This window comes from Salmo salar, chromosome 09, assembly GCF_965601325.2.
Source record: "Salmo salar chromosome 09, fSalSal1, whole genome shotgun sequence".
Taxonomy (NCBI): Eukaryota; Metazoa; Chordata; class Actinopteri; order Salmoniformes; family Salmonidae; genus Salmo; species Salmo salar.
Genome location: NC_138299.1, coordinates 126,817,354 through 126,873,563, shown reverse-complemented (window position 1 = coordinate 126,873,563; position 56,210 = coordinate 126,817,354). Strand labels below are relative to the sequence as shown.

Sequence of the window (56,210 nt, the reverse complement as noted above, 5' to 3'; positions counted from 1 at the left end):
CTTCTACCCCCAAGCCATAAGACTCCTGAACATCTAGTCAAATGGCTACCCAGACTATTCACATTGAACCCCCCCCCTCTCCACTGCCACTCTCTGTTGTCATCTATACATAGTCACTTTAATTAACTCTACCTACATGTACATACTACCTCAACTAACCGGTGTCCCCACACATTGACTCTGTACCGGCACCCCCCTGTATATATTGTTATTTTTTACTGCTCCTCTTTAATTACTTGTTACCTTTATCTCTTATTCTTATCCATATTTTTTGAAACTGCACTGTCGGTTAGGGGCTCGTAAGTAAGCATTTCACTGTAAGGACCTGTTGTATTCGGCACATGTGACTAATACAATTTGATTTGATTAGGGAGTAATTTTATGACAGGCTGGATGTGTTTTGAGCATTCTGAGCCCAGACTGACATCTTTCCAATAAGTAGATTAGGAGAAAAACAACTTTATTTTAGTTGTCAAAGTGCCTGAAGCAGTCGTCTCTGCCTGCTGGTCGCTAGGCTACCCGAGAAAGCATGCTCATGGGAGAGGGGTAACGCCCACTTACACCGACCTGAACCGTGACCCTTTTTTTTCAATGGGAAACTGCCTCTCTGCTTCATCTCAATTCCTCCATAATCTCTGGTGATATCTAGTGATAGTGATGCACAAACTAGATTCAGTAGTTTTTAAACCCCATTGAAAACCTAGATTGAAAGTTTAGGGAAAAAGACTAAAACTGAACATAATTCATATGCTTTTTATTGATTTTAAGTTTGTTTTGGAGTCAAAGATAATAGTTTCAGTATAGTTTTACTTTTTCCAAACTTGTTTGTTAATTATTTAAATTAATTTAGTTTACTAAATTGTTTTTTCACGATTCATTTTTGTTTTAGTTTCCTTTAATGACCTTGGCCCGAACACACACACAAACAGCATTCTCTCCTCCCTTTCCCTCGCTATTATCACTGATGCCGTTAGTGCGAGCAACGATTTGGAATTGTTATTATTTTTGGTCAGCTTTATCATTTCATCAGCAGCACATTTTGATGTGTCATTTGATATTATGCTTTTGTTTTTCGATTCCATTCACCTGGACATTCTGACATCTCAGTATCCCATCTCTCTCTCTCTGTCTCTCATACACACGAACACATGCAGAACTTTGTTTTGACATTTTGACACCAACATTCCTTCAGATAGGGCTGCACACTATCAATCACCGTAAGGTCAAGCTCAACATGTGTAACATTCAAGGTTTTATTCAGTCTTCACATACAGTACACAAGTCAGAAACAATGGTCAAGAAGCCTTCAAATAAGGTCAGTTGGATATAAAATGAAATCTGCAGTCAAAACAACAGATTTTCCATTAAAAATCACAAACGCGTGTTTTTTTTCTATTTCTTGGCATATTTTTTTCACATCCATGTAGATGTTGGAGATATACAGAGCTATGATGAAACAATTAATGTTCTACAGCTAATATGTTTCCCTTTCTGCTCCTTAAGAACAAATATACCTGACGTTTAGTCATTTTGGTACCCTGTGGTTGCAACCGAGCCAAATATAGACATTACCTCGTCCTCAACCCACTCTCGTACCCGAACGTCCTCAACCCACTCTCGTACCCGAACGTCCTCAACCCACTCTCGTACCCGAACGTCCTCAACCCACTCTCGTACCCGAACGTCCTCAACCCACTCTCGTACCCGAACGTCCTCAACCCACTCTCGTACCCGAACGTCCTCAACCCACTCTCGTACCCGAACGTCCTCAACCCACTCTCGTACCCGAACGTCCTCAACCCACTCTCGTACCCGAACGTCCTCAACCCACTCTCGTACCCGAACGTCCTCAACCCACTCTCGTACCCGAACGCATTCTTGATATTCTTTTTCATGACGGAACCATAACAACCACTCCTGTAAAGTAGCCTAAGTTCATTTTACAGTGCAGCGGTGTTGTTGATCAAGAATCAAAAGCTTTTTGTAAATCGTTTGACTCTAGCTCGCTAACTATGCTACTTGATGACACAAAGGGCCAATGTGTCAGGTGAGGGGACTGCTGCGGTACACGTAGGCATTTTCCCCACACTAAAGCTTCCCTTCTGAAAAACCTCACGGCCTTTAGCCCCGTTCTCACTAGATCTAGTAGCTCTCGGTTGAATGAAATGACCTCATCACTATTGATATCATGAGAGATTAAAGGGTTGTAAATTGCCCCCATAAACTAAAAAAATATGCCTAACCCAGCTCGATGTGGCTGTTTGTGTCGACTACATCAGCACCGTGCATCGAGTGCACTTATAGCACGTCGAAGCCTCGGACTCAGCATGTGCCATGTCCTTCACATGACAAGACAGAGCTGGCTTCATCATGGCTCCGACTCTCAGAGTGGAGAGTGGGATGCTAAAGGAATGTAACAAGTATCATCATTCGTGGGGGGACGTTATGTCGCTGTTGCCTTGTTTAGATATTCCTGAGCAAGACTTCCGATGTGTTCGTCTTTCAGGCTAGTGAAGTTGACGGCACCGCGTATCACCCATTGGCACAAGGATAAAGGTTTGATTAAGTCCTTGAGCAACAAACATGGGTCACCACGTCCTCTTAGGGAGATAAATATTGGGATAGCAGTATGTTATGTTTTTGTTTCTATGGTGAAGGGGGATGAAGGAGACCAAGACACTGTCTGTGCTGAAACTATAAAGCCCTTGTTTATAAAACTTTCAACACAGCCGGTCTCGTTAAAATGTTTAGACGGGTCCCTTTATCTCAAGAGTGAGCGGTGCCAGACCTGATGACGTAAACCTGGGTCTGTTACCTCTCCACACTCCCCATGCCACTGGTTTGATGCAGCCCTACATGTGAGGTTAGGACAGGTGGAGCTGGGGGTAGTAGTGTGCTAGAGTGACAGTACAGCAGGTATTTAAAAGTGTCACAACCTCCAGGGTTTGCTCTCTGCCACCACAGATGGTGTCCGTTCCTGCCAATTGGAAGAGTTGTGAGCTGTCTGTAGGTCCTTGCTTCCATCTCCTAGGAAATAGTTATCTGAACTTGCCTGGTAAATGACCTTCCTTGTCACTGATTCAATGCATCACAGGATGAGGGTAGATTAGCACCAATGTTTCAGGCTAGAGGGCTGGTTGAGGCTTGGATACAAGAAGTTATGTAATAATACTAATGTGTGTACTGATTGACAATACTTTATGTGCCCGTTTGAGCTCTATGGTGTTCCCTGTTTAAGAAAGGATGCAGGTGTTGTCTGATAGCGTTTAGAAAAGTTTTGTTGAATTAGTTGTAGAAATATGAATAAAAACCTTGTTTTCAAAGATTGCTAATCATTTAGAAGTGCATAATTCCTGAGACTGTTTGTATGATGTGCAGTAGCCCTCAATGTGTTGACCTGAAGCAGAGGGCTACACAGTCCCCATAATGTCACTGTGTCTTAGGGCTTCACTGATTCTTTCATCAGAGTTAATTCATTAGATCGTCATTCATTTACGTTACTCTGGAATGTTGTTTCCTCTATTTTGTCAATGTAGTGTTTATTTACCCTGAAACATTTGTCTTACAGTACACAAGTATAATTCAGAGTATCCGCATCTTAAGTGTTGTTATTTAAAATATTTTTTATAGCAGGTAATTCAAAGTTTCTCAAAATGGTGGTAAAAAACAGCAGGGCTGAACCCTACGCTATTCCGTTTAGAAATGACTAATTGAGTTGGTACTGACTTGTAAAAGAGTTGGAAATTAGAGATTCCTGACATCAAGACTTTACACGTTTTATCTCAAAAGCTTGGACAACGACTAAAAAAAAACCTCTTCTTCTTCTTTAAGATTGAGTTTTTAAAAACAGGTAGAAACATGCTTATTCTAGCCATTGTACATGCCTTAAAAAAGAATACATTTGAAACCCCATGTAATTTGCATTTCACTTTGGCAAGGGAAGGATGCAATACTTGTGCATTACATTTAAACACACTGCCCCAGTTTGCACATTGCAAATGTTTTGTTCTTTACATAGGAAAAAAAATAATACTTTTCCGGTTTGTCTTTCAATTACATCACTGTAGAAAAACAAGAGCGACAGACAATAAAATGAATCCACAAGCCAGGAACAAAAGGAAACAAATCAAGAAAAGAAAATTGCATAATTTTCACATATAGACTGGAGAGAGCATTGGACCGCTAGAACCCTGTGAAGTGTTCACTTTGGGAAGTATTCACTTTGGGAAGTGTCCTCATCCCAACCCTGTTATATACCCCTCAATGAGACCAGACAGGAGAGCAGTGGTGAGCAGCCAGAGAGCAGAGAGATGTGGGGACTGGAGAGTCCTGTATATCCATACTATACTTCAGACCAACCTTACCAAGCCATTTCTTAAAGAGAAGGGCCCAGGATCATTTAAAGAAAGCCCGGCCTTAACCTCTATTATTACACCCTCTCAGCGGTCATCTAAGAACAGGGCTCCGCCACATCCAATCCCACAGACATTCAACGAGCTCTGAAGATGGGGACTAATTCTATACTAGAGATTACCTACTAGTATCAAAGGGTGAATCACAGACAAGACTGAATGAATAAAGAGTCTTCTTTGGCCACTTCACCAGTCACACCTCAATAAGACTATACCACCATGTCAGTAGCTCAGTGAGGACTGAGAGGAGGAGCATGGATAGCTGGACTCATACATAGAGATACAACTCGAGAGGCTGATTTCATAGAGCCCCAATGCTCTTGAATGGAACAATTTGTCAGCCATCTTACATGGGGACAGTTCTGAACCGTTCTATCTCCATAAACTTGTCTCTTGGTGGTTGTAATCCTCTGTAATTGAATGACTAGCAAGGCCTTTGTTTTTAGAGACCGTGGCTCTGTCTGAGCGATGTCATGGCTTTCTGTCGTTCTGTTTAGGACATTGTTCATTTCCTGTTCTTTTCAAACAAATGTGCAACTAAAGGCTTTGTGGCTTTCCATATTCCACTGATACTGACAGCCATATTTCCTCTCCCATGTCTGTTTTCTCTGCTTGGCTTGCGTCATCTAAATTTTGAGTGGTGTGAAATGCATCCTGGGACTGTTCCTCCCTGTCCTCCCCTCTCGGCTGGAGTTGGTTTGGCCCGGGCCCAGTCGGTGTCACTGTAAACCCAAACATCTCCAACCTGAGCAGTCTACTCTGTTTTACAGTGTACCAGACACAAGTGCCAAAAGAACACATAGTGTTGATGTCAATGTCTACCAGCAACTCCCCCCTCTCCCTACAGAGTGTTTTATAGAGATTACACACTCCAGGCTGTGTCCCTTGGCAGTGCTTGGGGTGACCCCCATTACAGGGTTCCCATATGATCCTGGGGTAGAACACCAGGAGAATGTTCCGGCCCAAGCATTTCCACTCAAGCAGAACCATGCTGACGGGGATTCTCTCTCTGGATGGGACATAAACCAAGGAGCACACACACATGCAAGCACACACACACACAGGCACAGTGTACAGTATGGTGAAGCACCTAGCTGGTCATGTTTGGCCTTATTATTTCATCGCCATGGACACTACTACTGCTCAGTGTACAAACCACTCCCTCAATATATCCACAACAAGGACACCCCCCCACCCCCCCACCACTTACACCTCCCATGTCTGGCCTCACTGCAGGGTCAAAGGCCATTGTGCTGTAAATGTGGGATCCCTTTTAGAGTGTACCACTATTGTAGAAAAGCTGAACCCTGTCTTCAGTGGCGTTGAGCAAGTGTGTTGGGCTTTTATTGCTGGTGTTACAGAGCTTTTCCCAATGAGAGTTCCTTTCTCTCTCCCGTCTGTCTTCAAGGATCATGGTACAGCGCTTATTGTCAATCTTTTCTTTGTCTCTTAAAGGCATGCCTGCTGATCACCACATATGAGAGAGATGCAGCACAAACCAGTAGGTGAACATGTTCTCTGTCAGGAGTACAATTCATGACAACACTTTGTTCCTTTTAGAAGCAATGCTTGTGTACATGCCTTTTTCAAATACCTCATGCGATCCTCCTCTCAGACACAAATTCAGTTCCATCGATCGGAGGCAAAATGCTTTGAAATGAACAACAAAAGTACTCTCATGAAACCCAACCATGTGTTTCTTTGCCTCCCCTCCCTCCATAAAGACAAATACATCTATTTTTACATACTCTCTCAACTAAAAGAGGAAATACTATGCAGGAACTTTCAAACAAGAAGTAAATCCAAAGTATGGTACCAATTTTGTCACGAAGAGAATAAATCAACTCATAATAATGATATCATAAACATTTTAAATTAGTAATACAATGATCTGGTTCTTCTCCATAGAGATTGCAAGGAGATGGTTCCTCTTTTACTCTCTCTTATTCCCTATGTCTCGCTCTCATTTTATTTGTATCTTTATTTCAGTCAGTCACAAACACACGCAACACGCTGGAATGCTGGAGAGATGTTGGTGGGGGTGTTGGTGTGGCGGGGAACGGTTTGTGACTGTAGAGGTGTCGTTTATGCGTGACCTCCTTGGGGTTGTCTCTAAAGTTTACACGGAGGAGAAGACATTACTGTCATACACCCTCAGTCTCAATGGTGCAGGTGCCAGCAGTGGAGAAGTAGAGAAAAAATGTTTTCAGTATTCCTTCATGGTGTTTGTGTTAATAATTATTTGCCAGGAGACAAAATGTAAACAGCAGTTTCTTCTGGCACCAGGTCCAGGACTCCCGAACACTGGCTCTCTCTGTCATCGTAATCTCTGGAGACCAGCTTGAGAGGAACATCATTCTCTCTCCACACCAGCAAAGAGGGGATAGAGAGTCGACACCCTGTGTGCTGCTTGTGGAGAGTCGGATCATCGCTGCGACAGCTCTTCCGCTCCTTCCCAGTTAACGACCCCTCCTGCTCTCTTCATCACGGATGACATAAGCCAGAACAGCATCATGACATAGCATACCCTTCGGTCCCCTTCTCCACCCCACCGCCCCTGGCCCGGAAACCCTACAACAGCCAGAAGCTTCTCCTTAAAGACTTCCATACAGCACTTTGGGAACGTCCCAATAAAAAAAATCATACACATGACAAGGTTTGACAAGAACAGGTGCAGCTGGTCTCATAATGAATAAAAAATACAGCAAATATTCCTTGGCAGTTTTTTTCACTGTCCCCCTCCTCTTTCCATTAAAACTCTAAAAAGAGAGAGTGGAATGGAGTGGTCGTCCCACTCGTTCCCTACCCTGCCCTCGCACTTACCCAGCGTATAGACCTGTCTCCATCAGACGTAGGCGGATTCGCTGGACTGGGTCCTGCCCATGTTGGGGGGCTGCGACATGTGGGTCATGTCCTTCTTGCGGATCTCGCAGATGGACTTCCGGCGGGCCTGCACGCCCCGGATGGCTGCCTTGATCTTCTTCCAGCCCAGATGGTTGAGCTCTGCCAGGTTGAGCAGCACGCAGATGCCGCTCACGGCGAACATGAAGACCAGGAAGACCGTCTTCTCGGTGGGCCGCGACACGTAGCACTCCACCTCCTTCACGCAGGGGTAGCGGTCGCACTCGAAGATGCCCGGCACGCTGAAGCCGTATAGGAAGTACTGTCCCACCAGAAAGCCGATCTCCAGTGCGTTACGGAACACCACCTGGATAATGTAGAAGCGCGAGATGCCCTCCTGCTGGCGCTGCTTGGACTTCTTGCCGTGTGTGAGCCCCCGCGGTGCATTGGGGATCTCCTTGACCTCCATGCAGTCATGCTCGTCCTTCCCGCCACCGTCGCCGTGGTGCACCAGGATGCCGTTGATGTTACGAAGCTTCCTGGCGCCACTTTGCCCGTAATCCGAACGCTCCAGCAGTGGGTAGAGGAAGGAGTAGCGTCTGTCACGCTGCTTGGCCGACTGGTGCACAGAGTAGGTGATGAAGCACAGGCTGGGCGTACACACCAGAATGATCTGGAAGACCCAGTAGCGGATGTGGGAGATGGGGAAGGCCTTGTCGTAGCAGGCCTGGTTGCAGCCCGGCTGCAGGGTGTTGCAGATGAACATGGTCTGCTCGTCCTCGTACACCGTCTCGCCAACGATGGCCACGATCAGGATCCGAAAGATCACCACCACGGTCAGAAGAATCCTGTATGAGAGAGGCACACAGAGAGAGAGAATAGAAAATACATACGTGTTACAGTTAACAACTGGAGGGAGTGGTGAAGAGAGAAAGGATAGTAGAAGACCAATAAAACATATTGGATTAAAGAGACTGAAGTAGCTTTGGGCACAGCAGGAGCAAGAGAGAGAGAGAACTTGGATAAGAGAGGTGGAGTTGTGGGAACGATGAGTAGTGATAGGTAAGGATGTCACTGTTCCTTTAGATAAGGTAGAACAAGGGATTCATCTAGAGCACATTCATCTGCTGAGCACAATATCTACAGTGCATTCAGAAAGTATTCAGCCCCCGTTTACTCTTTCCACATTTTGTTACGTTACAGCCTTATTCTAAATTGGATTAAATCGGGGGGTTTTCTCCTCATCAATCTCCACACTATACCCCATAAAGACAAAGCAAAAACAGGTAAATTGATGAAGAACAAAAATTATTTAATCAATTTTAGAATAAGGCTGTAAAGTAACAAAATGTGGAAAAAGTCAAGGGGACTGAATACTTTCCAAATGCTTATAGTTGTCAATAACCTCTACTTCACTCTTCCTATAGAAGTTCAACCCATATCCTAAAGCATATCAAACCAGACTTTCCAGAACACTGCACTTTGTTCTCCCACCATCATTCACCGTTTGTGTACAGGAAATAAGCACAGCAAGTATGAAATACTGTTAAACCAACTTAAAATACAGTATCCAAAAGTGTTGCTTTTGGCCAAGTGAATCATTAAAAAAATCTACTTTTACCGTCCATGTCAAGGTTTTTGCTTTGTCATTATGGGGTATATTGTGTAGATTGATGGGGGGGTAAGAGTGTAATACATTTTACAATGAGGCTGTAACGTAACAAAATGTGGAAAAAGTCAAGGTGTCTGCATACTTTCCGAATGCACTGTATATTAGAGAAATAACAATTATTACGTGAATATTTTTTCCGTGCTACTTCCAGTCATTTTATCTCCAGCGCAACAGTCATTTAAAACAGGGACATGACACATCTCTCTGCTTCATGGTCTAATTTTAGCGTCAGGCTCATTTAACACGTAACACTCATCTCAGTCCCTGCTAAAGTGGATCTTGCTGTAATTAATTTTGTAACACACCATCTCTGTCTTCCCATTTTTCCTTTCCCCTTAGCAACCGATGACACTTTGCACCTTGTCTGCCGTTTACGTGCTATTTCTGTTCGTGTGACAGGGGGGGATAGAGAGATTACTGTGGTAGTGGGGGTGTGAAGCAATTCACTGTGATTTTTCAGTGGTGTGCTTAATGTGACATGTTGAGACGTATGTATACAAGTGTATGCGCTGCTTTTGTATAGCGTAGGGCTACGATTTCATTATGTGAGTGGGATTCAGAGGCACTCCTTTTTCACTGTCAATTGAACTCAGACACTCTCACTCAAAGCTCTCTTCTCATTCATTTTTCATACGAACACAGCAGGCATTTTAACACGAGCCTTTTTTTTTCAGCTCTCGAAGAGTTCAGAGCAATTCACACTTGAATTGAACCAGTATTATAAATCATCATTATTACTCCATGCGCGCAGGGCACAGGTTTACCCACCTGCGTCTGACGATACCAATCCATTGGTCCTGGAACTCATTAACAATATTGTGATAACTTTTATGAAGTGATGACAATAGAACAAAGTGGGATTGTCACCTTTGTTGCCAAATAGTTGGATGCGGTTCAGCTGATGTGGGTGAATTGGTAACCTACCAATCGGAGCGGCTTTACTGGCCTGCACATGCCACAGCTGTGGTTTCAAGGGGCATATTTCATCTGACCCAAAGTCAGCTGCTACTCACATGTAGGCCTACCTCTCATCATAGACAGAGGCTGCAGAGGTAAAAAAGAAGACATGCTCCCAATCCGCCCACCTGTAATCTGATGTGCCGGATGGAAATGCAGTAGAGAAAAGATGAAATGCTTTTCCCTTGTCGCCAGTTTAGGACTGAGTATTCACTATAGCAGTTCTAGAGCATTGTGCCAGCTAGCGCTGTATCACTCACGGGATGTGAAAAAGTATTAGGTACAGAGGAAAAACATCAAATTACTGTCGAATTAGTTACAGACAGGGATTAAAAATCACCAAAAAATGCAGGAGCTAGAGATTTCCTTGACTAAAAAAAATGCCATGAGAGAACAAAATCTCATCAGGGAGAATGAATTATATAATGGCTTCCACAGGCAAACCAGCAACCTTAATCTGCACCAGGGCCAATGGAGGATTCTAGGCATTAGGCCTAGTAGTTTGTTTAATGCCATCGAATAGCTTTAGATTATCTATGCCCATAACCCCCACCTGCTTCTTCTCCTCTTTTCCCTTCACTATCTCTCTTTCTGTCTTTCTGTGCTCCTGCTCCTACCATCTCACTCACTCCCTAACCCCCTCTCTTTCCCTCCCTATCTCTGCCTGGCACTGCAACAGAATAAGCTTCAAATAGATACTATTTCTCTTTTTTGGGGGGAAGCATTTTTGCTACCATTGTCGGCAGACCCTGTTTAACATTAAAAGGAAATCTCTTTTGTGAATCTTGCAAAAACGTCCAAAACTTGCTGAGTAGTACTCCTGTCCTCCCCCTCAACAGCCTGTATTTGTTTGTCGTTAAATGAACACCCTGTCTGTGTTTTCATCCAATCCACAGTCAAAACATTATGCCCAGAACCCAAACTGCTTCTTTTAATTTGATCATGGTTTCTCTCTCAAAAGTTTTTGACAAAAGTCAGGGGGAGGTTTATTTGTATCTACAGTGATCAGTAACTAACAGTGTGCACCAACATGTGAAATTATACATTCTTTTTCGGAGTGAAGCATTGTCACAACCTGTCACGTCCTGGCCAGTATAAGGTTAATTGGTATTGTAGTTTGGTCAGGACGTGGCAGAGGGTATTTGTTTTATGTGGTTCGGGGTGGTGTTTTGGAAAATAGGGTGTTTGATTTAGTATTTCCGGGTTTTTGGTTTATGGTCTGTGTTTATGTATTTCTATGTGTTATCTAGTTAGTTGTATGTCTATGTTTGGTTAATTGGGGTGGACTTCCAATTGAAGGCAGCTGTGTGGTGTTGCCTTTGATTGGAAGTCCTATATTAGTTGGGTGTGTTTGTTTGTCTAATTGTGGGAGATTGTCTTTGGATTGCTGTGTTGCCTTCAAGGCTGTAATTTTGTCGTTCATCGTTTTGTTTATTTTTTGTATACGTGTTTGTTTGGTTTTTTTCCTTATTTTCCGTTAAATAAAGAAGATGAGTATACACATACCTGCTGCGTTTTGGTCCGCCATTTCTAACGACAAGCGTGACACAACCGTCCGCGTACAAACCACTGAGCAGCTTGCATTGTTTGCTTGCTAAAAAAAAAATACAGAGATGCCATTTGAAGTGATGCTGCTGTACCATTGTTGTTATGGAGGAAGAACAGCCCTGTTAAACCATAGGGTCATGAATGTCACTCTTCCCTAAGTGTTTCTTTATGTAACCCCTGGAGATAATATGTTGATTGAGGAAAGTGGGTACGAGAGGAAGGAGGGGGGCTCCCTGGTGCCTTTACCCACAAACCCCCTCCCTCCCCTCTTCTCTCCCCTCGCACCCAACTTCCTCTGCCAGTTACCATGGCAACAACCGATGGGAAGAAAAGTGAGCTCTGATTTGAGCCGAGGACCAGCTAAAGTGAAGAAAGGCAACTTAACTACCCAGCAAGCTGAGAAAAAAACACCAGCAATAACAATGCTATCAAATCATACTGGAACTGTCATCTGTGGATGGAAGCCAGATAACAGTCGTTCTACACCCAGGAGAGAACATCTCTCACGACCTGTTGTATAGAATGTTGCAGACATGGTTGATCTATGATGGAATCTTATTGATAACCACGAACACGAATGATATACACTAATATTAAAAAGACACTAGAGAAGTGTATGTGTTCCATCTGTCTTAGGCTCCCGAGTGGCGCAGCGGTCTAAGGCACTGCATCTCAGTGCAAGAGGCGTCACTACAGTCCCTGGTTTGAATCCAGGCTCTATCACATCCGGCCATGATTGGGAGTCCCATAAGGCGGCGCACAATTGGCCCAGCGCCGTCATTGTAAATAAGAATTTGTTGTTAACTGACTTGCCTGGTTAAATAAAGGTTAGATAAATAAATAGGCTAGGTCATGTTATTAGAAAGTATTCCAGTCTTTTTCAGTAGGTGATGGCTGAAAAAGCGATCCATACAAAAGAAGCTGTGAAGAGTCAAAGCTGGCTTGTTTGCCCTATGATTTAAGCGTTCCCCATGTGATACTGCTGTGTAATCCTCTTAAAGGGCTCCCTCTTTCCCTGGCTTCTGCTGCTGCTTTACCTGGCTTCATCCCTTTAACTCTCTCTATAAAGTATGTCCCTGGCTGCCTCGTTCCTGTCTTGTGTCAGGCTAACAAGGTTGAGCATCAATAGGACCTGGTTGACTTGACAGCAGGCCATTTGGCACCTAGCCCACAGCTACAGTACGTCTTGCTTCAGGTCAGGTCAGAATCTGTCCCGTTTAGCCAATACTGTATCGACTCTCCCCAGAGAATGTAGCCTATTTCCTCAGACACACACACACACACACACACACACACACACACACACACACACACACACACACACACCTATATGTCCATACATATACACACATACAGTGTATGAAATCGTACACACACATGCTTACGTACTGTATATAAAACATCACCATCAGCACAGACACACTTACATTAATACACAGCCACATACCCAGTCAAGCATACACACAAAATACATGATGCAAATAGTCTGAAATAATGATTACTGGGCTGTCCATTACAAATCCACCCACCTTAGAGAGCACGGGAAGAACACAGGAATGTCAGACATTACACAATCAGCTTTCTAAAGCTCGGCAACAGCTGTGTGTGTGAGTGTCTTTGCGTATCTGTTTGCTTGGGTGTGTCTGTTGGCTTGTGTGTGTCTGCGTGTGTGTGAGTGTGGGTGGCACTCTGTTGGCAGGGGAGCGGCGCCCCTCTGCTCCTTCTGTCACCGATTGGAATGTGACAGAGATGGACGTCCAGGATAGCCCTCAAGACCGGAACACACCCTCTGTGGCAGAGCCAGTACACACTGCTCAGTGCTAAGTGTGTGTGTGTGGGTGTGGGTGTGGGTGTGTGTCACTGGCTGTGGGTTTTTGTGTGGTTTGTTGTGAAAGATATAGAGCCAATACTGTATGTGTGTGTAGATGGGTAGAAGGTAACGATCCGTGTCTGTGTTTTTTCTGTGTCTATATAGGTCTAAAGGCTATGCCGTACGGATGTAAATCTCATTTGTAGACCTCTGACATGAGACAGTACCCACACTATCTACTTCTCATGAAGTCCTACCACTGGCCTGAAAACAAACACATTCAGCCCCCCCCGATGGACACACACAAGAGAAGTAGAGTGACTGGAGCTGCATTTTGTATTGATGATTTCATTATACACAGCACAGCCGTGATTAATCCATATTTACTACCCGAGTAGCTCCAAGTACACTCACAGTCTCACAGCAGTCCTCACAGAGACCTCCACTCCACAGTAATCAACTGATAACACTATAGGTGAGCTATAGGGCTGGTATCGTCATGGCAACACAGCCATCAGAGTAGAGTGCTGGGTTTCGGAAGGTCATGAGGTGTGAGCTGGGAAGAGAGCAGCAGTCAGCGATCGGGATGGGAGCACGGCTATAATCCACATTTAATCTGCTGTTTTGGACAATCCAGTGTGGCCCATGCCAACGCCAAAACCCAAATCACTCTCAGTCACACATGCTGGAAGCATTCTCCACTGACCCCCAGCCACACATGGTTAGCACACACTCCTCTATCGCTCCTAAATCTATTCTGAACATGTACAGTACTGAGAAGTATTCTAAATATATTCTGAACATGTACAGTACAGAGAAGTATTGTAAATCTATTCTAAACATGTACAGTACAGAGAAGTATTGTAAATCTATTCTAAACATGTACAGTACAGAGAAGTATTGTAAATCTATTCTAAACATGTACAGCACAGAGGAACCCAGACATTATGATTCACGAGACATGTCACATCAAGATTGATGTGTACAGTTAGTGAATCAATGTAAAAAATAACAAATTGCTAGTTGTGCATTTCAGTGTAATGAAAGTCTACATTTTGGGTGAAGGTTATGCATTTTAATGCTTGTGTGTTTACCTGTTTATAGGTGTGGGGAGAAAGAGAGGGAAAGAGAAAAAGAGTGGAGAGGTCAGTGACTCTGGCTGTTGAAGGGCTGTTAATGAGGGTTCAGTCCATGAGTCAGCGCTTATGACTTCCAGGGGTTATAAATGACCGTAAGACTCACAGGGAGAGAACAGAATAGACACAGTGTCCCAGACCACTCTTAATTATTATCTTATTAACGCATGTCAACAACTAAACAGCCATGGAGCCATAGATTCAGAGAGAGACATACCATGGTTTGTCAGAGATTAAGTAAAGGCCTCATTGTTTCGGCCTCACACTAGTGTTGGGCTCTAAACAACAGAAACAGTGAGTTTTCATTATCTTACTTAGCAAGAAGCATATGAAAGGTTGTATCAGTCTGTTAGGAGCCTTTTCCCTTTGTTCTAAGCTTCCATAGACTCATAATGAGATCCACTGACTGTACAAAGACACCAGTGCCCTCGCTCTATCTCTGAGAGTAAGATGGATGAAGTGTCTGTGGGTATTGATTGGCACCTGGGGTGCAGATCATATCTATCCCATCCCATACATCTCTGACACATTGTCTTATACCGCCTCTCTCAATGTTTTTCTATTTTAATTCTCTCTCTCTCTCTGAACAGATAGAACTAGAAGGCCTTGAGAGGGAGGGACGGTGGAACTGAGACACAACCTGCATCTTATCATTCTGCTGCAATGTTTGGGCTATAGGCATGATGAGGGGAGATATGGCATTACTGTGTGTGTGTGTGTGTTTGTCCACTGTGTCCAACGTTGTCCCTCAGGGCTGACAGCAGCAGCTGCTGTGTGTGGTTGAGTCAAAGTGCTAGAAGCTGATGAGAGAGCCAGACAGCTCTCACACACACACACACACACACACACACACACACACACACACACACACACACACACACACACACACACACACACACACACACCCCCCTACATACTTATTCACGCACACAAACACCAGTGAAACACCTTACACAGACCAATAAGGGACAGACGCCACGCTCCCTCCAACACAGATAGACAAACATAAACAGACACTTGTGAAACAGATCCTCATCTGACTCACAAGTTCGCCCCCCAACACACACACACACACACGCACACACACAGTCATACAGCCAGATGGCCGGCCGAACATACAAACACAAGCGTAAGCAAATTGCAGTGCGGATGCTATATTTACTCTTACACTCTCAGGCAAATGTTTCCACTGCCAAAACTGAGTAAGCCACACACTGTTAGCAGCCAAATATGAATAACCGCATGCTAAATGTGACAATGACTTCACACTCCACCTAAAACATCAAATTCACTTATCTTCCCATTAACTATTCAGCATTCAACTCACCATGCTGCAGAGAGAGAGAGGTCATTTGACTGGCAAGAATATACTGAATTGATTTCCACTCTTTCCAAGTAAATTGTGTTACAAACATTTGGGACATGTATTGTGTACACACACACACACACACACACACACACACACACACACACACACACACACACACACACACACCACACACACACAGGGAGAGAGCAGTGGTCCATGTGTCTGTTCTCCTTTGGCCTCAGATGGGAGCATCACCCCCTTTTTCATCACACCTTTTGTGTGTGTGTGTGTGTGTGTGACTGAGCTGTCTGGCTCACTCACAAAGGCCTGACAGCTATTGCTGTCAGCCCTGAGGGACAACGTTGGACACAGTGGACAAACACACACACACACACACAGTAATGCCATATCTCCCCTCATCATGCCTATAGCCCAAACATTGCAGCAGAATGATAAGATGCAGGTTGTGTGTCAGTTCCACCGTCCCTCCCTCTCAAGGCCTTCTAGTTCTATCTGTTCAGAGAGAGAGAGAGAATTAAAATAGAAAAACATTGAGAGAGGCGGTATAAGACAATGTGTCAGAGATGTATGGGATGGGATAGATATGATCTGCACCCCAGGTGCCAATCAATACCCACAGACACTTCATCCATCTTACTCTCAGAGATAGAGCGAGGGCACTGGTGTCTTTGTACAGTCAGTGGATCTCATTATGAGTCTATGGAAGCTTAGAACAAAGGGAAAAGGCTCCTAACAGACTGATATAACCTTTCATATGCTTCTTGCTAAGTAAGATAATGAAAACTCACTGTTTCTGTTGTTGAGAGCCCAACACTAGTGTGAGGCCGAAACAATGAGGCCTTTACTTAATCTCTGACAAACCATGGTATGTCTCTCTCTGAATCTATGGCTCCATGGCTGTTTAGTTGTTGACATGCGTTAATAAGATAATAATTAAGAGTGGTCTGGGACACTGTGTCTATTCTGTTCTCTCCCTGTGAGTCTTACGGTCATTTATAACCCCTGGAAGTCATAAGCGCTGACTCATGGACTGAACCCTCATTAACAGCCCTTCAACAGCCAGAGTCACTGGCCCCTCCTCCACTCTTTTTCTCTAACCCCCCCTCTTAAGATTCCTAGTCATCTGTTGATTGTTTACCCAGGTGTTTGGGGGTACAGTAAATAGAGTGGAGCCGTCACATCTGGATTAAGCCAGTCAGATAGAACCCCACTGAGAGAAAAACACTCGGAAGTCTCTGAATGTAACAACTTTGTATAGGATATCTTTCGGCTTTTTCAAAGTGACATGGTTTATCCAAACACTCATCCATACAGATAAGACAAGGGTTTATCTGGATGACTTTAACAGGGATGACAGGGAGTTTAGCGTTAAAGGATTGTAAGGATGAGTAATTTGGAATAATGGAAAGAAAATAACAAACAGTGAGAGAGAAGGAATGGGTTGTGGGAGGAAAGAGTGAAAAGAGAGATGGGTGGGAGATATGGAATGAGAACAGAAAATTGGAAAATCATGAAAGAGACATCCAGTGGAGAGGAGAATAAGGGAAATTAGAATATATATTTGCATCGAAATGCATTTGTACACATATTTTTATACACGGTGCTGCATGTTGATAGACACATTTATTGGCTGTAGGGCAGGGGTCAGCAACAGGTGTCCCGCAGAACCAAAACCGACCCGCACAAAAAAGTTGGTCCGCCAACGTTTTTTGGGGGGTGGATTTAATACTGAACAAAAATATAAACGCAACATGTAAAGTGTTGGTCCCAAGTTTCATGAGCTGAAATAAAAGATCCCAAAACTTTTCCATATGCACAAAAAGCTTATTTCTCTCAAATTTTGTGCACAAATTTGTTTACGTCATTGTTAGTGAGCATTTCTCCTTTGCCAAGATAATCCATCCACCTGACAGGTGTGGCATATTAAGAAGCTAATTACACAGCATGATTATTACACCTTGTGCTTGGGATAATAATAGACCACTCTAAAATGTGAAGTTTTGTCACAAAACACAATAATACAGATGTCTCAAGTTTTGAGGGATCATGCAATTGGCATGCTGACTGCAGGAATGTCCACCAGAGCTGTTGCCATTGAATTTAATGTTAATTTCTCTACCATAAGCCACCTCCAATGTTGTTTTAGAGATTTTGGTAGAACATCCAACTGGCCTCACAACCGCAGACTAGGTGTAACCTAGCCCAGGACCTCCACATCCGGGTTCTTCACCTGCAGGATCGTCTGAGACCAGCCACCCGGACAGCGGATGAAACTGTGGGTTTGCACAACCAAAGAATTTCCACACAAACTGTCAGAAATAGTCTCAGGGAAGCTCATCTGCGTGTTCGGCGTCGTAACCGACTTTGGTGGGCCAATGCTCACCTTTGATGGCTACTGGCACGCTGAAGAAGTTGGCTCTTCACAGATGAACCCCGGTTTCAACTGCACCGGGCAGATGGCAGACATTGTGAACAGAGTGCCCCATTGTGGCGGTGGGCTTATGATATGGGCAGGCATAAGCATAGACAACAAACACAATCAGCTTTAATACTGCAGATAGATTGTAGCTTCCATCAATGTAATTGTCTGCATCATTTCCAATACCCCATATACATTTTTTGTAAATATATATACAGTACATTTGGAAAAATATTCAGACCGCTTGACTTTTCCACATTTTTTTACGTTACAGCCTTATTCTAAAATGGATTAAATAGTTTCTACACACAATACCCTAGAATGACAAAGCAAAAACAGTTTATTTTTTTTTACATTTTTGCAAATTTATAAAAAATCTGAATCTGAAATATCACATTTAAATAAGTATTCAGACCCTTTACTCAGTACTTTGTTGAAGCACCTTTGGCAGCGATTACAGCCTCAAGTCTTCTTGGGTATGACACTACAAGCTTGGCACACCTGTATTTGGGGAGTTTTTCACGTTCTTCTCTGCAGATCCTCTCAAGCTCTGTCAGGTTGGATGGGGAGCGTCGCTGCACAGCTACAGTTGAAGTCGGAAGTTTACATACACTTAGGTTGGCATCATTAAAACTGTTTTTTTCAACCACTCCACAAATTTCTTGTTAACAAACTATAGTTTTGGCAAGTCGGTTAGGACATCTACTTTGTGCATTACACAAGTACTTTTCCCAACAATTGTTTACAGACAGATTATTTCACTTATCATTCACTGTATCACAATTCCAGTGGATCAGAAGTTTACATACACTAAGTTGACTGTGCCTTTAAACAGCTTGGAAAATTCCAGAAAATGATGTCATGGCTTTAGAGAATTCTAATTGACATCATTTGAGCCAATTGAAAGTGTACCTGTGAATGTATTTCAAGGCCTACCTTCAAACTCAGTGCCTCTTTGCTTGACATCATGGGAAAATCAATAGAATTCAGCCAAGATCTCAGAAAAAAAATGTTGACCTCCACAAGTCTGGTTCATCCTTGGGAGCAATTTCCAAACGCCTGAAGGTACCATGTTCATCTGTACAAACAATAGTATGCAAATATAAACACCATGGGATCACGCAGCTGTCATACCGCTCAGGAAGGAGACACGTTCTGTCTCCTAGAGATGAACGTACTTTGGTGCAAAAAGTGCAAATCAATCCCAGAACAACAGCAAAGGACTTTGTGAAGATGCTGGAGGAAACCAGTACAAAAGTAGCTATATCCACAGTAAAATGAGTCCTATACTGAGGATTGGCTTCCATCTGGCCACTCTACTATAAAGGCCTGATTGGTGGAGTGCTGCAGAAATGGTTGTCCTTCTGGAAGGTTCTCACATCTCCACAGAGGAACTCTGGAGCTTTGTCAGAGTTTAGCTGTGCAGCCATCTCTAGGAAGAGTCTTGGTGGTTCCAAACTTTTTCCATTTAAGAATAATGGGGACCTTCAATGCTGCAAAACGTATTCGTATCCTTCCCCAGATCTGGGATCCCGAGTGGCGCAGCGGTCTAAGGTACTGCATCTCAGTCCTAGAGGGGTCACTACAGACCCTGGTTCGATTCCAGGCTGTATCACCACCGGCCGTGATTGGGTGGTGCACAATTGGCCCAGCGTCGTCTGGGTTTGGCCGGGGTAGGCCGTCGTTGTAAATAAGGATTTGTTCTTAACTGACTTGCCTAGTTAAATAAAATTAAAACATTTTAAAATGTGCCTCGATACAATCCTGTTTCGGAGCTCTACCGACAATTCCTTCAACCTCATGGCTTGGTTTTTGCTCTGACATGCACTGTCAACTGTGGGACCATATATAGACAGGTGTGTGCCTTTCCAAATCATGTCCATTCAATTGAATTTACCACAGGTGGACTCCAATCAAGTTGTAGAAACATCTCATGGATGATCAATGGAAAACAGGATGCACCTGAGCTCAATTTCGAGTCTCATAGCAAAGGGTCTGAATACTTATGTAAATAAGGTATTTCATTGTTTTCATTTTTTTGTATTCATTTGCAAAACTTTCTAAAAACCTGTTTTCGCTTTGTCATTATAGGGTATTGTGTGTAGATTGATGAGGGAAAAATAGAATTTAATCAATTTTAGAATAAGGCTGTAATGTAACAAAATGTGGAAAAACTGAAGGGGTCTGAATACTTTCCGAATGCAGTGTATACATATATATATATAAAATAATAGTGAAGACATCAAAACTATGAAATAACATATATGGAATCATGTAGTAAGCAAAAAAGTGTTCAACAAATACAAATATATTTTAGATTCTTCAAAGTTGTCACAACGCTATCATCAAGGAAAAAGGTGTCTACTTTGAAGAATCTCAAATATAAAATATATTTAGATTTGTTCAACACTTTTTTGCTAACCACATGATTCCATGTGTTATTTCATAGTTTAGATGTCTTCACTATTATTCTGCAATGTAGAAAATAGTAAAAATAAAGACAAACCCTTGAATGAGTAGGTGTCCAAACTTTTGACTGGTACTGTGTGTATATATATATATATATATATATATACACACACACACACACACACACACACACACACACACACACACACACACACACACACACACACACACACACAGTGGCAAGAATAAGTATATTCACCCTTTGGAAATACCTGCATAAATTGGTCATAAAATTCGATCTGATCTTCATCTAGGTCACAACAATAGACAAACACAGTCTGCTTAAACTAATAACACACAAACAACTATACGTTTTCATGTCTTTATTGAACACACCATATAAACATTCACAGTGCAGGGTGGGAAAAGTATGTGAACCCTTGGATTTAATAACTGGTTGACTCTCCTTTGGCAGCAATAACCTCAAACAAACGTTTTCTGTAGTTGCGGATCAGACCTGCACAACGGTCAGGAGGAATTTTAGACCATTCCTATTTACAAAACAGTTTCAGTTCCACAATATTCTTGGGATGTCTGGTGTGAACTGCTCTCTTGAGGTCAGGCCACAGCATCTCAAATGGGTTGAGGTCAAGACTCTGACTGGGCCATTCCAGAAGGCGTATTTTCTTCTGTTGAAGCCCTTCTGTTGTTGATTTACTTCTGTGTTTTGGGTCGTTGTCCTGTTGCATCACCCAACTTCTGTTGAGCTTCAATTAGCGGACAGATAGCCTTACATTCTCCTGCAAAATGTCTTGATAAACTTGGGAATACATTTTTCCGGCGATGATAGCAAGCTGTCCAGGCCCTGAGGCAGCAAAGCAGCCCCAAACCATGATGCTCCCTCCACCATACTTTACAGTTGGGATGAGGTTTTGATGTTGGTGTGCTGTGCCTTTTTTTCCCCACACATAGTGTTGTGTGTTCCTTCCAAACAACTCAACTTTAGTTTCATCTGTCCACAGAATATTTTGGCAGTAGCGCTGTGGAACATCCAGATGCTCTTTTGCGAACTTCAGACGTGCAGCAATGTTTATTTTGGACAGCAGTGGCTTCTTCCATGGTGTCCTCCCATGAACACCATTCCTGGTTAGTGTTTTACGTATATGCTACTCATCAATAGAGATGTTAGCATGTTCCAGAGATTTCTGTAAGCTGACACTCTAGGATTCTTCTTAACCTCATTGAGCATTCTGCTCTGTGCTCTTGCAGTCATCTTTGCAGGACGGCCACTCCTAAGGAGAGTAGCAACAGTGCTTTCTCCATTTACAGACAATTTGTCTTACCATGGACTTATGAACATCAAGGCTTTTAGAGATACTTTTGTAACCCTTTTCAGCTTTATGCAAGTTAACAATTCTTAATCTTAGGTCTTCTGAGACCTATTTTGTTGGAGGCATGGTTCACATCAGGCAATGCTTCTTGTGAATAGAAAACTCTAATTTTGTGAGTGTTTTTATAGGGCAGCTCTAACCAATATCTCCAATCTCGTCTCATTGATTGGACTCCAGGTTAGCTGACACCTGACTCCAATTAGCTTTTGGAGAAGTCATTAGCCTAGGAGGTCACATACTTTTTCCAACCTACACCGTGAATGTTTAAATTATGTATTCAATATAGACAAGAAAAATACAATAATTTGTGTGTTATTATATTAAGCACACTGTGTTTGTCTATTGTTGTGATTTAGATATAGATCAGATCAAATGTTATGACTCATTTATGCAGGAATCCAGGTAATTCCAAAGGGTTCACATACTTTTTCTTGCCACTGTATCTTTTTAAAATATATTTTCCTTTATTATGTTCCCCTAACTGTACCACCCATCCCCTAATTGGAGTAAACTAATGGACAACAACACTTAGGCTTCTACTTCCAGCTTATACATACAATATACATTTTACGGACACAATGTATTTTTCCTCTTCTTTTTTTATCCCATCCTTCAGCTACCCTCATCCCCTCCCATCTATCGCTGAAGACCATCCAGTTTTGCTTTCTAGTTGGCATATATTTTTGACTGTGCTATTTCAACAACAAAAAAGTCAATTTCACAAAAATTCTGAACCTCTATACATTTTACGGACCCAGTATATTTTACATTAGTTAACTTGTTGTTTTTAGTCCCACACCTTCAGCTCCACTCAACCCCTCACATCTATCTCTTAAAACCATCCAGTTTTGATTTCTATTTGCCATATATTTTTCACCTGTGCTGTGATGTGTCACAAAAGTTCTGAACGTTTCCAATTGCATTTTATTGATGGCAATTTGATACCGGGACGAGATTCTGAGGCCCATTGTTGGGCCATTCATCTGCCGCCATCACCTCATGTTTCAGGATGATAATGCATGGCCCCATGTCACAAGGATCTTTACACAATTCCTGGAAGCTGAAAATGTCCCAGTTCTTTCAGACATGTCACCCATTGAGCATGTTTGGGATGCTCTGGATCATGTAAGACAGCGTGTTCTAGTTCCCGCCAATATCCAGCAACTTTGCACAGCCATTGAAGAGGAGTGGGACTACATTCCACAGGCCACAATCAATAGCCTGATCAACTCTATGCGAAGGAGATGTGTCGTGCTACATGAGGCAAATGATGGTCACACCAGATACTGACTGGTTTTCTGATCCACGCCCCTATCTTTTTTTTAAGGTATCTGTGACCAATATGCATATCTGTATTCCCAGTCATGTGAAATCTATAGATTAGGGCCTAATTTATTTCTTTCAAAAGATTGATTTCCTATATGAACTGTAACTCAGTAAAATTAACAGTAAAATATTTTAAACTGTTGCAGGTTTCATTTATATTTGTGTTAAGTGTAGTTTTTGGTTTAAAAAAGACCAGGAATTCAGCTAAAAAAATATGTAATTCAGGAAGTGTGTTCCCAAGTATTCCCACTAATAAAAAAGAGACATATGTCTCAATGTCATCAAGGTTTATGATTATGTATTTGAAAATAACAAATCTCTTTTTGGGCTTAGTTGTGGTGAATTTGCAGTGTACAAATTATAATTATTTTCCAGCCCTCCGAACATTCGCTCCGATCTAGTTGCCTACCCATGCTGTAAGGGGAGTAAGCGACTGTAAACACTCTAGGGGCCAATGTATCTGAAATGAGGAGGGTAATAAATAGACCTGTGGGGGACTCCGCAATGATATTACCCTGAGGCAAGGCACAGAGTATGCCATGCCATGTAGGCTTGCTCCTCTACCTACAGTGCCTGGCAAAAGTGTTCATCCCCCTTGGTGTTTTTCCTATTTTGTTGCATTACAACCTGTAATTTAAATTGATTTTTATTTGGATTTCATATAATGGACATACACAAAATAGTCCAAATTGGTGAAGTGAAATGAAAAAATAACTTGTTTTAAAAAATAAAAAACAGAAAAGTGGTGCGTGCATATGCATTTGCTATGAAGCCCCTAAATAAGATCTGGTGCAACCAATTAGCTTCAGAAGTCACATAATTAGTTAAATAAAGTCCACCTGTGTGCAATCTAAGTGTCACATGATCTGTCACATGATTTCAGTACATATACACCTGTTCTGAAAGGCCCCAGAGTCTGCAACGCCATTAAGCAAGGGACACCATTAAGCAAGGGACACCACCAAGCAAACGGCACCATGAAGACCAAGGAGCTCTCCAAACAGGTCGGGGACAAAGTTGTAGAGCAGTACAGATCAGTGTTGGGTTATAAAAAAATATCTGAAACTTTGAACATTCCACGGAGCACCATTATATCCATTATTAAAAAATTGAAAGAACATGGCACCACAACAAACTTGCCAAGAGAGGGCCGCCCACCAAAACTCACGGACCAGGCAAGGACGACATTAATCAGAGGCAACAAAGACATTAATCAGAGGCAACAAAGAGACCAAAGATAACCCTGAAGGAGATGCAAAGCTCCACAGCAGAGATTGGAGTATCTGTCCATAGGACCACTTTAAGCTGTACTGTCCACCGAGCTGGGCTTTACGGAAGAGTGGCCAGAAAAAAAGCCATTGCTTAAAGAAAAAAATAAGCAAACACGTTTGGTGTTCGCCAAAAGGCATGTGGGAGACTCCTCAAAGATATGGTAGAAGGTACTCTGGTCAGATGAGACAAAAAATGAGTTTTTTGGCCATTAAGGAAAATGCTATGTCTGGTGCAAACCCAACACCTCTCATCACCCCGAGAACACAGTGAAGCATGGTGGTGGCAGCATCATGCTGTGGGGATGTTTTTCATCGGCAGGGAATGGGAAACTGGTCAGAATTGAAGGAATGATGGATGGCGCTAAATACAGGGAAATTCTTGAGGGAAACCTGTTTCAGTCTTCCAGAGATTTGAGGCTGGGATGGAGGTTGACCTTCCAGCAGGACAATGACCATGAGCATACTGCTAAAGCAACACTTGAGTGGTTTAAGGGGAAACATTAAAATGTCTTGGTATTGCCTTGTCAAAGCTCAGAACTCAATCCAATTGAGAATCTGTGGTATGACTTAAAGATTGCTGTACACCAGCAGAACCCATCCTACTTGAAGGAGCTGGAGCAGTTTTGCCTTGAAGAATGGCCAAAAATCCCAGTGGATCCCAGCTAGATGTGCCAGCTCATAGAGACATACCACAAGAGACTTGCAGCTGAAATTGCTGCAAAAGGTGGCTCTGCAAAGTATTGACTTTGGGGGGTGAATAGTTATGCACGATCAAGTTTTCAGTTTTTTTGTCTTATTTCTTGTTTGTTTCACAATAGAAAATATTTTGCATCGTTAAAGTAGTAGTCATGTTGTGTAAATCAAATGATACAACCCCCCCCCCAAATCCATTTTAATACCAGGTTGTAAGAAAAGGAAAAATGCCAAGGGGGGGGGGTGAGTACTTTTATGGTAAGTATAGTAGACCCTGTTTCTGGAAGCCATCCTTTGGGCTGGTTGCTTCAGCGCTACTATGATTAGTAAGTAATTTAACAAATCCATCAGGTTAAAATATCATACTAATTGGTGTCCAACCACATGGTTTCCACTAGGTTTAACCTGACTGGAGCATGTTCCCTCACATGTTCCATTACCTACTCCTCTATCCAAGTCGAATCCAACTCAAAATAATACGTTCATCAAATTGTATCTAACTCAAAACAAGAAGTTTCACCAACTCTTACTCCCTATGTCTGTTGCTGTCTACAATGTTTTCCCACCAACTGTCCATAGCGCTCATCAGTCATGAAGCTGGGTTATAGCCAAATCATTCTGATCTCTGCCTGTTTTGAGGCTCTTCCTTCCAACAATGGGCATCAGTGTCGAGATCAAAGGTTGGTTCAACAGGAACCCTGGTATGTGGCCAGTGTTCAGTCATGCTCTCTCCCTCTCCAGCCTGCATATCAATGGAAGGAAGCTACTATCTGATCTCAGCCAGGAATTCTATTTCCAAGTGGACGACGTCTGATAAATCACACACACACACACACACACACACACACACACACACACACACACACACACACACACACACACACACACACACACACACACACACACACACACACACACAGTCTTGGGAAAGGAATGTGGCATCTCTCCCGCGTGTGTTAATGCTAATGCAATTAATGTGATTCATGTTGAAAAGCAGCCAGTTTGTTTTTGTGTCATCCTGAGGGAATGCACAGTGGCATCACCAGGGGGAATAAGGGAGCCATGATGCTTCCTTAGTCCCTCGCATCTTCAGACAGTGACCAATGAGTAGCCCCAAACCACAGTATAAGGACCAATCAGGGACTTGTGCTCAGGGGAATTTCCAGTTTCCACAATGTTTCTAAACAGCAATGATGCCAAGGTCGGATGTCATGTCATGGAGAGCCATCACTGTCTACCGCGGCTGAACAATAGTGAAGGCAATTGCCAGATAACATGCCAGTTACTTATAGTACAATCTTAGAAAAAAGGGTTCCAAAGGGTTCTTCATTTTTCCCTATAGGAGAACCCTTTTTGGTTCAGGCAATGAACTCTTTTAGGTTCTAGATAGCACCTTTTTTTTCTAAGAGTGTAACAATGGATGAAAAGCAAACATGACAAAATGAGTCAGCTACAAAACAGCTGCTTTAACTCTAACACTCCTCTTGCTTATGTTTATATTACCATCTTACACTTTCACACCATTGTCAGAGAGAGAGGACAGTTTGTACACTAACACTGTAACCATAGAAATAGAACTACTACAACAGACACTAGAATGGGGAAAATCAGAACAATTACTTGAATATCGGAATACCATTCTAGTAATTACATTTCTATGACTGTAACCAGCCTCTGCAGACTGACGCGATGGCGCCTGCCTCTGTCAGAGAGTGAATAACACTTTGCTCTCACTCCTTCTAGCGTGGTGACTAATTCAGATGATCAGTGTGGATCATGAATGAGTAGGGGAGGTGTGATCCTTGATAGCACCACTACTGCTGCCGGATACAGGCTGACTGGTCTGTCTCCTAATAGAAGTGCAGATCCGTGGAAGCCAGGGGGCAGGCAGCTTTGGCACTATGCATAATATACTGTAATTCTATAGCGCTAGCTCTGGAGGAACATTCATATAGACACACTGATTATGATAGTGTTATGAATGTGTTATGAAGTCCTTATGTAGGTACCCTTCAAATAATGTGTCACCCTATAATGAATGTGCTGAATAGTTGATAATGTAATGTATACACTCAAAGTATCTACTCTTGTATGACAAATGATGGACAACTAGCTATAGGGCCCAGTACTGTATTATGAGGTAGCCTACAGTCAATATTGGATGTTGGTTTTAATCTCTCTCTCTCTCTAGGCTTACAGTAGATTTGGCAAGACATGATTTTGTGATGAGAAAACATCAACAATGACTGACAGTGACAGCTCTTTTGTACTTCGCTGGGCTGCAGTTGCACTTTTAATCCTCCACTGCATTAGGACAACCAATGACATAAGAACCTTACAATTCATTTGTGATATAATTCAAAACATACACTACTGTTCAAAAGTAATTTACAACATTAACAATGTCTACACTGTATTTCTGATCATTTTGATGTTATTTTAATGGACAAAAAAAGGACATTTCTAAGTGACCCCAAACTTTTGAACGGTAGCATATATGTAATATAATGATATAATAACTCAAAAGCTCAGATATGAATGAGATTTCTCTTTACTAAGTAACAAAATGTACACCCCAAAATACACCCTATTCACTTGATAGTATACTACATTACTTATGACCATGGTCATACGTAGTACACTATACACTGAGTGTACAAAACATTACGAACACCTGCTCTTTCCATGACATAGACTGGCCTAGCTGAATCCAGGTGAAAGCTATGATCCCTTATTTATGTCACTTGTTAAATCCACTTCCATCAGTGTAGATGAAGGGAAGGAGAAAGGCGGGTTAAAGAAGGATTTTTAGGCTTTGAGACAATTGAGACATGGATTGTGTATGTGTGCCATTCAGAGGGTGAATGGGCAAGACAAAAGATTGAAGTGCCTTTGAATGGGGTATGGTAGTAGATGCCAGGCACTGTGGTTTGTGTCAAGAACTGTAACGCTGCTGGGTTTTTCCACGCTCAAGATTTTTCCGTGTGTATCTAGAATAGTGTTGACACAACTGTGGAATCAACATGGGCCAGCATCCTTGTGGAACGCTTTCGACACCTTGTAGAGTCCATGCCCCGACGAATTGAGACTGTTCTGAGGGTAAAAGGTGGAGGGGTGCAACTCAATATTAGGAAGGTGTTCTTAATGTCTGGTATAGTCAGTGTGTAGGGAATAGGGAGCCATTTGGGATGCACAAAAAGCAAAATGAGCACACTTTCCACGGCAGTCTTGGAGCATTAATTTATCTTTATGCAGATGTCAGGGAGGACCAGTGACCACACTGCCCATAATGAGGACACAACCAACCCTACAGCTTTCTGTAGTGACTTCCCAGAAGACACACCAGAGAGGGTGTGAGAGAGCAAGGGAGAGAGAGAGGAGAGAGAGAGAGAGAGAGAGCAAGAGAGAATAGAGAGTGAGAGGAGCAAGTGAGAGGAATGGACTGGGCGAAAGTCAAATGAGGTCTCTGCATCCTCGTGCTGTTTCAAACTCTGACAGCTGAAGTCCCTTGGACCAATGGCATCTCTCCTCTCCCCCGTTCTCCCCCGTCCATTCTCCCCCTCCCTCCATCATACATCCCATCACTTTGTCCACAGGATTAAAACAAAGCCTCTCAGCTTCTGATCAGCCACTTTGGACAGGAAGCCACAGACTCAATCAGACCATATTTGCAACACATAGAGATGACACATAGAGGGGAAGGTTCATTGAGAGCCTCAAACTGACCATGCAGAAGAGAATATCCTCGCAATAAGCCCCCTATCCAATACCTAGCCTACAGTATATTCAAATCATCCAAATCAAAAACGATGGAGGATAGAGTGCCCTTTGCAGCCAAAACCAGAGACATTTATTAACAATCTGCCCTTTTAAAATGGTAATGTAAGTTCTTATTTTATTTTTGTATAATTTTAATGTTATGGCCATTGTGTTTGCGATTGAGCCTTCGGAATGGAATCCAAAGACAAAGTGAATGTGACATAAAAGCTTTTGAATGTAATGTAATTTAACCTCTAGATCAGGTCAATTCAAATCTCGACATTGAAGCCAGTTCCACTACTGATTTTCAATATTTCCCTCTTAACCAGGGACTGATAATGACTTGGGACACCAGGTGGGTGCAATTCATTATCAGGTAGAACACAACCGGCAGTACTCTGGACCTGCAGGCTCAGATTTGAATACCCCTGCTCTAGATACCAGTATGCTGCTTACCTTCCGATCATAGTGGAATGCTGCTGGACGGCAGCCTCCAGGAGGCGCTCCAGGATGGTCCACTCCCCCATGATGGCCGTGGTTCCTCCTCTGGGCACAGGAAACCCGCTGTAGGCCCTCCTTCAGGGCTTCGAGGTGCCCTAGGCTCACCTGCGTCTACCCACCGGAGGGGAAGTGAGAGTGCTGCTGCTGGGTGGGACTGGGGGCAGAGGGCGTCCTCTACTACAGCTCACTGGGCCCCCATGGCTGCCTGGTGGATATCCATGGACCCTGACTCCACCCCCACCGCGCTGACCTGAGATGACTGGACCGGTGCTTCTCTGTGCCGGCGTGCAGACACGCGCGCACGTACAAGCACTGTATCTGGTGGCAGAGTTGGTGTCCCTGTTTTCACTTGTTCTGTCCTCACGTGGGTTCTCTCTCTCTGCGATTCTGCCCTCTAGGTGTACCTGGCCTTTCTACCTATCTCTGTCTCCAGCTGCCCTGCTGCTTTCTCACACACACACACACACACACACACACACACACACACACACACACACACACACACACACACACACACACACACACACACACAGACACATACACACACCTGCTCGCTACCACAACACACATAGAAGAGCCTCACACTCTCTCCCCAGCTGTCGTAATCCCTCAGCCACTGTGCTGTGTCTGGTAAAACACAGTGAAACCAGGCTCACACACTCTAAACGCCCTGCCATGCACTGAGACTTACAGTGTGCAGGAACAGTGATCCATCGCACCCAGTCTCACACGCACACGTCATGCTCACACGCTCGCACATTGTCCTCAACAGTCAAAGATCAGCGTCTGTCTTCTCTCTCCACTCCTCCCTCATCCTCCTCTTCCCTCCCTCCACTGTCTCTCTCTCCTCCGTCCTCTCTCTCTCCTTCCCTGTGGCTAGTCTTGTGCTTCTCTGCCTCTCTCTCCACATCTCCCGAACAAGCTGCTATCTACCGCTCTCCCTCCACATTGTCTAGTTTTCTGCTTCACCCTCCGTCTCTCATCTCTCCTCGTTCTGTTCACACTGTCAGCGGAGTAGTGTACCTCTCTCTCTCTCTCTCTCTCTCTCTCGTTTACTCGCTCGTTCTCCCCCTCTCTCTGGCAGAGAGCGAGAGTGAATTGCTGCTCTGCTTGTAAGGAAAGCTCCCCACTGGTTTCTCTCAGCGTGCTAGAGGAATAATACCTCTTCTTCTTCTCCTCCCTCCCTCTGCTGCTTCTCTGCCTTCATCTTGCTACCCTCAGTTTGACTTCAGACTCTCTCCGTCTCCACCTGCCCACTCCCTCTCTCACTCTCTTACACTCTCCGTCTATCTGCAGGCACCCGGCTCGTGCGTGTCCAGAGGATTAGAGAGGAATCATCGCTCTGCTCCTCCCTCCCTCCCTCCCTCCCTTGCTCTGTTTATCCCCTCCTCTCTCTCTCTCTCTCTCTCTCATCTCTCACTATTCCACTCCAAATACAACACAACCGACACACAAACCATTTTCCATTATCACTCTTTTCCAGCCTTGCTTTTCATCCATCCCTCCATTTTTTCCACCTACTGGTTTGCCTGTTCTACCTCTCCTCTCACCTTCTGGGTGTACACAGAGCGTTCACATTGACAACTGTGTTTATTGGCAGTTGTCAATGTGAATGGTGTTGGGGGATGCAAATGTAGAATACTGTCATGGTCACCTTTGCTGTTATGGTCACTCTCAAATGCACAAACACTTGCTAATTCTCTGGTGGAAGACGAGGGAGACGAGATATAGCAGAGATATTCGACGTTTGGAACAACGTGGGAAGTCTAATGCTGCAGTGACTGTGAGAGCCTGTTGGATTTAGAGTCATTTACTCAGGTGATGCACCCCCCTCTCTCTTCAGGATCCAGACCCTCCCAGACGAATACAGACGTGGGACTGACTTGTAAGCTACTGTATGTACACAGTTCATATCACTATGTTACCCATCCTCTCACATTCAAGAAAGCATCCACTGTGAGGTTCAGGTGAAGACCAGAAATATCTCCCAAGAGGGTCTTTGACATAATCATGTCCTGAGCGAGTGACCTATGGTCAGTACCAGTGCAATCGGTAGGGGAGGGGATGAGGTGTTCACCTTCTCTATTCATGTGTATTTGAGAAAGGACAGCTCGAAGAGTGGTATATAGGACTACAGGTGAGAGGACTGATGGTTGCAGACTCAGCACATCGATGTGCTCAGGGAGCCGCGAGACACACTATAATGAAGTGATGCAGGTGAGCAGTGATAGCGTTCATAATGTGTACCGCTCTGCTCCACTCACGGCACACCATTGGCATCTACCTCATGCCACTGCAATCTGGCTCCATCAACGGCTCGCACATGTAGTGAGGGAGAAGAGGAGAAAAACAGGAAAACCATCGCTCTCAAACACACACGGAAATCTGTACACTCAAAATGACTGAAGGTCATGGTGAACCAAGATGGCTGGTAGCATTGATAGATTAAACGAGAACATTATTGTCCATTGCATTGTGAAATAGAAATGTGCCTTTTTACTGCCATTTCTGTCGACAGCCATAACATAGGTATGGTTTACTACAGGCACAGTCTCAGAGGCACCAGTGTGTTGAGTGTAACTACTGTGGGTAGGGCGATGTGGGCACCGGAGGTTGCCTGGCTGGAAGGCACAGGGATTAGCGGTGCGGGGAGGGATCAGAGGCGGGCGGTGGGCCACTCTTTAGGTAAAAGATTACATTTGCACCCTGATTAAGGGATAAGCAGCTTTGTCGGAGCTCCAGGCACCCACGGGACCAGGGGATACTGCCATACTGCCTGGCCAGGGGTAATTAAGGTTTAAGGCCTCCCCTCCCTGTCTGTGTCCTCCTCCGTTCCACAACTCCATATTAATGCCCATGATTTTGGAATGAGATGTTCAACGAGCAGGTGTCCACATACTTTTGGCCATGTAGTCAAAGTTTTATGGACTCCGTGTGAAATAATAGTAGCTGACATGATTTTTGAATGACTACCCCTTCCTCTGTCCCCCATACACCTGTAAGGTCCCTCAGTCAAGCATTGAATTTCAAGCAGATTCAAGTACAAAGACCAGGGACCTTTTTGACAGCCTCAAAGACAGACAGTGATTGGTAGATGGATAAAAAATAAATCAGACATTGAATATCTCTTTAAGCATGGTCAAGTTAACAATTATGCTATGGGTGATGTATTAAACCACCCAGACACATCAAAGATGCAGTCGTCCGTCTGAACTGAGCTGCAGGACAGGAAGGAAACTGCTCAGGGATGTCAGAATGATGCCATTGGTGATTTTAAGAGTTGGCTGTGGTGGAAGAAAACTGAGAATGGATCAACATTTGTGTGACTCTACAATAATGACAGTGAAAAATATACAGATTAAAAAAGATTCCAAAACATGCATATATATACTGCTCAAAAAAATAAAGGGAACACTTAAACAACACATCCTAGATCTGAATGAAAGAAATAATCTTAAATACTTTTTTCTTTACATAGTTGAATGTGCTGACAACAAAATCACACAAAAATAATCAATGGAAATCCAATTTATCAACCCATGGAGGTCTGGATTTGGAGTCACACTCAAAATTAAAGTGGAAAACCACACTACAGGCTGATCCAACTTTGATGTAATGTCCTTAAAACAAGTGAAAATGAGGCTCAGTAGTGTGTGTGGCCTCCACGTGCCTGTATGACCTCCCTACAACGCCTGGGCATGCTCCTGATGAGGTGGCGGATGGTCTCCTGAGGGATCTCCTGCCAGACCTGGACTAAAGCATCCGCCAACTCCTGGACAGTCTGTGGTGCAACGTGGCGTTGGTGGATGGAGCGAGACATGATATCCCAGATGTGCTCAATTGGATTCAGGTCTGGGGAATGGGCGGGCCAGTCCATAGCATCAATGCCTTCGTCTTGCAGGAACTGCTGACAGACTCCAGCCACATGAGGTCTAGCATTGTCTTGCATTAGGAGGAACCCAGGGCCAACCGCACCAGCATATGGTCTCACAAGGGGTCTGAGGATCTCATCTCGGTACCTAATGGCAGTCAGGCTACCTCTGGCGAGCACATGGAGGGCTGTGCGGCCCCCCAAAGAAATGCCACCCCACACCATGACTGACCCACCGCCAAACCGGTCATGCTGGAGGATGTTGCAGGCAGCAGAACGTTCTCCACGGTGTCTCCAGACTCTGTCACGTCGCCGTGCCAGTGTGAACCTGCTTTCATCTGTGAAGAGCACAGGGCGCCAGTGGCGAATTTGCCAATCTTGGTGTTCTCTGGCAAATGCCAAACGTCCTGCACGGTGTTGGGCTGTAAGCACAACCCCCACCTGTGGACGTCGGGCCCTCATACCACCCTCATGGAGTCCGTTTCTGACCGTTTGAGCAGACACATGCACATTTGTGGCCTGCTGGAGGTTATTTTGCAGGGCTCTGGCAGTGCTCCTCCTGCTCCTCCTTGCACAAAGGCGGAGGTAGCGGTCCTGCTGCTGGGTTGTTGCCCTCCTACGGCCTCCTCCACGTCTCCTGATGTACTGGCCTGTCTCCTGGTAGCGCCTCCATGCTTTGGACACTACGCTGACAGACACAGCAAACCTTCTTGCCACAGCTCGCATTGATGTGACATCCTGGATGAGCTGCACTACCTGAGCCACTTGTGTGGGTTGTAGACTCCGTCTCATGCTACCACTAGAGTGAAAGCACTGCCAGCATTCAAAAGTGACCAAAACATCAGCCAGGAAGCATAGGAACTGAGAAGGGGTCTGTGGTCCACCTGCAGAACCACTCCTTTATTGGGGGTGTCTTGTTAATTGCCTATAATTTCCACCTGTTGTCTATTCCATTTGCACAACAGCATGTGAAATTTGTCAATCAGTGTTGCTTCCTAAGTGGATAGTTTGATTTCACAGAAGTGTGATTGACTTGGAGTTACATTGTGTTGTTTAAGTGTTCCCTTTTTTGAGCAGTGTATATGTATGCAACAAGGCATTAAAGTAATACTGACAAATAGCAAAGGATCATGTTTGGGGCAAATCCAACACATTACTGAGTAACTGCCTCCTTATTTGCAAGCATGGTGGTGGCTGCATCATGGTATGGGTATGCTTGACATTGGCAAAGACTGGGGAGTTTTTCAGGATGAAAAGAAACAGGATGGAGCTAAGCACAGGCAAAATCATAAAGGAAAACCTGCTTCACACCAGACACTGGGAGATGAATTCCCCTTTCACCGCAACAACCTACAACACAAATCTACATAGGAGTTGCTGACCAAGACAGTGAATGTTTGAGTAGCCAGGTTACAGTTGGCTTGACTATCTATGGCAAAACTTCAATTTTGTAGTCAAGAATTTTGAAACGAATGGCCAAATATTGCACAATAAAGGTGCGCAAATATCTTAAGAGACTCACAGCTGTAATCGCTGCCAAAAGGTGTTTCTAACATGTATTGACTGAGGGGGATGAATACTTATCTAATCAAGGTAGTGTTGTTTTTCATTCATCTTAAAAAATATATATAATTTCATCCACTTTTACAGTATTTTGTGTAGACAATGGACAAAAATGTCCAATAAAATCCATTTGAATCCCACTATGTAACAGAAAACGTGAAGAAATCCAAGGGCCGTGTACTTTCTATAGGCACTGAATAATACGTTTGAGCCACTATTTTCGCAAAGGTCACGCGACCACCAAGATATATTCATATACCACAAGCACCGTGGATACACTGTAAACTAGACCCTTCAAACATTGCTTACAAAAATATTTTACAATTTCAACAATGTATTGGTTTTTAAGCTGTTGAATACAGACTTCTGGTGCCAAATTCAAATTTCATCTGGAGACGTATGCTTGTGGTCTTGAGACAATTGTAAGAAATCATATGAAACTTCTTTGCAATCATACTAGACACCTTAATAATGCATGACTCATTTGTTGAGAAGCACAAACAGATTTAAATAGCATAGTCAGAGTAAAAATAAAAGCAATTTAATTCATTAACTTGCTTTAATGAAATCAAGTCAGATTACAGCAAATAAAGTGATTTTGAACACAACAGATGTAACTGAAAGAATGTACCCAAGTCCAAATCTTGACAAGTGGCTTTAAACATTAGTCTGCCATTAACAGTCTTGTTATTCACTCAGGAATCCACTCCTTCTAATGAGGGCAGTAATCTTGATGGTTTTGCAAGAACGAAAGACAAGACCACCAACTGGGAGAGGGATGGGAGAGAGGGACGGGAGAGAGCCCCCTTCTGAAGCCTAACGTTCCCAACTGATGTTGACAGACCCAGAATCAGTGGATTTAAATATCCTGCAAATGAACTCATTTGACCTCCAAATGCATTAGAACTGACCCTGAATCTGTATGACACTATCTGGATTGGGCTGGTTCGTGTTGCATATAGGTGCGTGAAAATATCAAGGCATGGCAAATAGTGTTCCAAATCGTGGTGACTTGGATCTTCAATATTTCCCAACAACACAGATTTAAAAGGGTGGCAAATCCATCACTGACTTAAAATGGGCTGAGTTGATTGGAGACATTTGAGGGGGCAAATAGTAGCTCTCTGGCTGGCTGCCGCGCAGTGGCGGTGGGTGCCGCTGTGTTATGAGTGACATCACAGCCCTGAACAGTTCCATAGGTTGGTTTGATCTCTAGGTGATCTCCTTGAAGGCCCTCTTCTCAACATACTTCAACTTGTGTCTCCTCTTGAACCTGCGGGAGGAGGCGGAGCACACGATCAAAGCACTTCAATGGCTTATCAAATCAAGACTATATACTCTTGTATAAGAAAAACAAAAGGAGATGTGGAGGGGAAGCAGCACAGCACATTGCCCTCAGTTCCCAGGAGGCTGTTTACACAACAGCTCCCCAAGTTCCATGATTGTCTTCACATTTCCGTGGAAATACTGTGAGCGCAAGGATGGGTTCATCACTGGACACCGTCATGCTTAAGCTGACTGAACCAAAAGAGGGGTATACTACAACGCATGTTAGCCAGCTAACTTTGATAAAACAACAAAAGTAACTATTTTGTGGTTCATTAAGACAGCTAAATGTGTGTTTGGTTGTTGGGTCAATTAGACCAAGCCAATTTCAAGCTCACCTTTCTAAAAAAGCTATTTCACAATATTATGGCCTACGCATAGATCCTGCTTTGTAGTATTGCTCTCTGGAAACAGCCAATAATGCAAACACAAATCTAGAATGTTCTACTATGAAAGTTATGAGTTAATGACATACAAACTACTATGTATAAATATATATCTGATATCAGATGCTGTTTGTTTTACAGAAAGGGAGAGAATAACTTACTTGGCTCGTTCTCTGGGCTCAATCATGTTCCTCTTCTGCATACTCTTGAAGCGGTCCTTGAGGACACTGCCCTCTGGCTGCAGGACACATAATTACATGTGGGGAAGGGAAACATGTCAGTAAATCCATATAAATAAATAGTGCTCTGATGAAGGACCTTGCTCCGAAAGGGGGCAGCATTAGATATTATTGTAAAATTAAGTTGCTATGCTGTAACTTTTTCAGCATTTCAGTTCCACATATATGTACATGGGTTCAAAAGGCCAGCCCAGTGTGAATGTATTGTAGACAGTGAGGGGGATACAGTCAGTCACAAACCTTGAGTGTCCGCAGGGAACCAGAAATCTCATCACTCAGCTGGATCTCTAGATCCTGAGCCTGGAACCTAGGGAGATATGTGGGGGACAATTTCAGACAGAGTATGGCGATCACAGACAGCACAACGGCACAGCCGAAACTCACACTAAGGGGAAAGCAACACTATGGAAATGAGGCTAAATCATTTGGCTTGGAATGGGGTGTAGGTTTTTCTGGAGCCCATTGTTACAGAAAATGTCTAGGGCTTCTTCCAGTTCATACTAGGATGCGTTTTACTTTACCTGCTTTTCAAATTAGCCAGGAAGCTCTATGGGGGACCTGTTGAATCTCACTCTAGATATAAATTGTAATAAATAACCAAGATGGTAGATGAGAATAGTGGCATTCCTGTGGAGGTACTGACTTGAGTCTGCCGAGACGTCGGGGCATGGACTTCTCTGCCTCCTGGTTGGCCTTCCGCTGGGCCACCCTCTCTCTGGTCCGCTGCTCCCGCCTCTTCAGGGTCGCCTGGATGGAGCGCAGCTGGAAGAGCTGCTGCTTCTTGTCAGTGAACACCCTTGCCGCCTGCTTCTGTTGCGACTGCACAGCAAGAGAGACACCATCAGTCAGATCCTAAGCTAGCACATGGAGGGGAAAGGCTAGAGCACATTAGGGGAAAAGGGCATTGTAGTCTTGCATGCCTTTATCTTGTCGGCTCGCTCTCTCTTCCTTTCTTTCTCTGTCTTTTTCTCCTGCTGCAAGCCGCCACGAATAGAAACATCCTCTTCCTCCTCCTCATCTTCGTCCTCTTCCACTAGACCTTCCACTAGTTCCTGGAAGACTGTCTCCTGCAGAGAAACAACAGAGAGGAAGGTCAGGCAAAATGGAGCTGAAGGACCACATACTGGTCTGAATTGTGTAATGATGAAGGGGGGGGGGGGGGTCTGTTGTCGTACCTCAGTGGCAGTATCCTCTTGTTTGACAGCCAGCTGTCTCTCTATTCTCAGCTCCGCTTTCTCCCTCTTCACCTCCACCTCATGGGCCTCTAGTAACAAGGCCTGGGAGAAAAAGGTCAGCACTTCAATACATCAACCACGGCATTACTCAACATGAAGAGACAGAACACCACACACATCATGGGAGCAGAAACATTGACATATTGGCATTTAAATCACTGTTAAGTGTATTAAGTTACCTGATGGGAGAAGAAGTCTGGGTTGTAGGAGCCTCCAGGGGCTATGACTTCCACTGCCGGGAGAATAGAGGGCTTTGCGTTGAGCTTCTCTGGTCGCTAAGAGTGAACAAGAGCTTTTAAAACTTCATGTTAAGACAGAGTAAATATACAAACACTCCTATTTGCCTAAGTATCCCTTTTCACTATATAGCACATACAATACTGAGAGACTATAAACTTTAAGGCAGTGACCATGCTGCAATCTCACCTTCACACGGCTTTTCCCTGTTTGCTCAAGGTAGTAAGGATCTGCTGTCTCTTTGGCTGCAATATGAAGAAAAGATGGTCACAAACACTGACAGAAGAACTCCCAATAATTTGACTTAGTTTAGCATTTTGAATAGCCAAACTTACCCTCTACTCCCCACAAGTCATAATAGGGTCTGTCTGGGAAGTTGTTGGCTGCCGTCTTTGCCTTTGACGTTTTAGTTGCCGGTCTGCGGTTCAAGAGCCGTTTCTGTCTCCGTGGCAACACACCCATGGCCGCCAATTTCTCGGCATTCTCAGCAATGCGGCGGAGTTTCTTTGCGTTCGGTTGCTGGTGGGCCAAAATACTGGGGGAGAGAGGAGGAGGGAACTGAATTTTAAAGTAGTGTCCTAAAGACTTCAACAGTGTGTACAATCACAGCTTATTATGAGAAATAAGCTAACCAAAGTACACTAGCCTTGCTGCATGGCTCCAGTTTACAAAGTGAGGGGAAATTTGGGTAGTATTAGTTTGTGCATACATTAGCAAAACCTTTCGCAACAGAAAACAAAAACAAATATTTCTTATTGGACAAGTTCAGGTAGTCCCTTCTCGTTTGTTTCCATTTCATTACTAGTAAATACGACCCAGTAGAGGGGAAAACAGCACATTGCCCTCAGTTCCCAGGAGGCTGTTCACACAACAGCTCCCTGAGTTCCATGATTGTCTTCACATTCCCAAGGAAATACTGTGAGCGCAAGGATGGGTTCATCACTGGACACTGTGCAACCTGACTGAACCGGCCAAACCATCTCCAGCTAAGGGCCAGGGAAGGATGGGGGTGAGAGGGCAATTGTCAGGGTATATCAGAAAAACTCACTCTTTAGGCGGAGGGACAAGGGAGTCATGCTGCAGGATCAGGTCTATCCTCAGGGGCCGTGACTTTGACTTCTTCCCCTTCTTTCCCTCTTGGACTTCTAGCATCAGACACAGAAAACAAAGTTCAGTGATTTGACACTCCAAACATTAACAAAGTTGAAGCAGAAAATATATTTTACGTAAACAGTGGTATTTCTTACCTGGCTGGACACTTTTTTTCTGATCTCCTATGTCCACAAAGAACAGGCTATCATCTGGCTTCTCAGATATCAGTCCTCTGTCGAATAAAAAAAGAAAAGAAAATTATATATATATATATATATATATATATATATATATATATATAAAATGTTAACTAGGCAATTACATTTGAATCAAAATATGTAACTACGGCATAAAGCATGTGTTAAACTGTAAATTTAAGTAGGTAACGTTACATAAAAGCAGCCGAATCATAACGTTACTAGTAAACCGGTCAAGAAACGATTCAGTTTAGGTGTGTTGCTCAAATTTGGATAATTATGAGGGTGATTATATAAAAAAAAAAAAAAAATTTAAACATGTTATATAGCCAACTCCCTTGGTTAACCAGCTTAGCTTGCGTGCTAATTAGAATAAACAAGCTAGCTAGCAAGGTACAACTTCCATTTTTGCAAGATGTTGACTTAGATCGATTGACATGCAAAACTAGCTAGCTAGAATAATCACAGACGTTTGATAATGTCGCAATAATTGCTAAATAATCGCTTATTAGCAGGTAATAAAAACTAGCAAGACAGCTAGCTCTGTTGGCAAACATGCTGCTCACCCTGTAGCTCTTTCCTGAAGTCTCACGTCATCCAAAAACTCTTCAACATCTTGAATATCACTGTGTTTGTTCCAATTCTTTTTCTTATTCTTATTCACACGCTTTCTCCGGCCACTGTTCAAGTCATCTGATCCGGCCGACGATTCAAAAGATATGAATCCTGGCTGCAACGCTGCCACGCGTTTGAGTCTCTTCACCGCCGCCATGCTGGATCAGCCTTCTTTTCTTTCATGAGGTTTAACGGCAGTTGACATCCAATAAATGTTGCATTACCGCCACCTACTAGACTGGAGTATAACTCCCTTATACCTTGCTTGAAAAAAATATAAAATAAATAAATACAACAAATACCCTACCATCTAACACTAGTAAAAATTTAGAATAATAATGTACAAATAAAATACCATACTCCACTATTGAAATATATTTAGTCCTACTTCAGGCCAACAGCCTGAAAGGATGGGACACCACCACTTAACACACCCTGTAACTCTTCCGATGTCAAGTCTCACACACCCAAATACTTCTCTGTAGCTGCCACCACAACCTTTATTTTCTGGGACTTACATTCCATCCCTGCAGTACAGTTGATAACCATTGATATAAATGCCAAAAATCCAATCTTACTGAAACGTATATCACTTGTTGGTTTATCCCTATGTACTGGTACAGATCTACTACTCACACCACTCCTCTCAGTATCCCTCCCCCTTGAACCATCTTCCTCTACTTTCTTCACTGCCTCAGCATATGACAACTTCTGCACTACTCTAACCTTGGAAACCTCAACCTGCCTCTCTCGCACAGGACATTTCTGATCCCCAGCCCAATGGGCACCCCTACAATTAACACATACCACTACTTTCCACAATGCTACGTATTCCTTTCTCTCATGCCCTTCTGCACACTTCTCACACCTAAAAACGTCCCTCCTACACACTGATTCCACATGCCCATAAGCTTGACACCTGTAACAACGTAAAGAATTTGGCACAATAGCTGTTAACATCACTTTGTCCAAAAAGATTCAACATCAAAACTCAAAAGAACAGACAAGGACTCTTCTGTTCCTCCACTCACGCCACTGTCTGCATCGCACCAAACGACGAGCAACACAAACACCGGGAATCTCTCCCTTCAGTTGGTCAGCTTTCACATTTACCGCTACCCCATTAAATCAGTCCTTTCAATGGCACCCTTTTCTTGAGTGCAAAACAATTCTCATCTCTTGCCCCATTCGTTTAATACAGAGCACATGCTCCCTCTGACCAGCATAAACACATACAATTATCATCAGACCACTTCTGGTTACCTTCACTGATTCCACAGCACCTAACTCTGTTTTCACCCGCCCTGAGACCACAAATGGATCAGTCAAAAGGCAAGGGTCCACCTTTTCCAAAAACTTCATTCCTACTGTCAGACTCATCTTTATCCTGACCCTCGGTGCAAGCCTCGGGCTCCAAGAACTTCACCACACCTATCACCTCCGATACTTTGCCCTCATTCACTTCCATTTCTCCTCCTGTCTTCAATTCACTCTGCTTACACTTTCTACCATTCTTCTTTAACAAAGAATCTCCCTTTTTTTCCAGCCATTTTTAACCTACTCAAGCTCACCCTCTTCCTCCCTCTGTCTTAGACTTCCTCTGCCTCTCTTTTCCCCTCCATTCTTCCTCCGTATTCCAAGTATACATCTCCTTATGATAATACTGCACTTCTCCTGACATACATCTTGTTCTTGCCTTGTCAGGGACGCCATTTAACCGGCTGTCACAATCTCCGTACCATCATGCTGGATCAGCTTCGTCTTCGGGGAGGGTTATTATTACCCACCCACCCACCCAAAGCTTGTGTTCTGTCTTCGCTCATGTTCCCAGCATGCCGGTAAAATCCCTTTCGCAGGATGAGAAACCCCATGAACGTGTAGGGTGACCCAATAATTTATTGCCAGCTGCTGTCTCCTAATCTGCAATGGCATATCCCCAATCTCCACCTGTAGTGCAGCCAACGGGGACGTCCGAAACGCCCCATTATATATTCTGAGTCCTTGCCCCTGTATGACATCTAGCCTTTCCAATGAGGTCCGGGCTGCCGAACCATACGCTATACTGCCATAGTCTATTAAAGATCGGATCAATGCAAAATACATGGTCCTCAATGAGGAACGCCCAGCCCCCCGCTCCTTCCCTGTCAGACAGCGCATCACATTTAGCACCATCTTACACATTACCACCACTCTCTCAATGTGTTCTGCCCAGGTCAGTCTAGTGTCAAAGTATACCCCGAGGAACCTAAAGACCCCCATCCTGTCCAAGTTTCTCCCATATAACCTGAAGCATACCTCCTCTCCCACCTTCCTCCTGGTAAAGAACACTGTCTGAGTTTTCTCTACAAAGAACCTGAATCTCCACATTAATGCCCACCACTCTACCTCATCAATTGCTTCCTGTACCTTCCTGACTATGTAATGGCACATTTCTTCCCCTCTTCCATAAGGCCCCATCATCTGCAAATAACGACCTCCCAATATCTGTCTGTAACTGAGAGTAAACATCATTGATCATGATTGAGAACAACAGAGGACTAATCACGCTCCCCTGTGGTGTACCGTTATCCACCAGGTAGCTGCCTGATAGAGACCCTCACCTGGATAGAACTTCCAAACAGGAAATCCTTTATCCAGTTGTACGTTCGTCCTCCTTCCCCCATAATATCAAGCTTGATTAACAAGCCCTCGTTCCACATCATATCATACGTCTTCTCCACATCAAAAAAGACAGCTACAACAGTCTACTTGTTCACCTGAGCCTTCCTGACCTCTGCTTCTATAAGCAGAGCACTGGGTCCATAATTCCCCTTCCTAAACCCACTCTGGTGGTACTAGCCCCCTGCTCTCCAGGAAGAAAGTGAGCCTCTCCGTAATCATACTTTCCATAATCTTACATACATGTGATGTTAAAGCTATTGGCCGATAGCTTGTTGGCCTCGTTGGATCCTTTCCTGGCTTCTGGATTGGTACCACTACTGCCTCCTTCCAACTGCCTGGTAGTTTCCCCTCCTCCCACACTCTGTTGTACAACACTAATACCTTATCCAGTGCCTCATCACTAAGATGGGCCAACATAACATAGCACACCTCATCTTTCCCAGGTGAAGTTAACCCAGCCTTGCCTATTGCCCTTTTCACCTCTGCCATGGTATATGATGCATTCAACGCATCCTTTACATCCTCCCTCCTATCCAGCATTGCAGGATGCTCCTCTCTCATTCTCTCTCCCCCTCCTTCTGACCCCACTCATCCTCTTAATCATCCTCCACAGGTGTCGTCCTTCCAATGGTGTCACAGAACCGACGCCAACATGACCTCTTTGCATGACGGATTGTTCTCCTCACCAGGGCCTGGGCCTGTTTATACTGAATCAGACTGACGGATAGTTCTCCTCACCAGGGCCTGGGCCTGTTTATACTGAATCAGACTGACGGATAGTTCTCCTCACCAGGGCCTGTTTATACTGAATCAGACTGACGGATAGTTCTCCTCACCAGGGCCTGTTTATACTGAATCAGACTGACGGATAGTTCTCCTCACCAGGGCCTGTTTATACTGAATCAGACTGACGGATAGTTCTCCTCACCAGGGCCTGTTTATACTGAATCAGACTGACGGATAGTTCTCCTCACCAGGGCCTGTTTATACTGAATCAGACTGACGGATAGTTCTCCTCACCAGGGCCTGTTTATACTGAATCAGATGTTGGAAGTTATGCATCCTTTTCAGTACTCTAAATGTCCTGTTCCTACTCCTCCCCGCTGCCCCACACTCATCTGCCCACCATGGGACTGCTTTCCTCCTCCTCCTCCCTGAACTCTTAGGTATAACCTCAGTAGCTGCCCCCACTAACGCTGTTCTCACCCAGTTATTCATACTATCCACATCCCCTCTCATATCCACCCGAGCCATCACCTCCTTACTCAGCTCCTGAAACTGATCCCGCTTTGCCCTTCCAAACACCCACCCTGCCTACTCCATCCACGGACACATCTCCTCCTCCCTCCGGCCTTCCTTCAGTTTGGGTCAGTCACAGTGGTCAGGTATTCTGCCCCATGTGTACTCTCTGTTTAGGGCCAATTAGCATTCTAGTTTGCTCAGTTTTTTTGGTCAATTCTTTCCAATGTGTCAAGTAATTATTTTTTGTTTCTCATGATTTGGTTGGGTCTAATTGTGTTGCTGTCCTGGGGCTCTGTTTGTGTTTGTGAACAGAGCCCCAGGACCAGCTTGCTTAGGGGGCTCTTCTCCAGGTTTATTTCTCTGTAGATGATGGCTTTATGGAAGGTTTGGGAATTGATTCCTTTTAGGTGGTTGTAGAATTTAACAGCTCTTTTCAGGATTTTGATCATTAGCGGGTATTGGCCTAATTCTGCTCTGCATGCATTATTTGGTGTTTTACGTTGGCACAAAAGCCATGACAGGGAGACATAGTGAAGTGGTAACTTACGTGCAAGCAGTTGCTCCCAACGCCACTTGGGTATATTGCAGCATCCACCGAAAGGCTCTTGCTGCCAAGGGAACGCCTGACAGCTTGAAATACGTTATGGACACAACTGTGAAAATGGTCAACTTTGTTAAAGCAAGGCCTCTGAAATCTCGTGCACTATGCAATGATATGGGCAGTGACCATGTAACGCTTTTACAACATACAGAAGTGCGCTGGTTATCAAGGGGCAAAGTATTGACAAGTTTTTTTTAATTGAGAGACAAGCTTAAAGTTTTCTTTACTGACCATAATTTTCACTTGTCTGACCGCTTGCATGATGACGAGTTTTTGACACGACTGGCCTGAATCTAGGATTACAGGGACTCCACAACTATATTCAATGTGCGGGACAGAATTGAGGCTATGATTAAGAAGGAACTCTTATCCGTCTGCATTAACAAGGACAACACACAGGTCTTTCCATCATTGTATGATTTTTTGTGTGCAAATGAACTCAAGCTTACGGACAATGTCAAATGTGAGATAGCGAAGCACCTGAGTGAGTTGGGTGTGCAATTACGCAGGTACTTTCCCAAAATGGATGACACAAACAACTGGATTTGTTATCCCTTTCATGTCCTGCCTCCAGTCCACTTACCAATATCTGAACAAGAGAGCCTCATCGAAATTGCAACAAGCGGTTCTGTGAAAATGTAATTTAATCAGAAGCCACTGCCAGATTTCTGGATTGGGCTGTGCTCAGAGTATCCTGCCTTGGCAAATCGTGCTGTTAAGACACTGTTGCCCTTTGCAACCACATACCTATGTGAGAGTGGATTCTTGGCCCTCACTAGCATGAAAACTAAATACAAGCACAGACTGTGAGTGGAAAATTATTTAAGACAGACTCTTTCCAATACAACCCAACATTGCAGAGTTATGTGCATCCTTTCAAGCACACCCTTCTCATTAACCTGTGGTGAGTTATTCACAATTTTCAATGAACAAATAAAGTTATGTAAGATGGCTAAGTAAAGAGCAAAATTATTGATTATTATTAGATTATTATTTGTGCCCTGGTCCTATAAGAGCTCTTTGTCACTTCCCACGAGCCGGGTTGTGACAAAAACTCACACTCATTCTTATGTTTAATAAATGTTTAGGTTAGTGTGTGTGTGGCAGGCTAACAATGATGGCAGAAAACAACAGTTGAGAGTGCGCTGACCCTGGTGCTAGAGGGGGTACAGCTGGAGGTTGAATGTTTGAAGGGGTATGGGACTATAAAATGTTTGGGAACCACTGCTCTAGGACATCGGTGTCTAGATGGAATTTGTATTCGTGGTCCTGGGAAATTGACCTTTTTTGGAACACCATTATTTTTGTCTTACTGAGATTGACTGTCAGGGCCCAGGACTGACAGAATCTGTGCAGAAGATCTATCCCCCACTCACAGATTCCTACCATCACACTAGATACCAGAGTGAGGTCTAAGGCAGACTCTTTCCCTGTGGCACTACATCAAACCTGGTCCCCCAGCCATCATTCAGGCATACCAGATCTTTCATTTCTATCAGATTTTCCATAATTTGCCCATTTCCATCCATCCTAACTCCACCCCTTGTTGCTTGCAAACGTTGAACAGTCACTAGAACGCCTCCTCTCAAGTTGTCCCTTACCTCTTTAGTGCTGTCACTCACAGGCCCTGCCCTTTAATCCACTGCTTCCCTGCTTGATCAGTCCAGCTGCTCGACACCACCATACACTTCCCTATGTGCTTCCCTCTGCGACATGTCCTTACCGTACACCAAGCTCCCATCTCTTAACACTTTAGCATTACAACTTGCCCAATCAACTCCTTTATCACAGCCGTCAACTTTATCGGACTCATCGCCCCAACTCCTCTGTCCTCCCTAAACTTCAGAACCACTTTATGTTCCTCCTGACCTCCATGCTCCCCTCGCGTCTTATCTTGCCCTTCCGACCACCGAACTGCCGCTAGCGTTGGAAACTGTTGCTCTCCTCAAACTTCCTTTTCTGCCTCCATAGACCTCCCGCTCCGTTTCAAACCCCCTACACTTTCTCTCCCGCTTTCTTTTTCTTACTCCCTCCTTTATTTGTACCACTGTGCTCCATACTTGCTTTACTTTCTTCTCCATCAATATCTCTTACCATATCTGACCCAGTCTCAGCACAGCCGTGCGAACTGCCGCCACACCGAGTAAAGTTTGATTGTTTGTTTATCAAAGATTGACCGCTAGACACAGTTTTCAGCCTCTCTGGCCGAATCTACTAGCAGAGCAGTACCCGGGAGTTCAACGAGCGTCAGCGGAGCCCTCCGACGTCTCCAGTCCATGCTCTGCTGGATCAGCACGAACTGATGGGCCTCTATCGCCACCTCGAGGAGGGCTTGTGTAAAAACCACCCCTGGTAATAAGATATTTGTAGGCCCAAAATGTATAAAATGATACGATTTTTGCTAGGTATTTTAGTACTTTTGTGATTTAAAACTTGTATATAATACTAAAGCAATGTTTGTCACAATACACAAACCTTCCAAGAAATGTCATCTGAGAATCTAAGTTGTTTGATTTCTTACATTAACAACTTTAGGTAACAGAAATCCAGTAATTACTAATTTTGTAATTATAGACATTTTGTCTCGTACGCTCACGTTGAATCGTGTCCCATAAAACACCTTCAATTAGTCCATAATTGTCTTACATTTAAATGGTCAATATCTGCCAATGCAATAAATGGACATTTAAAAAACATCGCACGTTATGTAGTATATCACGCTTTTCTGAATGTACTGATCATGTCTTTCAGTTAAGATGATTGATAATTGACTGAATGGGTCAATTGATAAACGTGCAGAAAAGTTGGTCTCTCTTGTCGCAGCAGATGCATTGTGGGTAACCTGCCATTTTAACCCAATATAGGACTCCATTCTGTTGTGGGAACAACGCAATAAATAAGGACACGAGACCAGTTTCACATTTAAACATTAGCTGTTGTATCAAAGGTAAGTGTCGCGTTTGAAATATTAAAAAAAATATATTGTGTATTTGTGAATTTTCACTTTTTTGTTCTTTAGATAGTATCTTTTTGCAACTAAATCCGCAATCATAGGGAAACCCAAGCTCGACGACCGAAAAAGCAAGCTATTATCTGCTTGTAGTAACTAGAGACCAAAACACTCCTGTCGAATTTGACACGGTTATGCACCGGTTCTGAGTGATCTTCTGAGTACTGAAGTTTTTCAATCGATTCCTAGTGGTGTCTAGAACAATCTTCAATGTGTTTATTAGTATAAAGCAGCAATGTCATCGTTTAAATGTCGTTTTAATTGTCACCCTCTTGTAAAACACATTCGAATTTTCCTTCCCGTTAATACGTTCCTGTTACAGCAGCCATCGTCTCCAATGCGTAAGAGGCGGGACCTATTTGGTGAAAAACATTGCTCATTGGCGGACAAGGAAGAAAATCCCGCCCATCAGATCACTTAACAAGTCCCGATTGGTAGTTGTAAGAAACCTTTACGCTGTAATTCGCTCAATTTGATGTACATCTTTGCGTAATTGAGCCACAGACTTGGGTATAATCAGTGTTGTAAACAAATATCAAATTGTAAGCATGTTCTTGATTGGTAGGTTACTTTAAGTGGTGTCGGCTACTAGTTACCTGTCAAATTGTCCTCTAATATAATTTTTGGATTAACCAGTACTAACTCAGTAACGTAATCTGATTACTTCCTTTTACATTTGGATTAATTTTCCTTTAGAATCGTTAAACAAAAGATCCATCGAACGCTTTTTGTGTGTCATCCTAGTGGTCTCAATTTATGGTCAGGTGGAACAAATTTAAACGTGCCTTTTTTCCAATGATGAATTGAAAGTCATTGAAGGGTGTCAATGTATTGTCATAACGTTCTTTCTAAATGTAACTGTCTTCTTTTGAAAAAGTATCTGTAATCCGATGACAATATTTTTGCTTCTAACGTAACATTAGTTAACTTCTTCTAACAGATTATTCCAAACACCACTTATTGGATAGTGTATCCAATCATTAATAGACCAAACGATGCACTTTTATGAGTTCATAGAGCTAAAATGTCTCACCTAAAATCAAATGCCTCATGAAAGCTTGGCATTTGGAAGTATGTTGACACGTCGCATTGTGGCGTTTTCAGCAGGCTAACATGGTTTTACACTGCAATTTGATATCTAGTTGGTTACACTTCCATTTACGTCATTTAGCAGATGCTCTTATCCAGAGCGACTTAAAATTGGTGCATTCACCTTATGATATCCAGTGGAACATTCCTGTCTCAATTTTGCCTTTAATCAGGTAATTTGTAGGAGCCATGGCCCGTACCAAGCAGACAGCCCGTAAATCTACTGGAGGCAAAGCCCCACGTAAGCAGCTGGCCACCAAAGCTGCCCGCAAGAGTGCCCCTTCTACTGGCGGGGTCAAGAAGCCCCATCGCTACAGGTGATGGAGAGTGACAACGCGTAGTGCCTGAACAGACTTTGACCCACCTGGTGTCATGGTCTCCTTTAATAATTTTGTGTAGGTAAAGGACCAGTGGTTAATTACTGTGTGTTTAACTCCAGGCCTGGTACTGTGGCCCTGCGTGAGATCCGTCGGTACCAGAAGTCCACTGAGCTGCTGATCCGCAAGCTGCCCTTCCAGCGCCTGGTGAGAGAAATCGCTCAGGACTTCAAGACTGACCTGCGTTTCCAGAGTGCAGCCATTGGAGCCCTGCAGGTCAGGGTTTATGATTTTCGTTAACCCACCAAATAACACTAAAGCCAGACCTATCGGGAATCTGTACACTCAAAGGGAAACGTCATAATTTTGGCAATGAGGCCCTTTATCATCTTTTGCTGATTCGGATGAACTACTGAATGCCATACGTCTGTCCAGTATGAAGAAAGTTGGTTAGTATTAGCACAATGACTGAAAGTCTATGGGTATCTGCTAGCATGCTCGTAGATATAAATAACTTTTAGTCATTGCACTAATGCTAGTTAGCATTGGCTCAAACTTTCTTCATACTGACTCGGGGGAAGTGGATAAAGGGCCTCATTGCCAAAATCCCAAAGTATCCCTTAAAAGGTGGTGACCTACTGGCAGTCCTCTCCCCAAATGTTCAAATAATGCATTGGTCCATACCAAGTTAGAGCTTATGCATGTCAGCTGAATTTAACTTCTTTTTTTTTGTCTGCAGGAGGCCAGTGAGGCTTACCTGGTTGGTCTGTTTGAGGACACCAACTTGTGCGCCATCCACGCCAAGCGTGTCACCATCATGCCCAAAGACATCCAGCTGGCCCGTCGTATCCGTGGGGAGCGTGCTTAGACGCCTCCTTATTTTTACCTCAGCCTGTCTTTTCCTCCCTTCCCACTTATCCTTATAAGGAGCTTGATTTGAGTAATTATGTGACACAGGTAGTGTGTAGTCTTGTCCCCCTTAGTTTGCTTAGCAGCAGAGTTTTAGGGTACTTTGTATCTGTTTTGAAGCTGATCTGAGTCACACCTTTAATGTGTATGCAACTCGGCACAGCAAAGGGTGCATGCATGAAGCATCTTGGGCAAGCATTTCCCCCTCCTACTATTGATATTATTATAACAGGGTTGGTTTTCTAATTGGTATACATGTGGTGTTTTTACATGTACCCTTTATAAATTTTTTTACAACTAGTGTTTCTACTGTTTACATGATACATTTACAAATGGTTAATTCTGTGCTGAAATTGATCAATAAAAATATGACTTTGCATGATTCAAAATATTGCATAGGCCTATATGTAGCACAATGTTTGTATTTTTCCCATGTTTTTATCCAGATTATTTGAGTTCCTTTCTCAGGTTGTGATACCCTTTTCATACTGATTTCGTTTATTTTACTTTGTTTTTTTTAAGCAGACATTTGTAATATCCAGAATTCTCATACAAAGGTGATAAACTAATGTTCCACAACTGGTTGAGTGAAGTGATTGGCCTGTACTGAGTTGTATGCTGCTGGCAATGGTATTTTAATCGATTTACTGTATAGTTTAAATAGTGAACCGTTTCATATTATTTGAACTGTCATATTCATTGGAAACCGTGGTAGGGGAAAAAGTACCCACTTGTTTTACTTGACTACAAGTAAAGACACTTTTTCAAATTTTTATAGAAAATGATGAGTGAAACTCACCAGTACAATACTACATGAGTAAGTATTCGGTTTTAAATATACTTTATCAAAGTGTAAATTTCAAATTCCTTATCTGCACACGGCACCGTTTAACTTTTTTTTTTTTTTTACGGATAACCAGGGGCACAGTAACACTCAGACATCATTTACAAGCATGTCCAAAATCTTTCCATCACATTCATACTCAGACTTTCCTCGTCTTAATATATTTCTTAATTCCATTTTAAGATGTGTGAATTGTTTAGCTATTACTGCACTGTTGGATCTAGGAACACATTTCGCTACACCCGCAATATCAGCTGCTAAATATGTGTAAGCGTCTGTTCTGTGAGTGCCTGATCCGAGAGAGTAGGGATGACCAGGGTCGTTCTCTTGGTAAGTGCGTGAATTGGACCCGTTTCCTGTCCTAAACATTCAAAATGTAACGTGTACCTTTGGGTGTCGGGGATAATGTGTGGAGTAAACTTTTTTTTTTTAAATCCAAATGATAAAATACCTCAAACTAAAGTAGTACTTACGTATTTTTACTTAAGTACTTTACACCATTGATTGGAAACCAGACCTTTGACATTGCAGGGTGACATTTGCACAAGACTTGTGACTAAGGTTGTACGATGATATAGAAATGCACAATTACTTCAGCATAATAGCTTTCTTGAGCATGGCAAATTGAAAAGCCAAAACTTTTCCACATCTTGAGAACAATATTTATAGCAAGTAGGCTACTATGTTCGCATATGAAATTTGGAGACTGATACAAAATATCATTCAGTGGCGTACAAAAAAATATCCAAAGATGTGTCTGAAGCATTGGCGGTTCTAGACCATTTCAACGGGGGGGGGGGCAAGCTTGGGCCAGTTGTACTGTTAGAGGGGCCAGCTCCACTAACGGATGTAAAAAAAAAAAAAGCGATAGCAAAAATGTATGTTAAAATTATTTCATACTCCACATTTAGGGGGAGCACAAGGGGGTCCAAAATTCTTGTCACAGGGGCACTGCCCCCCAGAACCGCTAGTGGTCTGAAGCGCCACAAATGAAACGAAACAAGAAATGTTTGTATACACTATGGCATTCTGGGAGAAATGATTGACATAGCGGCCATTTTCCCGCTGGACGGTTGTTCCCATTGTGGATACGAGGAAGAAAATACTGACACCGCCAGACAAGCTAAACACTTCTCACATTCTTTTTAACCACTTTTGGTGTAGGTAAGTCAAACACTCGACTGCTTTTAATTTACGTGATCTTCACATTTGAAAAGTTTCAGTTTGCATCAATTGTGGTGTTATTTTGTTGGAAATCCATCTCATTTTCGTCGTAGAGAAAAATAACAAACCCGACTGTCGAAACCGCACAGAATTGCAGCCTTTTCTACAGCTAGTGCAACTGGATAAAAACAATTTCAAATTATGCGCGGGTTCGCTTCGGTTGTACGCAGGCATTGGGGTTCGAAGTCCGTTTCTGTGCCTACATACGAGTTCTCTGAGATGTCTTCTTTTACGTATATTAGTTGTTTGATGATATTGTCAAACAGCTGTTTATTTAAATATCAAAGTTTTAGTGGTACTCCTTTGCTCTTCTGCCTCTGGTCTTTATCCCGGTTGCGCATCAAGCAGCCGCCATCGTCACAGCGGAGTGGGCGGTCGCTACCAACAACGCCTATGAGCTGTAGATCCCGCCTCCTCGTGACAGAACACACGCTGATTGGGCTTAGTCATATGTTTACACAATTAGATTGACTAACCAACCAATGCCGTCGTTTCCCCCCATTGATTGATTGATTGGCCCACTGTCGACTTTGATTGGGAAGATTCATGTTGTAGCCTCTCAACACTTTTTTGGGTTCTAGATGTGTTCAATGACAGTGAGTGGAACACCCAATTATTGTACAGAAATAGTCTTGTTTCACAAGGCTTTTCACATTTTGTGAAAGTTTTGAATCAGCCGAGGTAATGGATGAATACAAATTCAGTTACTTATTATCAGGTATAATTGCAATGACTAAAAGTTTAAGCTATAGTAATTATTGTGGTTCTCCCCTTTGTTCAGGTGATTTATAGGAGCCATGGCCCGTACCAAGCAGACAGCCCGTAAATCTACTGGAGGCAAAGCCCCACGTAAGCAGCTGGCCACCAAAGCTGCCCGCAAGAGTGCCCCTTCTACTGGCGGGGTCAAGAAGCCCCATCGCTACAGGTGAGAGTGACAGAGAGGCTGAAAGGTCTTGCCAAAGCTGCCCTCTGTCCCTGAGCCACACTACTGGCCCTTATTATGACTCCATCACTGCCTGATGCAAGAGAGAAGGATTTAGGCCTAAAGAGTTTGATGACATGTTTGACTCTGGATTTTTGTAATGAATCCATACAGTGGTGTTAGTCATGGGATTGTTCTAACTGTGTGTGTTTCCTTCCAGGCCTGGTACTGTGGCCCTGCGTGAGATCCGTCGTTACCAGAAGTCCACTGAGCTGCTGATCCGCAAGCTGCCCTTCCAGCGCCTGGTGAGAGAAATCGCTCAGGACTTCAAGACTGACTTGCGTTTCCAGAGTGCAGCCATTGGAGCCCTGCAGGTCAGTGCTAACCCCAACTAAGGGATACAAGCTTTCATAAACCACATATCTCAAGTTTGAGGCATGAGGACAATAATTGCATTATGCATTATTACTTACAAAAAAAATTATCACACACTGAAGAGGAATGCTTCGATCATGTGCCTGAATGTATGACAATATATAATTTTACAGGTTGATATTGTCCACACATTTTTAAGTGTGTTGTTGTGAGCCATTTCTCCAACCTGTTCTTTGTTGTCTGCAGGAGGCCAGCGAGGCTTACCTGGTTGGTCTGTTTGAGGACACCAACTTGTGCGCCATCCACGCCAAGCGTGTCACCATCATGCCCAAAGACATCCAGCTGGCCCGTCGTATCCGTGGGGAGCGTGCTTAGACGCCTACCTGATTTACCTCTCCTCCCCTCACCAGTCTGCCCTCCCTTTCCTCCCTTCCCTGCCCTCCCTCCCCTTTCCTCCCCCTCCCTTCCTTCCTACCATCCCTCGCCCTCCCCTCCTCCCTTCCCTCGCCCTCCCCTACCTCCCTTCCCTCGCCCTCTCTTATGTTGGTAGTGATATAGAGAAACAATGATTATGATAAGAATAACGTGTATAGTGGTGTTTTCTTAGTACTCTCGGCAGCAGACTATTATGGGTACTCTTTTGTGCATGTACCTGCTTGTTGCTGGTCAGATCTCCCACCACCACACCATCAAATCAGATGTTCCATTGTCATGATGCCGTGTGGAGAGATCAGATTAAACAGAAGACAGGGAATCTGACAGGTTGTGGTCACAGGAGGATGGGGTTAGGTTTTTGTCTGCAGAGGGGAGTACCTCTTTCTCTGCAGGGTGCTAGAACAACTGCCCTAGTCCCTTCCTCCTTCCCCACTCTTCCAGTGAAATAGAGACTGAGCTGGTATCTTTCATGGCAACACATGAACGAGAGTCCAGCCCCCACCCTCCCCCTTTGTGTGTGAGCGTGTAGATTCTGATCAGCACAGCAAATTGTATACAATTCAAAAACATCTCTAGAGCAATTGTTTATTATTACAATATTGATCATTATCATGGGTATTATGTTTATTTTTTATGCTTATGGAGGTGGGGGGGATTCAAATAAAATTTTGTACAGAAAACAAAATCGATGTAAGCTATCGTTTCTACAGGTGTTGAAGCTTGTGATTTGTTTTGGCTGTCCAAGGGGATTCTAGATTGTTCATTCTCATTTCATTGCCTCATATGATTGGCACTATTTTCCCTTTGTCTTTGAATTCTCAAATTTGGCTTCTGCTATAAATAATTGGAGACAGCATTTTAAGGCTTTTGCAAACAAATAGTGAATCCAGTGTTCTTCTTTGTGATCACTCCTTCTGAGGGGCCTTGTTGTGAGGTTTATGGAGCTGGTGGTCAATGCTCTCTTGCAAACCAAAAACAGTCTAATTGGTAAAGTGATCATGTATGTTAATGTTATGTGAGCTGTAATTGGAATGGTCACGGATATTTAGACCTCCCCCTTCGCTTCTCAGGTTGATGTGTCACCCTTTTAACTTAAATCATTTTCATTTCTTAATTTGAATTTGAAATGTTGAGATGTTTAAATAAAACAATGTTTGAAATTTCCAGATTTCTCATATGTGGTAATAAATGGATGTTACACACGTCTGTCAGTTTTGTTTAGTTCATTGACTGTGAATCAGTTACTACTAACAAAGATATATTTAATATTATGGCCAGAGCTGTAAAAAGCACACATTTGATCAAATCAAATGTTATTTGTCACATACACATGTTTAGCAGATGTTACTGCAGGTGTAGCGAAATTCTTGTGAACGATCATGAGTTAGGTTTGTTTGCTATTACCATCCCAATCTGGTGTTTTTCTGAATGCGTTAACGATCTCAGTCAAATGTTGTTTCAAGTAAAGGACAAAATAGATGATAATGTGTGATTTATATATATATTTATAAATCCTTGTATGAAGGACTTACAGAAAGGGTCCAGTACTGAGTTTTGAGGCAATGGAGAAACATAAATAAAAATAAAAAACATGGTTTATTCTCTTAATTTTTGGAGCTAAAAAAATGATCAATAGAGGGCAGTAAAGTACCACATTTGAACAACAAGCCATATAGACAAGCCATATTCTGAATGAAGTGAAGTCCATGGATGGAGGGGTATCCGTAGAGCCCTATACTAAACATTATTTTAGGTATCCCTTCAACAGTATTCAGACCATTGGAGCTGTGCTGCTCTATCTGAGATAAAACTGAAACCTTACATTAACATCATTGTATCAGCTATTTGTTCTCAGCTGTGGTAAGTTAGGCCTAGAGCACAGTGTCATTCTGTGTCCCTGTTTTAATGTGAAGTCTTCAGATCTGAGAGAGAACATCCGTATAGAGAATGTTCAAAAAGTGCTCTGTTTCTTTATTTGTTCAGTCATCACATTGATAACCACCTTAACACTAGCATAAAAACGGGCCAGCCCAGAGCCCTTGCTCCCCCCCCCGTCCCCCGAGAAGTGGGCTGTCCTAATGAACTGCTAGAAGGGAACAGTTAAAGTGAAAATACATGATTGAGGCTGCAAGCATGCAAGGGCCTCAGAATAACACATCTCCCACAGGGGTGGAAAATGGACAGGACAAATCAACATAAAGATTGAATCTGTCTTCTAGAATTCCCCACTGAACAAGTATGTCTGAAGTCTTCCACCATGTTGCTTACCATGTTCAGGAAACTAGTAGAAACCTGTTCATTATGGTAATTCAGGCAATGTCCACTTAATTCCTACACACATACCT

General features: G+C 43.3%; 4 protein-coding genes across 6 annotated transcripts; 2 read left to right on the top strand and 2 right to left on the bottom strand.

Moving 5' to 3' along the window:
- Positions 1-1,239: 1,239 nt before the first annotated feature.
- LOC106612612 (gap junction delta-2 protein) lies at positions 1,240-30,793 on the bottom strand. Of its 2 annotated transcripts, none has more exons than XM_014213945.3 (2): positions 29,431-30,793; positions 1,240-8,101 (listed from the first exon to the last, which is right to left on the bottom strand). In XM_014213945.3, the coding sequence occupies exons 1-2, from the start codon at positions 29,499-29,501 to the stop codon at positions 7,258-7,260; spliced, it is 915 nt and encodes a 304-aa protein (XP_014069420.2). In that variant the 5' UTR covers positions 29,502-30,793; the 3' UTR covers positions 1,240-7,257. The 2 variants fall into 2 exon arrangements, with proteins under 2 accessions (XP_014069420.2, XP_014069421.2); XM_014213946.3 differs by lacking the exon at positions 29,431-30,793 and adding an exon at positions 12,960-13,168.
- A 4,656-nt stretch (positions 30,794-35,449) lies between these two features.
- nop53 (NOP53 ribosome biogenesis factor) lies at positions 35,450-40,473 on the bottom strand. The gene is made up of 12 exons (XM_014213947.3): positions 40,188-40,473; positions 39,580-39,656; positions 39,381-39,477; positions 38,668-38,867; positions 38,522-38,577; positions 38,275-38,370; positions 38,036-38,137; positions 37,781-37,927; positions 37,504-37,679; positions 37,101-37,167; positions 36,783-36,859; positions 35,450-36,182 (listed from the first exon to the last, which is right to left on the bottom strand). Exons 1-12 carry the CDS (start codon positions 40,391-40,393, stop codon positions 36,122-36,124), a joined length of 1,362 nt encoding a protein of 453 aa, XP_014069422.1. The 5' UTR covers positions 40,394-40,473; the 3' UTR covers positions 35,450-36,121.
- A 7,086-nt stretch (positions 40,474-47,559) lies between these two features.
- LOC106612614 (histone H3.3A) lies at positions 47,560-50,644 on the top strand. The gene is made up of 4 exons (XM_014213948.2): positions 47,560-47,687; positions 49,013-49,156; positions 49,279-49,432; positions 49,896-50,644. The coding sequence occupies exons 2-4, from the start codon at positions 49,029-49,031 to the stop codon at positions 50,022-50,024; spliced, it is 411 nt and encodes a 136-aa protein (XP_014069423.1). The 5' UTR covers positions 47,560-47,687; positions 49,013-49,028; the 3' UTR covers positions 50,025-50,644.
- Positions 50,645-51,941: 1,297 nt separating this feature from the next.
- LOC106612615 (histone H3.3A) lies at positions 51,942-54,550 on the top strand. 2 transcript variants are annotated; one of them, XM_014213949.3, is made up of 4 exons: positions 51,942-52,073; positions 52,915-53,058; positions 53,276-53,429; positions 53,677-54,550. In XM_014213949.3, exons 2-4 carry the CDS (start codon positions 52,931-52,933, stop codon positions 53,803-53,805), a joined length of 411 nt encoding a protein of 136 aa, XP_014069424.1. In that variant the 5' UTR covers positions 51,942-52,073; positions 52,915-52,930; the 3' UTR covers positions 53,806-54,550. The 2 variants fall into 2 exon arrangements, with proteins under 2 accessions (XP_014069424.1, XP_014069425.1); XM_014213950.3 differs by having other exon boundaries at positions 51,944-52,069; positions 53,677-54,089.
- Positions 54,551-56,210: the final 1,660 nt, after the last annotated feature.

Coding starts and splice junctions, on each gene's coding strand:
- LOC106612612 (XM_014213945.3), bottom strand. CDS start 29,501: ATGGGGGAGTGGACCATCCTGGAGCGCCTCCTGGAGGCTGCCGTCCAG. Junction 8,102..29,430: donor CATTCCACTATGATCGGAAG/GTAAGCAGCATA, acceptor TCTCTCATACAG/GATTCTTCTGACCGTGGTGG.
- nop53 (XM_014213947.3), bottom strand. CDS start 40,393: ATGGCGGCGGTGAAGAGACTCAAACGCGTGGCAGCGTTGCAGCCAGGA. Junction 38,868..39,380: donor CTTGTCCCTCCGCCTAAAGA/GTGAGTTTTTCT, acceptor TCTCTCCCCCAG/TATTTTGGCCCACCAGCAAC. Junction 38,138..38,274: donor CAGACTTCTTCTCCCATCAG/GTAACTTAATAC, acceptor TTTTTCTCCCAG/GCCTTGTTACTAGAGGCCCA.
- LOC106612614 (XM_014213948.2), top strand. CDS start 49,029: ATGGCCCGTACCAAGCAGACAGCCCGTAAATCTACTGGAGGCAAAGCC. Junction 49,157..49,278: donor AAGAAGCCCCATCGCTACAG/GTGATGGAGAGT, acceptor GTTTAACTCCAG/GCCTGGTACTGTGGCCCTGC. Junction 49,433..49,895: donor CAGCCATTGGAGCCCTGCAG/GTCAGGGTTTAT, acceptor TTTTGTCTGCAG/GAGGCCAGTGAGGCTTACCT.
- LOC106612615 (XM_014213949.3), top strand. CDS start 52,931: ATGGCCCGTACCAAGCAGACAGCCCGTAAATCTACTGGAGGCAAAGCC. Junction 53,059..53,275: donor AAGAAGCCCCATCGCTACAG/GTGAGAGTGACA, acceptor GTTTCCTTCCAG/GCCTGGTACTGTGGCCCTGC. Junction 53,430..53,676: donor CAGCCATTGGAGCCCTGCAG/GTCAGTGCTAAC, acceptor TGTTGTCTGCAG/GAGGCCAGCGAGGCTTACCT.